Source organism: Juglans microcarpa x Juglans regia, chromosome 5S, assembly GCF_004785595.1.
Source record: "Juglans microcarpa x Juglans regia isolate MS1-56 chromosome 5S, Jm3101_v1.0, whole genome shotgun sequence".
Classification (NCBI taxonomy): Eukaryota; Viridiplantae; Streptophyta; class Magnoliopsida; order Fagales; family Juglandaceae; genus Juglans; species Juglans microcarpa x Juglans regia.
In genome coordinates, this window is record NC_054603.1 from 4,543,552 (window position 1) to 4,615,399 (window position 71,848).

At 36.4% G+C, this 71,848-nt stretch overlaps 5 protein-coding genes across 14 annotated transcripts; 3 read left to right on the forward strand and 2 right to left on the reverse strand.

Annotated features, from left to right (window-relative positions):
* The first annotated feature begins 4,974 nt into the window (after positions 1–4,974).
* On the forward strand, positions 4,975–11,265 carry LOC121266839 (putative E3 ubiquitin-protein ligase RING1a). Of its 2 annotated transcripts, XM_041170674.1 has the most exons (10): positions 4,978–5,294; positions 5,435–5,480; positions 7,786–7,844; positions 8,548–8,629; positions 8,795–8,915; positions 9,007–9,048; positions 9,442–9,984; positions 10,190–10,297; positions 10,460–10,669; positions 10,848–11,265. In XM_041170674.1, the coding sequence occupies exons 1-10, from the start codon at positions 5,201–5,203 to the stop codon at positions 10,902–10,904; spliced, it is 1,362 nt and encodes a 453-aa protein (XP_041026608.1). In that variant the 5' UTR covers positions 4,978–5,200; the 3' UTR covers positions 10,905–11,265. The 2 variants fall into 2 exon arrangements, with proteins under 2 accessions (XP_041026609.1, XP_041026608.1); XM_041170675.1 differs by lacking the exon at positions 10,848–11,265 and having other exon boundaries at positions 4,975–5,294; positions 10,413–10,526.
* Positions 11,266–11,955: 690 nt separating this feature from the next.
* Positions 11,956–13,288, reverse strand: LOC121266840 (auxin-repressed 12.5 kDa protein-like). The gene is made up of 3 exons (XM_041170676.1): positions 13,018–13,288; positions 12,615–12,837; positions 11,956–12,274 (listed from the first exon to the last, which is right to left on the reverse strand). Exons 1-3 carry the CDS (start codon positions 13,121–13,123, stop codon positions 12,238–12,240), a joined length of 366 nt encoding a protein of 121 aa, XP_041026610.1. The 5' UTR covers positions 13,124–13,288; the 3' UTR covers positions 11,956–12,237.
* Positions 13,289–15,552: 2,264 nt separating this feature from the next.
* On the reverse strand, positions 15,553–39,678 carry LOC121266837 (zinc finger CCCH domain-containing protein 36-like). 4 transcript variants are annotated; one of them, XR_005940924.1, is made up of 8 exons: positions 39,141–39,678; positions 28,745–29,216; positions 26,445–26,677; positions 24,795–26,362; positions 24,633–24,693; positions 21,053–21,441; positions 16,177–16,180; positions 15,553–15,750 (listed from the first exon to the last, which is right to left on the reverse strand). XR_005940924.1 is itself a non-coding variant. In XM_041170673.1 (5 exons), exons 1-5 carry the CDS (start codon positions 39,478–39,480, stop codon positions 24,655–24,657), a joined length of 2,643 nt encoding a protein of 880 aa, XP_041026607.1. In that variant the 5' UTR covers positions 39,481–39,678; the 3' UTR covers positions 24,486–24,654. The 4 variants fall into 4 exon arrangements, 2 of the variants coding, with proteins under 2 accessions (XP_041026607.1, XP_041026606.1); XR_005940923.1 differs by having other exon boundaries at positions 21,053–21,585; XM_041170673.1 differs by lacking the exons at positions 15,553–15,750; positions 16,177–16,180; positions 21,053–21,441 and having other exon boundaries at positions 24,486–24,693; positions 26,445–26,668.
* A 7,188-nt stretch (positions 39,679–46,866) lies between these two features.
* On the forward strand, positions 46,867–60,336 carry LOC121266841 (receptor-like protein 4). Of its 6 annotated transcripts, none has more exons than XR_005940925.1 (10): positions 46,869–47,079; positions 49,792–50,844; positions 51,247–51,394; positions 52,475–52,546; positions 53,225–53,296; positions 54,569–54,640; positions 54,720–54,797; positions 59,047–59,228; positions 59,720–59,931; positions 60,015–60,336. XR_005940925.1 is itself a non-coding variant. In XM_041170678.1 (10 exons), the coding sequence occupies exons 1-9, from the start codon at positions 46,935–46,937 to the stop codon at positions 59,839–59,841; spliced, it is 1,944 nt and encodes a 647-aa protein (XP_041026612.1). In that variant the 5' UTR covers positions 46,869–46,934; the 3' UTR covers positions 59,842–59,861; positions 59,946–60,336. The 6 variants fall into 6 exon arrangements, 5 of the variants coding, with proteins under 5 accessions (XP_041026614.1, XP_041026612.1, XP_041026611.1 ...); XM_041170678.1 differs by having other exon boundaries at positions 59,720–59,861; positions 59,946–60,336; XM_041170677.1 differs by having other exon boundaries at positions 59,720–60,336.
* An 8,789-nt stretch (positions 60,337–69,125) lies between these two features.
* Positions 69,126–69,999, forward strand: LOC121266843 (ethylene-responsive transcription factor 12-like). Its single transcript, XM_041170683.1, has one exon. It carries the CDS (start codon positions 69,209–69,211, stop codon positions 69,695–69,697), a length of 489 nt encoding a protein of 162 aa, XP_041026617.1. The 5' UTR covers positions 69,126–69,208; the 3' UTR covers positions 69,698–69,999.
* Positions 70,000–71,848: the final 1,849 nt, after the last annotated feature.

Sequence of the window (71,848 nt, forward strand, 5' to 3'; positions counted from 1 at the left end):
TTTGCACACAGACATTGGTTTGACATTGATGTAGGGTGTGTGGTAGAAATTCATATCGATGGCTGATGAACTTCTAAAAAAGCCAAACGTGGAAGTTACACTATAATTTTCAGCAAGATTGTTTTTGACATAGGCCAAAGTGAAATGCTTGTAATTGGTTTATTCTGAGTGGGTATGCTTTAAGGTGGAGCATGATAGCTGAAGTTATGAAGATCTTCATTGCGGTGGAGCATGGCTGTGGGATCAACCAAAGTTGTAAGGTGGAGATTGTTGAGTTTTTTGCTCCTTTGCTAATCCCACATTGGTAGGAAATGAGAAAGGGGCATGGTTCAATGCCTATAAAAGGAGGCTTAGCCTCCTTGATAAAGTGCACAGTCAAAAAGCTTAACTAGTAACTTTTGACTTTAGTTAAATTCCTCTGTTGGCTTTTTTTGTAAAAGGGAAAAATGTGTGAGTTAAAGTTTTGCTAGTGAGGAAGTTTTGTGGATGTATTTGAGATGAGAAGAAAAATTGTGTGATTGTAACAATTTTTCACATTGTAGATTTTCTTTTCTGGATTTAGTAGTTTTTCTTCTGTTTTGGAGAATTTTCCATGTAAATTCTTGTATTATTATTTCTCTATTTTTCTTGATATTCCTTCAAATGATAGATCTTAAGGGATGATTTGGAAGGTCCAAATTTCCAACAGAGGGATGGCAGAATCAACGCTCGTACAGAGAAAATGTGTTCATTTGGTTGATCAAGCAATTTGGAATCAATTCGGCCGCCATGCAAAGCACAAAAGCTAAAGCAAATGCATTAATAATCCAACCTTTGGAATAGAACAGAACTAACCGATCAGTAACATTATTGTACAAATGCTTCAACCTCAGCCTAAGTTCCAACGACACTGCCCTTTATATCGAGTATTGATACTGGGCTAACGAGCACTTTGTCTGGTTAATCGTAACTCACCGTCTCAATTAAGTATTATAATTATTTTAAATTTTTATATAAAATATAATAAATAATTTAATTTTTTTTTAATTTTAAAACAATAATATTAAATAATAATATACTAACAATATTTATTCAATTTTTAATTTTTATCTTAACTTAACTCATCTCAACTCACTCTCCAAACTTCAAAAGACGTCATTTCTTGACTGGTGTCGCTGCAAAGATAGGACAAAAAGCTCGCCGACTAACTTTAACATGAAATGGCTCTAATGCTTATGTTGGGAGCCTCCAATTCTGATAGTGTTGGGTGCAATGTTTTGAATACCGTACCAGACGCCGTACCGGTCAAGGCACTGGAACAAAATATTTCGGTACCAGTACCGTTTTGGCATAGCGTTTCGAGATAGTCGATCTATAAATAAATTATATATATAAATATATATAAAATTATATTCCAAAATAATAGTTTATATATAAATAAATTATATACAAATACATATATATAAATTATAAATAATCTAGTCTGAATTGGGAGTTAAAAAATAAGCTTGTAGTTTAAAAAAACGAAAAAAAAAAAAAAAAACACAGGCCGCGAAATTGAGGCCGGTACCAGCCGGTATTTTGACTGGTACGGAATAGATATAGTACTTGTACCGGCCGGATGGCCGAAACGAAAAATTTTGACTGTACCGGTCGGTACGGTACGAAATTTAAAACACTAGTTGGGTGTCTTCACTAGTCACATTTAATTAAGCCTCTTCGACATCAATCCACTACTTGATTGGGACCTTGGGCATCCGATGCTACAACCTAATCTCATTGTGTAAAATCTAAGTTCTTACATCTCAAGTGTATTAAATATCTTCTTTAGGCAAGTCAGTACTATTATATTAAGAAAAATGTAAATTATATTTAAGAAAAACTTACAAAAAATTTACTTCTCGACATGTAAAACATTATTAATATACAAAAAACGAATTTGTCAAACATATTTAAATATAACTGGTACCGTATCACAAAAATATGACCTTTACATTTTTATATGTTAGAAGCATGTCGACCCTATAAAGCTTGCCTAGCATGCATTGGACATACATCCCTCAATTTGGAAAAGAATCATGTGTTCGAGCTTCTGATACAATCCAAGGTTTTGGCTACAATGCATATCTGATATCAATTTGCACCATTTAATTTCAACTCAAATTGTGTCATTACCGATTGACATTAATGGAATTGATAAAGCTCAATCAACAAATGTATTTATTTCTCTTTGTTGTAACTATGTAGCAATCTTTAAATATGCTACTGGCTCTTGACCTTGTAATTGGCTCATCTGAAACTTACAAATGATCTTTAAGACTAAGTCCATATTGGTGCCCATCAGGTATTCACACAGCATGAGTAATTTTTTTCTTATTATATCTGTCATTACTTGCCTCGTACTATGCTTCATGTGTTACAAGTTACTTACATTTAAGTTATGCACATTGAATTGATGTTTATTTACCAACTTTAATTAGCATTTTTTGCAAAGTTCAGGCTTTAAATCCGAATACAATCCATCTTATCTATTTAGCATAAAATATAAGACAGTTTAATCATTTCATTTGACAATATAATCAAATGAAAAAAACACGATCCTATATCCAACTCAATCCTGCATTATCCTTCATATAATTTAAAGCTCCACAGCTCCATCCCAACTCGGATAAGCAAACTATAATTTTGTTTAGACCAAAGAGAGATTAGCTTATTAAATAAAGGATGATATTTATAATCAATGTACACATTGATTTCTGACAAAATCTCAAATGCCAACTCCCAACAAGTATTGAATCAATCTTATTACTTATCTGTTTGTCGTTATATAGGCAGCATTGTAATCCTTTTGAAGATGGTTTTAACCTTCTCCATTTCTCCCGTTAATGGAAAGAAAAAAGCGCATATATATATATAAAAAAATTTATTTATCATCTCTTTTTTTATTATCCTATAATATAATATTAAATAATAAATTTATAAATAAAATATAATAAATAATCTCTAATTATTTATTACCATGTTATAAGATGATAAGGAGAATTGAGTTAATTAATGACATCCAATAGATAGCACATCCTAAAAACAGATCCCAATAATGTTGATAAGAAATATATTTTGGGTCTCGAAGATGGGTCTTGAATTTGTGTCCTGAATGATTTTTTTTTTTTTTTTTGTACTTAGTGATTAAGATATTATTTTTTAATAATATTGTAAAATTTTTATTTTTTTAAAAATATTTATAATGATTAAAAAAATACATAAATAAAAATAAATAAAATATACTGTTTAAGATCCTTATTCGGGACATTTTCGGTGAACTTAGCAATTCTCATGTTGATAAAGATTGCCCAATTGGCACTTACCTAAGCAGTTTCAATTGGTCTGGTCTGGACAGCCACTCTGGAGGGCAATTCCTGACAACAACAAAAAAGCCATCCATGATTGGAATTACTCCAGCTCTCTTACCCACTTTCTAGCTATGATTTTACCAACAGAATTCACCAAAATATCAACTCCACTGCACAAAACATTTCTGACAACATGCTCGCCCTCCGCTTTATTAGAGCATTAGTAGTGATCTCAATAGACTTATGGTTAATATTTAATTAAAAAATTTATTTTAAAAAATTTAGTTAATCATTTTTTAATAATATCAAATAATAGACTTAACAAATTGATCATTATTTGATTAAAAAATTGATTTTTAATTTTTTATTTATTTTAATTCTAATTATAATTTAAATATTTATTCATTATTAAAAAATTACCTATTATTTTTTTGACGTTCATAATTAAGAACTACTTTTACAAGTCAGTACACGAAATTCACCCAATTGCATAATCAATAACTACATTAATACATATTCAAATGATACATCACCAAGCTTTCCAAGACCTCTCATCTTTTTCCAATTGTAAATATATTGTGTATTGTTAGAATATAATCAGACCGAGTTTTAGAAAATGCAGCATTCCTTGACAAATGTCTCTGTATGTGCGTCGCTTGTAAGTGTGAGAGAGAAGCAGCAGGTAGCAGCGTGCGAGTAGAGGTAGTGGGAAGGAATTCACTGGCCAAATTTAGCCAATAAATTAATCTTTGACTATAAACATTATCCATTTGTTGAGTCTATTACAGTACATTAATTGTACACCCTAGTTATTCTTTAGCTAAAATTTGATTTTATTGAGTCCACTACTAGTACTTTAACTTTAGACTGGTAGATTACGAAAAAATGATTATCTATTTCTACATCTAATTATATCTCTACACATATTTTATAAAAGGTAACGTTAGATATAGTATCAGTTGCGTAATTTTACATTTTTTTAATTGAAATTTATTATTAAAAATTATAATTTATTGTGTATTTCAAATTTATCTACTTTTAAAAGAATTTTTTTTGAAACTTACGCATTTTAATAATAAATGTGGCATAATATAAAATACATGACTTATTATAATTAAATTATGCTGTTTTATAGACTTAATTTTATAACATATTTTTGTAGATCTAATAGTTCTCTCTAAATTACTAACAACCTTTAAGTCTGATTGATATAATTCTTAGCTTTTAAAATGGGGGTTAAACCCCATCTCATAACTCAAAAAAAAGTAGTTCTCTTTAAGTTGATGATTTTACTTTCTTCTTTTTATTTTTAAGAAAAAGTTATAAATTTAAAAGAATTTAGGTAAAAGAGATAAATATATAAAATAAAGTTTATATTATTAATTGATATTCCTAAATGTTTTAACCGCAACTTCTAGGGAAGTTGTTACATGTACTGAAATTCAAGACGATCCCACGGCTGTGGGAGGCATTTCACATCAACAGAATTTTTATTTATTTTTTACCTCTGCCGTAATTGTACTAAAATGCCCCTAAAGGTAACACGTGTAGGTCAAAGAAGTAGGCTGTGTTGTTCTGTATACACCGGGGAGGCATTACGATTGTAAATAAATAAATAATATCTAACAAATTTCTACACGGAGAAATAAATATCGGTGATTCCACGAGCTTTGTAGTCTCTCTACCCCTCCGCCTCTCTCTCCCTCCCTCTCTTTCTGTGTTTCTGAAGGTCAAGTGCGCCATAACCACACTGAGCCACCTCCATCTTTCTCTTTTCCCTTCTATTTTTCTCTAACCAGAGTAACCACCGATTCCATAAGTGTATACAAACCTTCTTCAAGATTCTCTGGGTTTTGCTTCGACCGAAAGCAATGCCTGCTCAGAAGCGAGCTCTCGATGTGGCGGAGGATGATCCTGCGCAAGATAACCCCAACAACCACCATGAACAACCGGAGCACGCTGAGGGTGCGAGTTTTACTTTAGCTTCCCCAAAATCACCTCACGGAACCTCGAAGATTTCGACGACAAAAAGAACCCGTTTGCACACATTTTATTTTCAAATTTTGACTCTTCGTTCGCTTAACGCCGTCCTTTTATTTTCTCAGAATCTGATCGAAGCCCTTCGTCGAGTAACGGGGAAAACAAGGACGAGTACGTTCTTTCTTTGTGCTATTCGTTCCGTAGTTTTTTTTCTTTCTTATTCGGGGCGTGTATATGTGTGACTGAATTATAGAGCTTCATGGTGTGTGAATGCTGTGTTTGATTTGGGATCTACGTGCTTTGTATGGTGGCACTGCTTCGTTGTTGTATTCTACATGTATTTTCTAGAGGAAGTGCTACACGGGGTGTTCAGCGAGTGATAATTGTGATTGTGTTTGAATGGTTATGGTCATGGTTTTGTGGCTATTCTGTTATGGGTTTTGCTCTACGTGCTCTGCTAATGTGGACGCTGCCGCGTCGAGTTCGATGAAGGATGGTGGAGATCGGGTTTGGATCGTCTGGGTCGTAGAGATTTTGACTCGAATTACTATATATGCATGATAGTTGGTTGCATGGTAGCCTCTGCGGCAGCTTGGTATTGGGATTTTGTCTCTCTGTCGAAATTTTGTATGGGGCTGCTGATCAGGGATCTTTTAATTGCATCCTGGTATTGATTGCTTTTAGTCATGTATTGCTCTGACATGGTCCACGTAGATTGGTCGAGGAGTTGGTTAAAATGGACACCTTATCATTGGAGACCTCCTGTACTGGCCGTTTTGTTCTTGATTATTGGTGATGAAAAATTTTGGAGGGCTATATGCGTGATGATGATTATTAAGTTTTCTATTTCAATTCCAAGCCTGGGAACCATGGTGCTTTTCGTTTACAGGAGTTTCCATTAACTGTGATCCGCTATTTGTTGGGAAAACTTTAAATGTTGTCCTGACCATAAATTTAATTCGTCTGAAACCTCAGATGGGTTATGTAAATCTTTTGCACGTGAATTGTTTGGTTTGATAGTGATGCAGTACTGGACAATGTTAAACAGTGAATTGATTGATGTTTTCCCAAGAACTCTATATTGGCGTTCAAAGGTGTGAGAGCCACCCATATGCGAAATTTTCATATTCATCCATATTCCTGGTGTATATTTTGTAAATCTGAGATGCCAAATTTTTTTTTGAACAATATCTTTATTAACCTTCTAGATCTTGGGACATTGAAACATGTTAATTGTTTTATATATTTACTGGACATGTCAAATAGTTATGACATGCAAAGTCTTCCTCTCTGGTTTTTGTATGCTTGACCTAACATGTAATCCTCATGGTTTTATCAGAATGTATGAGTCAGTGTTTCGCTCAAAAAACACTGACTCATAGTTATTAAGATGGGTTTGCCCTCTAGAAAATTCATACTTTTGCATCATGAGTGATTGCTAAAACTTTGAGACTGCTGCCTTTGGAATCTGAAAAACTGCAACGCCAAGCTGCTAATGTAAGTCTACAAGCATAAGGGAACATTTGTTTCTGTAATCTGTTACCATTCAGGTGAGCGACAAGTTCGACCCAGAGGGACTTTTGGGCCCTGAATGTTCTATTTGAGGGAAACACCTGTGTTGATAGTGTGGTTCAGTTTGGCATTTCAGGAAAGCCTTTCCTCCAAATTCCATCTTGGAAAAGGGGTTCAACTTTCTTAAATACTGTTTGCTGGAAGCTACGCCATTTGTCTTATTCTCTCTGTGTTATCCTAATAGTAAAATTCTTTGGTTATACCTTAAGTACCACATTCCCCTCAAATTTGTGTTTACACAAAGCTATTAACCTGCTCCATTGTAATAAAACCTTATTAAATACTGATTCCTTGCTAACTGCTTTTGTGAAAATATACAAGAACTTGTTTCAATTTAAGTGTTGCAACTATGGCTTGAACATGATTTCTTTCACTTGGAAATTATTATCAATTGCATGTTGTATCACGTAATTGAGGTGATCTTAGACAGATTTAATGGAAAAAAACAGCAATTTATACTTTCTTTCTTCAATTATTTTTATAACATGAGAATGATATGATATCTATTTGCATTTTGAAATGTCTGACTGTATGATCGCAATCTCATATGTTGTGTGTGCAGCTTAGTTGTGGTACTTTTTTCTTTTATCCCCCATTCATGTTGCTTTTACATGGTGCTTAACTACATGTCCTGGTTATATTTACTAAGATATAATAATATCAATTTAAGTAAGAAATACAAGCAATAGAAGATGTTGGTCTTTTGGTTTGGGTGTTGGGAAGTGGGGTTCACCTGAAGGTCGATCATTCCCTTCTGCAGAGTTTCAAATGCAAATTCTTATTGTTTATATATCTGGCAGTACGTTTTATAAAGCATACTTGAGTATGAAGTGCATACAACAAGCAACCTATCTATTGATTAACGTTGAATGGTAACATTATCTGTCTTGCTTTTTGCTTGCAGACTTGTTGCAGTGAAACTGTCAGATATACGTAAGGAAGTACAATGTCCAATCTGTCTAGGTAAAATTTTGTATTTTTTGCTAAATATAAGAAATAGTTGCATATGGTGCTCTTCTACAGCCATATGGAAGGTTATTAATTTGCTTTCCTGAGGGTTATGCATGCTCACTTCTATTTAGATATGGTGTCCGTGTTTGATGTAGTATTAAATAAATATGGTCTGAAAGCACCACATATGTGCATTTGACCGTAAACATTCAGTGAATGCCCACTAGTCCGGTAGTTGATATTTCTGAAATTTCTTGTAGAATTTTTGTTTCAATAGAACCTACCATGTGAACACTATTTGCTTTGTTAATGACAATGTTTGAATTTGGATGCTTGATTCCTCTTTGCCTATGTAAATCATAGGGACATGTCTATGAACTCTAGATCCTTTCGCTTGTGTTACTGTGATATTTGCTCTGTTTGTAAACAACAGGTGAACTTTTTTGTTAGCACTCTAACTGGATGTTTATTATTATTCCTTAATTACGTTTTGGTGTTTATCCATAAGTAGCAGTGATATGTGGGTCTTCAAGCAGACTAGGAAATACTTACAAAAAACCCATGCTCTTAAATGAGACCTAGATACTTGACCTCCGTAGGATAAAGTATCATCTCTCTTAAATGGTATAGATGCCATGTCATTGATTGTTCACTGCTTTGAATTATTATCCTATTCTTTTTCGGATAATCATTTGTTCCCTATTTTTATGTCTAGGGATCATTCGGAAAACTAGAACTGTAATGGAATGCCTGCATCGCTTCTGTAGGGAATGCATCGACAAATCTATGCGGATGGGGTATGTCATCTTCTTATCTCTCTTGGGCATGTTTGATTCATTGAAACACCGGGATCAAATTTCACCGGTAGTGCTGTTTGTCCTGATCTTATGAGTTTATTCAAAAATTTTAACTGTAAGCTAAAATATTTTCTTATTTAGATTGGTAATTGTTATTCACTGCAGGAACAATGAATGCCCTGCCTGCCGGACCCATTGTGCCAGTCGTCGCTCCTTAAGAGATGATCCTAACTATGATGCCTTAATTGCTGCTTTGTATCCAGATATTGACAAGTACGAGGAAGAGGTATATTCTAATCAATATGGCATCACTATTAGAATTTGATTTACGGTATCATTTTCTTATGTCATGCATTCGAATTGTGCGTCTGCCCTAGGAACTGGCTTTCCATGATGAGGAAATGGCTCGCAATAAGCAGGTATAGTTTTTGAAGTTCAGCAATGAAGCCTTGTGCCCAGCTACTCCTGTCCATTTATTTGGTGTTCATAAGTTCATTTATAATCGTTCCTTGGGTCAAGTTTTTGTGATCCAATATTGCTTCTTAAGGAAAACCTTATTAGAGAGAGGAGAAAATAATGTGTTTTTCATGTAAAATCATGGCATACGCCAGTGATAAAACCACAGGGATATGCCTTCAAATTTCAAGCCTCTATTGTTTTAAATAGTACAGTGCCTTCTGATAGAATAGTACAATATCATTGATTTTGACGATCTGAGGATTGGGCTTCCACTTATAATTGTTGACCTGCACAACTGTTAGTCATCTTATTTTTTCCACCTATTCATTAGTCATTTAGCTTTATTTTGATAGATTCAAGCTTCCATTGCACAAACTTTTCGGCGGCAAGCAGAAGCTTTGGGTAAGAAGCGGTCAACGGCTAAAGCCACTGCAGTTGCATTTGTTAGGAGATCACGGGGCTATCGAAATGCTCATTTGAGAGGAAGGAGGAACTATAGAAATGCTGCTGAAAGTCAAGGATCTGATGAGAATGAGGATGCAAATGGTAATGATGGAGGCAAAGATTCATCTTCCGCTGATGAGCACACCGAAGTGAGACCAAAAAGAAGCAAAAGATGGGGAGGGGCTCGATTTCCTCAGGCTTCTCTGGCAGCTGCTGGTGCTGATGGAGGTGGTGATGAAAATGATTCTGAAGTGAATAAAGAATCTAAAGAATCTTTAGGTGCATCTGTTGGACTTGTTAGCAGCTCAGAAAGGCTTGCCTGGGGCAAAGGTGGCATGCGGAGTCACACACGATATGGCAGTATGAGTGGCGGAAATGGTAAAAGTGCTCGAAACAGCCGCCTGTCAAAACTGGTTGATTATCTACGGATCATAGACAAAAATGACGATGAGGTAAAGTATGTTGAATTATTTTCTTGGGACTTGACTGATAAGGAATTGAGAATCCATTTGTGGTTTCAACTTGGCTTAGGTTATGACATTGTTTTTTTGGGGGGGGGGGGGGGGGGGGGGCACTCTGGAACTTAATGCTTCTAGCTCTCTGTTACATTAAAGAGTGTGTTCCTTGTCATGTAGAATATTTGCTTTGTTATTACAGTCGACTATCAACCTCATGCTCGTTTCATTTGATGAGCAAAGTATACCCAGTTTGGAGAGACCCTACCTTTGCTGCAGGCCTACCCTGTCAGTTAGACAGCTGTGCCAGGTGTTATTTCCAAACCGTATACCCTGTTTTTCTTTTCATGTTTTTGTTGTGGTATTATTGTTTTGAGTTCTATACCCTGTTTCCTTATTTGATTTCAATTCATCACATTGTAAAGCATTGTGTCTTCTCTACTGAGACTGGTTCTCGTGCCTATTAATATAGTATGTAGCCATGCAAACTGCAACCCAAGATGATGAAGTAGCAATACACCTGGTAAAAGAATTGCATTCAAAAATCAACCTTTCGACCTCTGCAAGTTCTCCACTGGCCATGTCCCGTATAATTGATCCAGGCAAAGACAAGTTGCAAATCTTAGGGGAGGAGGAAACTTTGGCAGGACTTGTACCTAACAACTTCATTCATGGCTATTTGGTAATCACTTCTAGATCTTTCTTTTACAAGTGATACATACTTTTGCAAACTTTACGCACTCATGCCAAACATAGAAGAAGCATTCAGACTTAGTTTTATGTACAGTTGTTTAGGCATATGTTCTGGTTTGTGGTTGGATTCCTAAATTGATCCTCCTGTTTTAATTGTAATCTTTCAGCTACTGGCATACGAGAGAAAGTCGTGGAACTCGAATCTTGTGACGGGTTTGTCCTAAAGAACAAGCTCTCTCATCCTCTTCGGTTACCAAAGTTATGGTACATAATTATACTCCCAGTCAATGGAGATCTCAGGTAATAGAGTTTGAAGAAGTCGAGAGATGCATTAAGTGGACACAACGACTTGTCTCCATCCAGCTTATTACTACTTATCAAGGTTCGATATTGTTTCATGTACGTCCGCAGATCATTCAAATTTTGCTTTCAAGCAATCTGTGGCTTGGAACCGCCGACAACACACGCACCCAAGTTCATATGTTAACGTGGCTCATGACTTGCATGAAAACGTACTGTTTACAACTGACTATTTTACTCTCATGAGTTGTGTACAATGATGATTCACATCCCAGTTTTTACACATGATTTCCTTATTCATTCGTTCAACAAATTCCATTAGAAGTTGAGAGAGAGAGAGAAGAGAGAGGTCATGTCAGAATATACAAGTAGTCGGCTCAGATGGTAGTTTTGGTACTAGCTGTGGGCTCTTTTCAGGTATAAACAAATTTTTAAGAGCCATGCATATTCCATTACACGAATTAACCAAATAAAAAACATATATTACGTTTGCAGAATCTCCAAGATTTCTCCACATAAGATAATAAGTAGACATCGTATTTTTATTTTCTAATCCATTACTTATCCGTTCCTCTTCTTTTATTGACGTTGACGTTGCGCATAAGAGCAGATATATACGTTCGATTTAGTAAAATACACGCACACAGGGCCAGCAAAAGTCTTTGTTTATTTTGGGATCAACATCAACAAGGAATGAGCCAACTTCATGGCTTCAGCAAGATGCCTGATGGTCCCTCTTTCTTCTGGCCTCCTCCTTATCCGGTATTTGCATGTGGGTCCAATTTTTCTTAAAATTGCAGTGGTAATGTTGTCCTTATCCTTAAAACTATTCCCATTGTATAATCAACCTGTACTAGATTTTTTTTTTTTCTCAAACGCCTGTACCAGATTTAATTAACTATTATATTCTTCTCAACTCAATTGTCTGGATTGAAGAAATCTCCAAGTAAATTAAAAGCAAGAAAATACAAACAATTCAAAATCAACATATTTTATTGTATTATTATTAATAACAATAAAAGTAGCCTATCACCATCGTTAACAGTGCAGATGGATCTGAGTTACCAAGATCAACGTACAAACGGTATCACCGTCCGAGACCCTAGCATTACTCGCACAACCCCCGCACTAGTCAGCTCAGAAAGCAAGCCTAGTCGAGGGCACGTAACGAAAATACAATAGAAACGAGAGTACTGCCTGCAGTAAACTAAAGATAAAACGCTATATACAACCCTAGCCTGGGTAACCCCACACACCTCAGCGATGCTTGCTCCGGGTCTCTCCACTGTAAAGCCTGTCATCACATCTTTACCAGTCAGATTCAAGCCATCCATTAACAATAAAAAAAAAAAAAAAAACACAAATAGATAACGTCTCTTGTATAAAAAATCTGATGAAAAAGGAAAATCTCAGAACGTGATTGTACAAGCTGAGGAGCATGCAAAACAAAAGATTTGCACAAAAAGTAGGCAAATAATAGGTGTGTGATACAGCTTGTGATCCGATCTTGCCATGAATTAAAGTTTATATATTTTGGTTCCAAATTCCAAAGAATCTCACTGGAGGAGCGTGGGTATTACGCTCTGCCAAGTAAACTTGCATGCAAATGCTTGAATTAATATATATGTACGTACCAGTCATAGACAGTGGGAGAGTTAGGCTGTGGCTTGTCGAACATGTCTCCACCGATGCTCTTCGTTGCAAGGTTGCTACCAGGGTGGAACACGCTCCTCCAAACGTTGTCCTTACGCGCCGCAACTGGTGTTGTCGACGAAGGCGTTGCCGGTGTCGCTGGTGTCGCTGGGCTGGCCGGTATTGACGCCGACCTCTGGAACTTGCTCCCCTCTCCTTCAATTTCTAAATTAACACCAAGCAATTAAAGACCATCCATCACAAGTATTATATATATATATATATATATATATATATATATATATAAAAACCATGCAATGATGCATGCACGCACACAACTTCAATGATCCTAACAAAAGATAAAAATACATATATGAAAGTGCTGCGTTCACCACACGTGCGTACCTTTTATGTTCAAGGGCTTGGTGGTGATTTTCCTGAGCCTGCCAAGGCCACGCTCAGGCTGAGGTCCTGCCACAACGTCGTCCCAAAGCTTCTCCAGCAGAACCATCTTTGCTTTCTGTATCTATTTCTCTAATGGGTCAGCCTCTTTGATGATGCATGTATATATATAGAAGAGTTGCTACTTAATAATTAATATCCATCTCCAGATGGGCGTTTTACCACCTCCAAGTGTCCTTAAGTTTTGGTTTGTCACTGGAAATTATGTAGAAAATAAACAAGTGGGAAAATAGAGATGGGGTTAGATAAGGATGAAGACTTGGCAACGTGGGACCCGCAAAATAATATCTCTTCAAGATCGGAATGGGAGTAGGTCGGGGGTTTCTTCACAAGTGTACCCTTTGTAATTAGGCAATACTTGGTCCTAAGAGCGGTGCTATTCTGCCGATGACCGCTAGATTATGGTCCTTTTTTTTTAATTTTTTAATCATTTTAAAATATTTTAAAAAAATATATAAAAAAATCAATACATTAATAATAATAACAAATATCAAAATGATGGACAAATTAAATAGAAAAAATAACATTTTTCTTATCGTAAACGAGGGACCCGATGTAAGAAATGTGCTTTGGATGTGACAAGCTGGGGGCCCCACCTTTGATTTAATAATGCTCATTGGAATGCAATCCTTTGTGCTAATACTGCCATACTCATAAACGGTGGTGATTTACAGTGGTATTTTGAGCTGCTTGACAAAAGTGGGATCGTCTTTGTCCAGAGTGATTCCTCGGAAGGATAAGGCTTTTGGTGGGACAATGAGTATTCTTAAAGTAAAAATAAAAAACAAACAAACAAAAGGTAGGTCTCACCGGTGGCCTTTTCTGAACACTGATTGCCTTTTTGTCGCCATTTGGAAGACAAAAGTGTCTTCATTAGTTGAATTTAGATGCTCGTATCACCAAGAATCAATGATGCTCGAGGCTTTAAAAAAACAAACAAAAAAAACCGCATTATTCTTTTATTGACACATGTGCATGTGTAATATATATTGTCATCATCAATAATGTAGTTGAAATGTAGGTGTTTTGAGCTATTTGATCTTTCAAAATACCATATGGCTATATGCACTGTTCGACGTACAAATGAAACTTGGTGAATCTTTGATAGGACATAATTTGGGATAATACCTGCTTCTGCTTCTGCTTCTGCGTCCGTAAGGGGAGGAATAAATCTTGATGTTGCCTATTAGCATCTCTGTTTTTCTTTTCCGGCGAGCCTTCTAGTCTCAGGAAAGTGGACAGGGACTTGGCCTCGCTACCAAAAACCAATAAAAATTGTGAAATGCTTGGGGTCCTCATTTTGGATCCTGAGCATTTCTACCAAATTTTTTTTTTTTTTAATAAGTATTTTTTAATAATATTATGAATTTTTTTTTAAAATGTTTAATCTTATCGGAACCCATCGTCTAGCACGACTAATAAAAATATGAAAGAATTTAAGCAGTAAACATCAAAGATATCCCAACTAAGTTGGAAATTGTTAGCCCAAATGATAGAAAGCCTTTAAGCATTGGGGATTGAGCTGCTAGTCCAGATTGTGGGGCGGTTCCAGCAATTAGATCATGCAGGCCAAAGCCCAGCTGATCTCTCGTGTAAATACGATAGTAATCCATTGACAACAATTAAAGATAACTACATGTCATTTTCACTCTCATATTTTTAGGATATGGTTGGAACTTAAACTCCTTTAAACTCATTTCAATTCATCATTATAATCTTTTTAAATCTTAATATAAAATATAATAAACAATTCAACTTTTTCAAATTCTAAAATAATAATAATAATATTAAAAAATAATATTTTATCATCTCAACTCAACTCAACTCATTTCAACATCCAAACGTAACCTTAATGTTTTGTTTCTTGTGTGCAATTACATTTATGACCCTTTATTATATTAATTGGTCGGTGCATCTTTTAGGCTGCGTTTGGATGTTGAACTGAGTTAAATTAAATTGAGTTAAAATGATAAAATATTATTAGAATATTATTTTTTAATATTATTAGTATTTTTAGATTTGAAAAAGTTGAATTGTTTATTATATTTTGTGTTAAAATTTAAAAAAGTTATAATGATGAGTTAAGATGAGTTGAAAGGAATTTAACTTCCAAACGAAGCTATATACGTAGAATTCTAAATAGATAAATCTAGCATTAGCCTTTGTTAAAAAAGTAAATTTCATCTTGAAAAATTATAAAAAAAAAAATTATTCTTTATTAATGAAACCCACTTTTTTATAAAAGACTTATACGAAATTTGTCTATTTGAGACTTATACCTAATATTATTCTTACAAAAAACACTTCTTGAAAATTTCCACCCGTACAACGTTTCTAGTTTACCAAAGACATTATTATGGATGGAACATTACGGACGAAGTGACGACCAAATAAAGAGAAAACAACACCAAACCTCCACTAAGATCAATCTATTTCTACTATTCCCTCGTACGCATCAGAAACTTGAGCAATCTTGGGAAGTACGAATTTAAAACATACTAAGCTTAGTTTTTTAGAATAATAAGTAACAGGCTCAACATAAAACTACGCCACCATTCTTTGGTATGTCCGCCAAAAAGATGAACGCAATTCAAGATGCTTGTAATGACTAGGACAGGGCAATTTGAATGTGGTTTACTTTTTACCTTCCAAATTTCCCATCATCCAGTGCTATGACTCTAGCTAGGGGTGATACCCGCCCCCTACGGGGCGGGGCCACCCCTCCCCCGCCCCCCGCCCCCGCATATGCGGGGGTGGGGAATTTCTCCCCGGACCCCGCCCCCGCATGGCGGGGGCGGGGTCCCCGTCCGTTGGGCCGGGGTGCGGGGGTGGACCCCCACCCGTCCGCACCCCCCGCCCCCATACTGGGCCTTCGGCCCAGTACATTTTTCTGGGCCCTACTTGGCCCCGAATCGGTTTTTAGGCCACTTTGGGCCCAGAATTCATTTTTGGGCCATTTGAGCCCATTATTTAGATTAAAAAGTATATATATTTAAAAACAGGAAAAAAAATATATATATATAAGGGATATATAGAATCATACATTGAACTATTACGTTATTAACTAATTAAGTAGTAATCATCACTAAGGCAGTAAGGCACTATGCTAAAATATTTTGTTCACAATTATACAAATTAAGAGAACTAATAAACTATTACACTATTACAAACTCCTCTAAAAGAAATAAATATTACAAATTATACAATTAACTATTGTAGCAACATTACAATCAATGTTAAATGAATAAAATCATAATTTTTCAATTTGATCAATTTGATTTTGGGGTGGAGCCGTAGCGGTGAGTTCACTGAGTGGTGAGTTATGTCGATTGCTGTGAGACTGAAAATCAAGATCATAAAAGTCAATAAGTTATAAAACCTGAAATATTAATAAGTTAAAAATAAAACAAATTAGAATTAAAAAGTTATAAAGATGAAACAAAATTTTAAATGCAAAAAACAATTATGGAAGAAATTGTGCAAAGTGCAAACCATGACAATGGTGGGTCCAATACAAAGTCATACTGCATCGGAGGTAGCCGTAGACGTCGTCTCATGTATCACTATAAGTATTAAATTTGAAATCAAATTAATGAATACCAATTAAATGAAAATAAATAAATTAAAATAAGAAATTATAAAATGAAATTAAAATAAATACCAGATCCAAACTGATCATCACTATCCTCCTCGACGTCGGCCTTCTCATACTCAAGAACATCCGGAACATGAATTGGAGTTCCCTTGATCCAATTCTGCGTGCAAATCAAAGCCTCCACAGTGGCAGGAGCTAATGAACTCCGAAATGAATCTAATACACGTCCTCCCGTGCTAAAGGCTGACTCTGAGGCTACTGTGCTAACAGGGATGGCCAAAAGTGTGCGGGCTATCTCTCCAAGGATGGGATACTTCACGGCATTCACCTTCCACCAACTTAATATATCAAAATCTCGGGAAAATGGTAGAATCTCTGCTGCTAAGTATCTGTCTATCTCTGACTGAGCCTCTATAGAACTCCGAAGGAAGGGGGTCTGCTCATACCTCTCACCCCACTCCAATCTACGTCTTTTCCCAACCTCGACTTCAGGAAACTGTGAGCTTGAGGCTGAGGGGGTAGGTGTAGGTGCCGCAATATTACCACCCCGCAGGGTGGAAAACTCATCAAATAATCTAGTAAGGGTTTCCCGAACCCTTGCTGCAATAAGCTCTGCCCATACTTGCCCGTACGCAAGGCCAATCCAAATATCATGCCATCCAACTTATACCTCGGGTCAAAGACGACAGCTACATATAACAAAATATTAGCCTTCGTTAAATCTCCCCAATACTTGTCGTACTTTGTCCTCATAATCAATGACATCTCCCGCATTCTAATGTGACCACCCGCGACCATGTCATCTAATTCTTCTTTTACCCTACATATTTGCTGACATACAATATTGGATGTAGGGTACAAAGTTCCAGATAGCCTCATGGTGACATCGTAAAAAAGCCTCAAAAACTCTACAAAATTAGTTACAATTTCCCAATCATCCTCTACGGGTTTCCCCAATCCCCGTGATCATCAAAATATTTAACATATTGGATGTCTTCGTCACCCAATAATGTAAATGCCAGCTTATATTCTTGGGCCGCCTCCAACATCAGAAATGTTGAGTTCCATCGTGTAGGCATATCAGTACAAAGGCCCCTCTTAGATGTTAGGCCCGCAGATCTCGCAGCAACCTTGAATTTGTCCAACCTCGAAGGAGAAGATCTCACCCATCTCACAGCAGTCCTAACCCGAGCAATCGAGTCATGAAGATCTCTCAAACCATCAGTGACAATCAGATTCAGAATATGTGCCGCACATCTCACATGCAGACACTCACCACCCATGAGTGTCTTATTTGCCTCTCTAAGATAGGTCTTTAGATGTCCCAATGCAACATCGTTAGACGAGGCATTATCGACTGTGACTGTAACCACTCGGGTCAACCCCCACTCCTTTATTGCGGCCTCCAAGGCCTTTCCAATTGTCTCACCCTTATGATCGGTGATTTTACAAAATTTTATAATTTTCTTTTGCAATGTCCAATGACAATCAATAAAATGCACAGTCAAAGACATATAATTAAAATTTTGGATCGATGTCCAAGTGTCAGTGGTGAGACAAACAAATTGATCCGCCAATTGACCCCTCAACTTCTCCTTTTCAATGTAATAATGTTTTTTTACATCCTTTGCCACCGTGTGGCGAGAAGGAATGTTAAACCTTGGTTCCAAGTAGCGACAATACGCTTGGAACCCTTTCCCATCAACAATTTGAAAAGGTAGCTCGTCCATTATGACCATACGAGCTAGGTGTCTTCTACACTCATCGGGATCATACTTAGTATACCCCTTCAAAGTTGCACCCCCACTAGTCTCATCCGCCATTTTTTTAAGTCCAATTTCTAGCCTAGATTGGCTTTTGTCTTGTAATGATCTTAATATTGGACTTTTTTTGCATTGCTCTTCTAAGTGCACCTTTAATTGTGAGGTGCCATGTTTCCTATAGTGACATCCATAAATTTTTCCACAATAGTTACACTTGGCTTGGGGGTTACTTGAGTCACCACCCTCTAGTTTGGTGAAATGACTCCAAACTATTGAAGCAGGTTTCTTGTTGGGCTTGGGGGCGGGGCAAGGTGCCGTAGGGCTAGGGGTAGGGGTTTGACTAGGAGGGGTAGGTGTAGGTGTAGGGGTAGGGGTAGGGGTGCCCTCGGCCTGGAAAGGAGAGCTCGCACTAGAATCTGCTGGCATATCCATAACTCAAGCAAACAACAAATCTGAAATTATAGAAAACATAGCAAATATATAATGAACATAAAAAAAATTAGAATAAAAAATTATAATTATATATATAATTCATCAAACAATTGTAAAAAATTTAAAGTCATAAATTTTAGGCATTAAAAAGACACATTAATTATTCAAGTTATAAAAAGACTTATAGTGGTTTTAGTTATTTATATATATATATATATTTATAACTTGAAAGACTATAAGGCATAAGCATAGCAACTATATAAATTATAATGAACATAAAAAAAAAAAAAAAAAAGTAGAATAAAAAAAAGTACCACTTGACATTCATAATTTCATATATATATATATATATTTCATCTTAATTCATTATATTGAATTTCGAAATACCCTAGTGCATTCTTTTTTTTTTTTTTTTGTTCAATTTGGTAGGGAACATCAAATTCTGTTTTTAAACCCCTAAATTAATTTTTTAAACCCCTAATGCATAGCAATTTTAAAGATTAAACCCCTAAATTAATTTAGGGGTTCCAAAGATTAAAACCCCTAAATTAATTTAGGGTTTCGGATTGGGCTATTTAGGGAATTTCGAAACCCTAAATTAATTTAGGGGTTTCAAAGATTAAAACCCCTAAATTAATTTAGGGTATTTCGAAACCCTAAATTAATTTAGGGGTTTCAAAGATTAAAACCCCTAAATTAATTTAGGGTTTCGGATTGGGCTATTTAGGGAATTTCGAAACCCTAAATTAATTTAGGGGTTTCAAAGATTAAAACCCCTAAATTAATTTAGGGTATTTCGAAACCCTAAATTAATTTAGGGGTTTCAAAGATTAAAACCCCTAAATTAATTTAGGGTTTCGGATTGGGCTATTTAGGGAATTTCGAAACCCTAAATTAATTTAGGGGTTTCAAAGATTAAAACCCCTAAATTAATTTAGGGTATTTCGAAACCCTAAATTAATTTAGGGGTTTCAATCTGGGTTTCAAAGATTAAAACCCCTAAATTAATTTAGGGTATTTCGAAACCCTAAATTAATTTAGGGGTTTCAAAGATTAAAACCCCTAAATTAATTTAGGGTTTCGGATTGGGCTATTTAGGGAATTTCGAAACCCTAAATTAATTTAGGGGTTTCAAAGATTAAAACCCCTAAATTAATTTAGGGTATTTCGAAACCCTAAATTAATTTAGGGGTTTCAAAGATTAAAACCCCTAAATTAATTTAGGGTTTCGGATTGGGCTATTTAGGGAATTTCGAAACCCTAAATTAATTTAGGGGTTTCAAAGATTAAAACCCCTAAATTAATTTAGGGTATTTCGAAACCCTAAATTAATTTAGGGGTTTCAAAGATTAAAACCCCTAAATTAATTTAGGGTTTCGGATTGGAGCCCTAGACACAATAATATTGAAATTCAGTGATTTACACACATTATATAATGCAAAAAAAAAAAAAAAAAAAAAATCACAGCACACAATTCACGGGTCACATTCAAAATTTCAAAGATCAAACCACATGCACAATCTAAACTCCACAGCACACAATTCACAAAATCCCATCCTCCATCTCCAATAAACCCCATCCTTCCTCCAATCTCCATTAAATATGTAAATAAAAAAAAAAATGATTTAAAAATTTGGGTTTCTTACGGCTTACCTTCGGAGATGAAGAGAGATGAACCGGAGAGAGAGAGAGGTGATGGACCGGGCGGCGGCTCACGGCTGCGAGAAGTAACTCAGAGAGAGAGAGAGGCGAGAGCGAGGCTGCGCCGCTGCGAGCGAGAGTGAGAGCCGAGAGGTGAGAACTGAGATGCGAAGTAGGGGGAGCTGCGACTCTGCGTAAGGGACGAAGGGTTTCGGTTTTAATTTTAAACCCAGGCATGAAACGACGTCGTTTCATGCCTGGGTTTTTTTTTTTTTTTTTTTTTTTAAATATATGTAAATAACGTATAATATATAATATAATTATATATAATTATAATTATATATATTATATATAATAATATCCGCGGGGCGGGGCGGGTTATATCCGGGGCGGGGGTCACCCCAGCCCGCCCCCGCCCCCGGATGTTGCCCCAGATGCGGGCGGGTGGCCCCGCCGCCCGCATCTGACGGGCGGGGTGATCCGCCCCGCCTAACGGAGGCGGGGCGGAAGCGGGTCGGGGCAGCGGGGGCGGGGCCCCGCTGCCCACCCCTAACTCTAGCAAACCAAGTGTGTCGCAGAATCAATGGCAACTCACCTGCAAAACAAGATTTCCGTGGATGCCGCAGCAGACAACAATTCGGCACTCACTCTCCTTTGCTGGCCTCGTATGTGTTCAAGATCAGCAATCTAAATCACCTCATACCATCAGTGCCAACCGAATAAAAAAGACCCAGAAATTTGAATTTTGGCGCACTAGACAAGACTTGGCTGTTACTGATTCAATCAAATATTTCCCAGCTGATCCGTTGCTTTCCAATGGTCACGATGAATCTGATGTGAATCATGTGACAGCTCAGTCGGCCCAAGGCTTGTTACCAGCAGCAACCCATCGCAACAGCAGCAGATCAGGTGACAAGATCCGAGGCATGAACATCTCTGATAAACCAAATCACAAAGTGAGAAACTGGGGAAATAAGAAGCACACTGCAGAAAGCTCTTGGTTTGACCAGAAACTATTCCAGTCATTTCTCTACCCTTGCAGGTAATGTTGTGCAGTTACACCAACTGCAAAAGCTGATACTGCGCCAGAATAAAAGCTAAAGATACGTTAATGCAAGGCTCTTTTTTTTCTCAATATCAAGTACATTGAGAATTTATTTCAACTAGTCAAAAGGAAGATTTTGCTTAAGGAGGTTGTAGGCTTCAATTCAAATTTCAACCTCAGGAGTTTAGCCATGTGAAGGTATTGACTGACGCAGCACCGAATAAAACTTTTGATATTGATATTCTTCCCTAAAATTGAAATAGCTCAGTTTGGATACCAAAACCATCTCAACCCATCGCATCTCATTTTATCTCATCTCATTTTATCATTACAATTTTCACAAATTCCCACGTAAAATAGAATAACAATTAAACTTTTTCAAATTCCAAAACAATAATAATATTAAAAAAATATTCTAACAATATTTTATACAACTTTCATCTAAAACCATTTCATCTCATCTCACTATTCAAATCCCACTAAGCACTAATGACGAGAACTAAATAATCAACTAATTATTGCACATTTTTGCATTTCAATTTCTCCTCAGTTTCACCTCATTTCAGATGCATTTACAAATATTTCCCCTGCAGTCATAGTCTACCGAGAACAGCCCCACATTACACAATATATGTCAACACCAATACTTGCTTTCGAATGTTCATTCAACTCCCTTCACTATCCCCTCTTATCCTAATAACTTATTTTGGAATTTCTCCTTCAAGGTCTTCTTTTTATCACAATCTCACTTACTTTCCGCAATACCACATGTACAACACTATTTCACTCTCATTTTATGAAATATATGGCATGGCAGTCCAAATTTAGGAGCTAAAAAGCTTGCAGCGCCATATAATCATCATATGATATAATTTGATTACTTCTTCGAGGTGCAATAGGTGGCACAACTCCTTAGAATACCTCATCCTCCGCGTCATCTCATTGTCAAGGGTAACCCAATTCAAAGGCTGGCCACTACATATGGTAAACCATGCACAACAATTTTTAGGGATCAAGGATGCAACCTTTGCAAAAGCAGAACTGCCAAATGGTAAGAACTAAAACCAATATACTCTATTTATCTCTTGATCTTAAATTATCCGGCATCTTTAACATGGCATTTTCCCTAATAGTGTCACAGAAAATATAAATGTAATCCACAAATAAATACCATGTAATCCACAAATGTTTTTTCTTTTTTAAAGGTGAACAAATGTTAACAAGTATAAGCCCCTAGACTAAGTGCTTGTTTGATTTCTAGAGTGCAAACGAAAGACATAATTCTTGGAAATTTTTCTTCATTGAACTAATATCTAAATGTGAAGTTGTGTTTGGAGTTATGCTGAATAAGGTAGGTAGAGGAGAGACAAATGGAAGGATTTGAATAGGGATGAGAAAAAAAAAACCGGAAAAAGAATAATAAGAAGGAAATGAATAACATAAAAACATAAATAATAAGAATAACAAGGAAATGAATGAGATTGTCATTGCACTTCAGTGAAATGCAACATGCAATGGAGGAAGCACCACTGGTAAGGGTGGCATGAAGTCCCAGCAATAACATCGATGGAGTGAACACATCATGGGAAGACATGACGACTTATGGTTGTTGCTTGATGTTGTCAATGGAGTGGTTTGGCTTGGGAGGGAGGGAGGGAGGGAGAGAACCTTTCCATAACAGAAGCCGGAATTTGATTTTCTGCTTACTTGAAAGTGTCAACTAATTAGAAGTCATTAACGATGATACCGGGTTTTTTTTTTTTCTTTGTAGAGTTAAATAAACCTACGGGGAAAATGAAAAACACTTTTTTGCAGTAAAAAAGGGGTACGGTCTACATCACTGTTTACTTAGATTATTCAAGAAGCACCAACTTCCCGACTAAAAGACCAGTTAAACAGAACCTATGATGTCAGACTACTACAGAGTTAAATAATCAAAGCATACCGTGGCAACATGCATTGGGTCAATCTTAATAAACCAAAGGTATATTAAGTAAAAATGAGACAAAGTACGTCAGTCCACAAAAATCTCCACATATGGGTGATATAACCATGTAGCAAAACATGCAGATATCATATATCACCCGAATTCATCTGAAAACCATAACTAGAAACTATGATGACCAGAATCAACAACGGAATAAAATTAAACTTATCATATACTCTTATAATATTGCAACTCAATTGATCCAGAAATCAAAACTTGAAATGCCCATAGGTTTCGGATATTTACACAACTTCTAAGAAACCAATTTGTTTGCAACTTCCATGCTGTGTACAAAAAATACTGTTCAGCAGGCCATAAGATCAGAGTTAGCCTAACCGAAGACACATCAAATAAAGAATTAATCCTAAAGCCCTATGAACGAATGAACACAGAACATAGGGTATAGACTTTGCTGAAAAATAAAAAGTTTTTTTTGTATTATCATACCCAGACACCATGATTTTTTTTGTTCAGCAAAAGAAAAGGATTTTAGGAATTTAAAAGCAGAACAAAGCAGTTAGATGACCTAGGAAAGGGTCAGATAGGAATTTTAAGGTCACAAACCGTATAAAGCAAAGCTATTTTTTCTTTGTTACGAGTCCCGGAGATCGTGCAAATGTAATACCTTTACCCAGTTAAACCTAGACCCACGTAACACACCCACATCACACGGATCAAGTAAATCATCGGCTTTTCACCGAAGGAAAGTAGCCCCTAGTAATTGTTTGCACCCAAAATTCAAATCTTAAACCTGGGAAGAGCATACTCCCAAGATCAATGCCCTTACAACTTGAGCAACCCCAAAGAAGACGTAAAGCAGAGCTATTAGAAGCAAACTAAATATTAAAATCAGCCAATCAGGTCTTTTAGGCAATATTGATGCACCAAATAACATAACTAAGACAAATTAGAAGACAGTACACAAAATATGCTCCTAAATGGATGAAAAGATTCAAAACGGGAAATAAAAATAATTAATGAAGCACAACACTAAAAGGAAAACCAACAAATCATATATTGTCCAAGCTTAAATGTCATAAAACATAGCCTCGGACAAATTGATGATGATTCCCACTAGTTTGCAAGCATATGAACCTGTACAAAAAAAGCACTCAGCCTAGAGCCTTAAAGATTTGCCGTATTTCTCAACATATCCCTGCAAGTAAAAAATTTATTGTTAATTTCTGGGACCAAATTATGTCCCTAAGATACGTCTTTCCTTATACATTTTTTTTTCTCTAGAATCAAGACACTCACCTCAACAAGTTTAACAATTTTTGGACGTGATGAAGAGAGATATTGCTTCACTGATTCCAAGGTGGTTGGAACTTGATGGGATTGTAAGGTTTTAAGAACCTTGTCTACCACTTTTTTTACTATCATGTTATGTGCATCCTTGCTGAGATGGCCATCACGCCAATTTGGTTTCAATAACTCTTTAACTAAATCTATAAGGGCAGCACGAAAATGTCTCAGTGCTTTTGGTTCACCGTGAATATTTCCATCTGTCTTATGCCCAACATCCATTTCATTGTCTTGTCCGCCCCTACTTACTTTTAAGTCCTGATGTCCTGATGCATCATTTTGATGACTTAAAGCATGATCATCATTGAGCTTGCTCCTTTTTGTCCTATCATTGACATGAGAAAAGCCCAAGGGATTCCCTTCTTTAGGCATCATCCCATTTTTCCGGTCAACAGCAGAAGTTCCAACTGTCTCTGCTTCAGTTTTAAGAGAATCTCTTCCATGATGGTGTTTTTCTAACACATTCTCATAAACTTTATTATGAGAAGATACAGAAGTTGTATCATTGTGACATTCTAGGCCCTGCATCGCAGTTAATGCAGGATTACCATATTTCCTCTGGAGCAATGTGTCCATGGATGCCCCATGACTGTCAAGAGAAACTCTAAAGGATTGATCTACTATCTTGGGTAGCTCAATGCTATCATGAAGAGGATCATATTGGCGATCTGGAGATGATATACCAATCGGAGGAATAAAAAAAGATGGTCGGAAAGGTACAGAAGGCTCCCAATCATTTGAAGAAAATTTTGTTTTATGTTCAGCACAGTGCAATGGTACATTGGCTAGAGGTAGATTTTCTGATTTAGAACCAGAGAAGGGAGAATAACTAATCAGCAAGGAAGATGATCCAGAAGCATGGCATTCTTTCTCACTCTTCAACAGCCTTTGAGCACCAAGAGAACTTGTACTGAAAGAGGAATAACTAAAGGGCAACGAAGATGCTCCCCAGGAAGAGATACGGTGAGATGGCAGCATGCCAGTACTCGGAAGAAAAGTATCTGAGCTTGAATTCAGAGAATGGATCCTAAGTGGTGAATTACAGTCACTCTGCACATGCTGGCTCTGTAGAGAATGAGAAGAGAAGATCTCACTGTGGTAATTGCGTGACAAAAGAACAGGGCTACTTGAAGAAAATCCATACTTGGGAAGCAAGTTGTTCTTTACTACCGAACTACCTCTACTGTTTGACGAAGCATGGTCACCATAATTATTTGCAGGCCAGTTTTCTGTCCGACTCTCTCCCCCTGCATCCTTAAACAAGACAGAGACCGGATCGTCTTTAGACGAAGGCAAATGCTGGGAGTCGGGATTAATGCACGAAGACAAGTCCTCTTTCTCAACCAATGGAAGTTTATGTTTTTTATGAAACTGATGCCACCTTTGGCTTTCTCCAAACTCCCTTGGCAGGATTGTTTCTGAAGAGAAGTGTAAAGAAAAATCCAGGGTATTTCCAACTGAAGATTCCTGTGGCTCAGGAAAACCAGGCGACCTTGATCTCTCTGTAATGTCCCTCAAACCTGTAACATGAAATGCTGCTTATCAGAATCAGCATAGAAGAGAAGGATCTTGGACATCCACACTCCAAAAGATTTAGTATACCTTTGTCCACCTGAACTTTTTTCCAATTCACAGCATCTGCTTCTACCTCGGACTTTTGGGTGGTATTATTCAAGTTACCTTTTATATGAAGAAACCTACATGAACTACCTCTGATGCACCACCCTTGTGCAAAAAAGTCACAAATAACAGACGGGCGTACGTTTCCTTCCTTAATCTCAGCACCAGGGGACAGACTTCTAGTCCTTGTATCTGGAGTAGCCAATCTGAAAAACCTAATGGTTAATAGGATTTGGCCCAATTCATTTTGAAAAGGGTGAAAAAGAAAAGATTTAATTACTAAAATAGTGCATGTGATCTTCTTATTGGACAGAATGATCCTAGATTGCAATTTGGTCATTTTATTTGTCAGGCTACATGTTAAAATAATTGTTTAAAAGTTAACAAAAATACATTTTAAAACTTAAAAATCACAATCAAAATTTGTTTTTTTAAGTTTGAAATGACCCAATTATCTTTTAGGACCCTCCCCCTCCGCTGCTTTGGATTGAGGGGGCAATCTCCCATTGGGTGACATGGCCATCCCCTAGTGGGTTGAGGTGGTTTGGATCAAGGTGGGGAGAACCCATCCACCTCATCGAGGTGGATAGAGGGTAGGCAATCCCCCTACACACATTGAGGAGTGGCTCGGCCACTCCATAAACCCCAATGTTGAAAGAGAGATCCTCTCTTTCCCATACAAAGCCACAAAGGAGAAAGGGATGCCCCTCCCTTTGCAACAAGCCAATCCCAACCAAGGAACAATGACGGGGGCCTCCCGCACCTCCTTGGGTGGGGAGGGGTTGTTATTGCCCCTCTCCTTCTTTCTTTGTTCTCAAATTAATTTATTTTTTAAAATTTTCACCCAACTTATTTTTAAAAAAATGATGTGGCTCAGAAAATGATATGTTTCCAAAGACTATCGGTGCTGTCATGGTGCAACTAATGGCTCACTAACAGAATATTCACGAAATGAGTGATTTGATTAAATTTGAAAGTTCAAGGATTAGAAAATCCAAATTTAACTCTCAATGATAACTTGTCCAAAAGGAAAACCACAAGGATCATTTTAGTAAATTACCCCAAAAAAAATATGTACAATACACTTTGTCATACCCCAATCTAATAAGTAATAATGGTAGGTAATGTATGGGATCCCAAATTGCATGGGAAGAATAAGTTATTGCTCTTTATAATATTCCAACAGGGCTCCAATTGTATCATTGACTAATACTTTTGGAGTATAGGTCATGTAGTTAGGCCTTCTATTGAGGCGTTACAGATGGTATCAAAGCCTATACCAATCAGAAATGTGTAACTTGAACCATGCCACATACAACAGACTGGCCCAACGAGAATGTCAGGAATATGAGGAGGGAGATTGTAATACCCCATTCTGATAAGTGATAAGGATAGGTGGTGTATGAAATCTCACATTGCTTGAGAATAAGAAGTTTTTGCTCTTTATAATGTTCCAATAGAGCTCAAATTGTATCATTGACTAGTCATTCTGGAGTATAAGTCAGTGGCTTAGGCCCTCCATTGGAACGTTACACACTTTACCTTCCCTCAAACTACCACTAGTCTTTGCATTATGATCACAAATTACCAAAGTAGTCACCTAAGGGACATTTGGACACAAATGAGACACTAAATTTTTAAAATTCTCAAAACTTCTCATAATTTTACTCATAAATATCACTCAAACACAAAACACTTTTCAATTTCAAATTTTCAGGTTTTTCATCTAATCATTAAAACACAAAAATCAATACAACTTTTACAAACTTTAAACAAAAATAATAATAATAAATTATATTCAAATAATATTTTAATTTTATAATATTTTATTCAACTTTTTCTCTCTTCTTTTCCAAAATTCAATAAGCATCTTAACTCAAACCATTTCATTACTACTCACTGAATTCTAGGATACTCCAAGTGTCCAAACGAGCCTCGTTTGTGAATAGTAGTAAAATTGTTAGAGTTAAGACGTTTTATGAGGTTTTGGGAAATGAGAGAAAAGTTGAATAAAAATATTTAAAGTTAAAATATTGTTACAATTTAATTTTTTTTAATATTATTTTTGTTTTGTAATTTGAAAAAACTAAATTATTTTTTGTATTTTGTTTGGAATTTTGAGATAGTTATAACGATTAGGTAATGATTAAATGAAAATTATTTAAAATTGAAAAGTATTTGTGTTTGAGTGATGTTTAGATATTGAGATGAGATGAGGTGAAATGAGACCAAAACCAACTCAACATCCAAATGGGACCTTAATTTCACCAGCATCACCTTACCTTGATTCCATTTGATTTTTGTCATGCCCTGATTGCAAGTCCATTTGCTTAATTTCTTCCCTAGTATTCAAAACACCATTGGCCTCCTCACCTAAGTGATCTTTCATTGGGAAAGCATTAGCCATATCATTTCTTGTGCTGCTAAAAAGGTGGGTTTCAGCATCGATAATGTCCTCAGTGCATGAAAAAGCCTTGCTATCACAATGTGATTCACTACAATCTTTAAAGACCTTGTCTTCTGGAACCATATCTTTTCCCAATTCTATATATTTTGAATCCGCATAGTTCAAATCCAGTTCTTCCTTTTGTGTTGTCAATGGCTCATTTGAATGACTAGAAAATTTGGAATTACCATTACTTTCCTCTATAGCAATGTACTCAGGTGAGATCTTCACTTCAGATTTTTCTAGGGTATAAGAACTCGATCTCAGTAGCCTGTCATGCCCCTCAAACTCCATATCTCGACTAACATCTACATGGAGGAAACACTAAATCAAGAAATAGAGTAAAAAAAAGTGCATCCTCTAAATAAAAGCTTGGAGCCAATATACAATACTAGATTAATTCCTAAAGGACGTTATCCAGTTATGAGTATCATTAAAGGATCAAGAGATGATTATGGGCTATGTAAAAGACAATATGGATATATAAGACGAAAAAACTTTTAAAAAAAACTAGCATTCCATCTAATGGGGATTTGCTGGAAGGAAATAAATGAAAAGGGCTTAGCCCCAAAAAAGGTGAAAGGGAAAATGAAAGTTTACACCCAAAAAAAGTGAATAATCCTAAATATACTTACCCAATCAATAAGTGGTCGTAGGAAAAGTTCAATTCCCTTAGAAGCCCACTCCTTCCAAATGAACAAGGAATACATCTATAACCTTCCGTGTGACAATACTTTGGTGTCTATTGAATCAATCTATCCAATCTACCTAACAAGCCAACCAATCCACCAATGCTCTTGGCATATCCCACTAACCAAGGAAAGACAAGGACAATAAATTCCCATGCAACACAACAATGTTACACCCCTAATGACGCACTATCTCTATACTCACTTTGCACATACAACAACAGTTAACTACAACCTTCTTGTGTTTTTTAGGATAATCAACTCATTCCAAAATGTTAAGCCCAAGTACTTTAGTAGTTTAAAATACATCCACATTTCTCAGGGTTTGGATAGTTACACATTATTTGATTACAAGGAAACTTAAAGGGGAGAGTGAAAAAAGGAAGGAATGAGTTTTTCTTTCATTTTGTTGGGACGAATTGCAATACCCCTAGATTGTAAATCCCACATCGGGTGGGAGGATAGGTGTAACGACCCAACACTGTAATTCTAAGGTTGGAATATTGATAATTTTTATTTGGCTTAAATTATATTTATAGGCCATATTGGATAAACCTACGAGCGATAAATTATTGAAATTGATTAGAAGTTTTAATTAAGCTCAATAACTAGATTAAATCTTATTTATTATTTATTGAATAAGTTAGACTCATTTTAGAATTTAAAGATCAGCCATTAGAAATTTATTTCAATTTAAAATCATCACTGATTAAAGCCCATACACAGTCTCGGTCACTTTCAATCCTACACTAAATGAACTATTAGAGTATGTGTTTAATTTCAAATATACTAGGATTACAATTCTAGAATCCTCTTCACCTTAAAATTCCTAAACCCAACCCATACCATCTTATAAATAGAGTCTCATGCATTGTACGTGCACCTACCTCTTCAAGCCTAGACTTTTTGTTTTTAGTTCTCTTTTTACCTTCAGCATGTCATAGCCTCATCTCCCCCACCATGAAACACGGCAAGGCCACCATTATCTCTTCCTCCCTCCTAATCACAACCAACGCCATCCCTCCATCGCACCTTGATCAATTTTGTATCAGAAATTTTAGGAAGCAACACTACAAATTAAATAGATTGATCGTAAATTAGGATTAACATACGTTAGCTAGTTATATATATTATTATTAAAGCCAATTCTTTGGAAGCCAGTATTTATATACCACACATGTCATGATATTTGCAAGCACGCCATTCATCATAATTCATGATCACGTTTCATTCTCATATTATAGTTATGCATGTATTATGCATCTCATGCATCTTACATGCATAAGACACATAAATTTTTATAAGATCAAATGTAAGATAAAGATCAGATTAATCAGATGGCCACTCAGACACATGGTACCAATGCAGTTCAGGGTGAATGTGCAAGTCACGGACTCAAGTGTGGTCCACCATAATATGCTAGAATACTATCAACGGCTCCCCTTGCAGCCGCGAGATGTGGGGCCGGTGCACAACCTTGCACATAGGGTTAAATGTGTTGGTCAGTCAGACCAGTAAGATAATTCAGATCAGCCAGACAAGTCGTTAATTCAGATAAGTCATAAGTCATGCATGTCATAGCATGCATATGAACAATTATGATTTTAAGTTCTCGGAATAAAATATTTTACGAAAAATTTTATGTTAAGTAGAACGACTTAGTCTAGGGAGGCATGACAGTAGCCTAGATCATGTACAGAGATTTTCAGTTATGATTTTATGGCACGAACTTTGAAAATTTCAATAAATACTTTCATGCACTCCCTCTTATGATCTCAGTAATTTTAATAAAGAATGATTTTATTTATAGAATCTTTGTACCTAGCACTTCCTTTAGAATAAAAGAAAATATTTTTAAGTCAAGGTCAGCAGTAGCACTTCGGCGCCAGTGATTTAAAAAAAAATGATGTATTTCTTAACCGTGAGGAGCAGGGTGTTACAATAGGGTTGTGACGATGTAACTTTAACTAATTTTTTTTTATATATAGCACATAAATGTGTTTAGCGCTTTCCCTTGGTGGTGACAAATCTTCTCCACAAAGGCTTCCACCAAATGTGAGGAGGAGGGGGCTTACTTAAACAATTGTAGCTTTCTCTCTAAGTCGCATTTGGAGATAACTCAAATATACCACTTATTCTTGAATCCAAAAGTTCGTTAACAAAAGAATATATATCTTACCTTGGGAAGCTTCTAGTCTTGGCAACTACTTACGCAACACATCTCAATTGTTGAGCTAAAATTTCTGATATTCGAAATGTATTTCAAGCACACACATCATTCTAATCACAATATTTGAAAGCAAGAGGATAGATATAAGTGAGATGTAGCTATCTAATCGTGTATAACTTATACCTTTGGGATTGAGTGAGTTATGCATCGAAGGGTGGTGGATTTGATGGCTTGCTGGTGTAGTCTTGTTTGTAGCCATGGCAATTTAGATGTTTGGAGGAGGGTCCCCTCGTGTTTGATGTGGTGTATTTGGTAGGAACGCAATGCTCTGACTTTTGAAGACTATGAAGGACAGTGCTAGATTTTTTTTGTAAGTAAATAACTAGAATTATGAATTATTATGTTCAAGCCCTCATGTATGGATGGCAGCGTGTGATCATTTCTGCTCCTGTAGCTTTCTAGACCTTCATAGAGTTGGTTTCCATTTTTTTTAATCCACATAGTTGGATGTTTTCTACTGTAGACTTAGGCCCCGTTTGGATTCAGAAAGTGTTTCATCTCATCTTATCATTACAATTTTCTCAAATTCTCAAACAAAATATAATAAACAATTCAACTTTTTCAAATCCCAAAACAATAATAATATTAAAAAATAATATTCTAATAATATTTTTTTCAACTTTCATCTAAAACCATATCATCTCATCTCGGAATCCAAACCAGCCCTTAGCTTGCACCCCCATATAATTCTGTTCACAATTGTTTTTTTTTTGTTGTTTCTGTGCCTTTTTTTACAGTGTGAAATGCATTGATTGCTCAGGGAAAACAGTGAAAAGCCAACAAGTTTCTTAGCCACAACTCACTTGGGAACCACATTCAGGATGTCCAAAACAAAATATTCAAATTGCATTGAAGACACTAATAACAGACCCTTAACCATCCATCCAATGTTGTCCCAAATAAAACAGTCAAATTGCTTTAAAGATACGCACAACAGCCACTAATCCACTCACAGTAATTTGTCCACTATGTAGGCGCAATAGAGACAAGAAAATCATGTAAATCTCAAGCCATTAAAGTCAACAGCAATGACCCAAGTACATAGAGTTCTAATAAATAAAGCTTTTAGTTCCTATATCGATCTCTCTTTGTCTTTGAACGTCCGATAATTGCGCTCCTACCACAAACACCACATGATGCATATAGGGACCATCTTCCACACAATTTTAATTTGTTGAATGCATCTTAGATTTGTCCAGCAGGCTAGAACTGCCACAATTGTCTCAGGCATAACCCAAGCCAAGTCTAGTCTACTAAACACCTCATTCCATAACACTCTAGCTATCTCGCAATGTAGTAGGAGATGGTCCACAGACTCACCCCAGTTCCTACACATGCAACACCAATCTGCAATGATCACCCTGCGTTTTCTCAAATTATCAGTTGTGAGGATCTTACCCAAGGAAGCTGTCCACATGAAAAATGCTACCTTGGGAGGCGCTTTATGTCTCTAAAGCCTACTCCATGGAAATTGAATATTCAGTCTTCAAAGCTGCTCATTTCCCAATCTTGTGCCGCCCGACTACAATTGATATTCCACTGGATTTGCTCCCCCGATATCACCATAACTTCAGCCACTGAAACATCTTTGGCACTTGCAACCCGGAAAAGTGAAGGAAATAAATCTTTTAAAGCACTGTTACCACACCAAATATCACTCCAGAATTTAATCCTAGAACCCTCACCCAAAAGAAATCTTGTATGTCGAGTAAAGACCCCCCATCCTCTTCTTATGTGTTTCCACAACCCCACTCCATAAGCCCTTCTCACTTCTTTAGAACACTAGCCTCCCCATAAGCCTTCATATTTGCTATCAATCACCAAATTCCAAAGGGCTTCTGATTCCTTATTGTATCTCTACAGTCATTTTCCAAGTAATGCCCAATTAAAACTTCTCATATTTCTAATACCCAAAGAACCATTTGAGATAAGGCAACATACCTTCTCCCAATTGACTAGGTGGAATTTGAACTCCTCACCCACTCCACTCCACTTCACAAGAAATCACGTTGAAGTCTCTCAATTTGGAACGTCACACTTGCTAAGATAGGGTATAGACACAAAAAGTAAGTTGATAAATTAGATAATGTACTCTTGATCAAGGTAATCCTACCACCTTATAGGTACATTCTCTTCCAACTTACCAGTCTCCACTTTACTTTCTCAATCACAGTGTCCCATAATGAAGAAACTCTCAAGGCAGCCCCCAATGGGAGTCCAAGGTAAGTCATAGGAAGAGAGGCAATCTTACACCCCAGAGTGCTAGCCAGCTGCCTTATGAGATGAACACCTCAATTGGCACCATCTCTGATTATCGAAGTTCACTTTCAACCCAGACGCTGTTTCAAAAAAAGGAGAAGGGCCTTCAGTACTCGAACTTGGTTATGATCTGCCTCACAAAAAATAAGTGTCATTTGCAAATAACAAATGAGAAATATTAATAATTCCTCTATTCGAGGTTCCAATTGAGAAGCCAGCCCCAAAACTATTATTACCCAGTGCTGAGGTCATTCTGCTCAGCGCCTCCATCACAATAACAAAAATTAGTGAAGGCAACGAGTCTCCTTGTCTTAAACCTCGTGTGCTATTTAAAAAACCAGCTGGACTTCCATTTATCAAAACTTAGAATTTCATCGTTGATATGCACCAGCAGATCCACGACCACTACCTCTCCCCAAAACCACACCTCCCGAGAAGGTAAAGTTCTCCATGTCTAGCTTGCAAATAATCCCTGCAGTGCCAGCTTTCAATCTACTGTCAAGAAATTCATTGACGATAAGAACCGTGTCTAAAATCTATCTACCCTTTACAAAAGCATTTTGGGGTTTTGTAATTATCTTCCTCAATACCTCATTGAGACGATTTGCAAGCACTTTGGAAATTATCTTGTATACCCTCCTAAGATCATCATTTAACACGTCCCAACATGTTTGAAAGAAGCTCATAGAAAAACCGTCAAGACCCAGTGCCTTGTCTTTAACCATTCTCCTCACCACTTCGTGAACCTCTGCCTCCTCAAAAGGCCTCTCTAACCGACAAACATCATGTGGCCCAATAGAGTCAAAACCAAGCCCATCAAGTGTAGGCCGCCATCCCACCTGCTCGGTAAGTAACTGCTCAAGAAAATCAACTACATGATTATAAATCACCTTATCTTCCCTACACTCAACACATCAATTTTCAACATCTCATTGTTGTTGGTTCTCCTACGAGAGTTAGCCATTCTGTGGAAGAACTTTGTGCTTCGATCTCCTTCTTTTAACCACAATGCTCTTATTTTTTACGCCAAGAAGTCTCTTCTAATAAAATAATCCTTTCAAGATCTGCGACCAACATTGTCTTCCGAGCTAATTCTTCCTGTGTGAGAGTTCAATCCTCTTGTATCCTCTCTAACTTCTGGATCTCCAACACCTTACTTTTCTTGCATTCCCCCATATCACCAAAAGACTGCATGTTCCAAAACTTTAAATCTTTTTTTCAAGCTTTTAGTTTACCCGCAAAGATGAAGCTAGGGGTACCCTGTATCTGATAAGAGGACCACCACTGTCTAACACTGTCCACAAAACCTTCAGATTTCAGCCACATATTTTCAAATCTAAGCCTCCAGACGCCTTCTTTGGAGACCACCACAATCCAGCATGATAGGCCAATGATCCAAACAAAGATGAGGCATTCTTTTTTGCCATACGTTCGGAAAATGACTTTTCCATTCTGGTGATAATAAGAATCTATCCAGTCGAGACCACGTCTGATTATTAGACCGCGTGAAGAACCCCCCGCTAATGGCAGATCCACCAAGTTCAAATCAAAGATGCACTTCGAGAATTCTAACATGGCTGGCCGCACTCTTCTATTTCCAAAACATTCACTTGGAAAACTTATGACATTAAAATCTCCACCAATGCATCATGGAAGGTCCCACCAGCTATGTACTCCAGCTAATCCTTCCCACAATAGTATTTTGTTGTTGTCTAAGTTTGGTCCATATACACTTGCAAAAACCCACAGAAAGTTATCTGTCACACTCTTAAAGGAGAGCATGCCACCGTGAACACCCCTATGAATTCCTCTCTTTTCTCCACCACCCGTCTATCCCAACAAAACACCTCCTGATGCCCCATTAGATGCCAAAAACACTCAATCCAGTGTACACAACTCCATAAACTTCACATAATTCTTCTCGTAATTATTTTTCAGTTTTGTCTCATGTAAACATACAATGTCCCCCTTCCACTCACGAAGCAAGTTTCTTATTTGGAGAAGCTTATTGGCCTCGTTGAGCCCGCATACATTCCACGACACAATTTTGGGTTTCATTGGGGGAAGGCCAGCCCCTTTCCTTTTGACCTGTCTCTGCTGGAACTACCCTTATAATTCATCAACTATGTTAACCTCTTAACCTTTCGTTGTTTTGTTTAGCCAGTTTTCCTGTATTGTTGGTGCCCCCACTTCAGTGGCGGTAAGCAGAGCCATAAACTGTTACTCGAAGCCTTCACACTCCATCCCCACACATTTTGTATTTCCTTTACCTTGTGAAGTACCCAGTCTGAAACACTAGATTGAACTGGTAACGTATAATTCAAAGGGATAGGCTCACCCATTCTGAATTCCATCGGCAAACCCTGTGTCTCTTCTGCAAAAAAATTTCCACCCTCCCCAACAGGCCCACTGAGCACCTAGACTAGTCTCTGTGAATTCTCTTCTTCAGAAAAAGGCAGTTCTTCACTGCCAAATTGGGAAAGGTCATCTGAACACGCTTCCAAATTTTCCTCTGAGTATTCATCCATCTCAGAATCATCGAGGAGTCGTGTTTGGGGGTTCGTCGGAGTATACCCTTCTCCCCCGCATCCCATCAACGCTTTTTGGCTACCACTCGACGGTGAAACGACACATGGAGGTGTAGGAATGCCCACTAGATGCTCCACCACCGTTTTTTGGACACACGGTGTGTACTGGCCACTTACTGACTATTCCACCGCCATCGCCAGTGTCTTCTGTGTCCCTGTCCCCTTCGACGGATCCTCTGCCATCCGCTTGCTTCGAGTCAAGTTTTCCGATGGAAGAGTACGACTTTCACTGTTGGATGGAGCCCCTTTGTGTTCTCTCCACACGGGTTGGGTTCTTCCGTCATGCTGCCCCATGGGTTGAGGCTTGACCCGTAGGCCCACTTGACTTCTCCCCATGGGCTAAATCTCGTTTTTTCTCCACACTAGCCCAACCCTTCGAGCCTCACCCCTTACTTGGTCCAGCAAATTTGAGTCCACCCTCATATTCTGATGTTTATTTGTGACCTTATTGGGCCTCCGATCGCCTAAGCCCATCCTGTCCTTGTCACTTTCCTTATTACCCTCAACACATCTCAGCACTTTTTCCACCTCATCCTACAGCTTCCACAATTGTACCTGCATCTCCACCAACGTGCTACGTACGTCAATCTCAGGCCAACACCTTCCATGCCAACCAGTGTTTTAAATTTTGTACTGGCCGAAATTTTTCGTTTCGGCCGTCCGGCCAGTATAGGTACTATACCTGTTCCGTACCGGCCAAAATACCGGCCGGTACTGGTCGTACCGGCCTCAATTTTGGCATGTACCAGCCGATATTTCGGCCTGTGTTTTTTTTTTTTTTTTTCATTTTTTCAAACTACAAGCTTATTTTTTAACTTCCAATTCAGACTAGAATATTTATAATATATATATATGTATTTATATATAATTTATTTATATATAGACTATTATTTTGGAATATAATTTTTATATGTATTTATATATATAATTTATTTATATATCGACTATCCCAAAACGTTATCTCGAAACGGTACCGGTACCGAAATATTTTGTTCCAATGCCTTGACCGGTACGCCGTCCGGTACGGTATTCAAAACATTGATGCCAACACCTTCCATGCCAACGTGCTACATACGAGGGGCTCGATGCATATTTCCAGCAGTGTACCCATTTTCAGACCTACCACCATCGGCCCCTACTCACTGTTCAAGGCGAAACACCGCCGGCATGAGCACCTCTTTATAGGACCGTATATTCGGTTGAAGCTCTTCCACCATTGGCCTCAAGTGTGCTCCTCCGCGAGACCCATCCATGTTTCTCCCTTCTTGTAAACACTCCCACAATGCCTCCCTCAATCTCCTCCATCCCCTCCCCCCTCCTCTTCAAGTATAAAGATAAAGTTTCGCCTTCCTCCCTCACTATATTCTACTACCGCCATATATCAACCACGGTTATTCGAGCACCGTTGTGCTATAAAACTACGATATCCCTCCCTAATCGACATGTAAAACTCCTTTTTATCTCCTTTCAGACAGTCCTCCAATGCTCTCCCGAGCCATTGCACTATGGAAAATCCCAGCAGTGACTCATGCTCAATCTTCCAACCTCCTCTATGATACGTAGCAAACATCCTTCCTTCACGAGCGAAAATAACTTTGATTCAATCACAAGCTCTCTTGTAAACCCCATCTGGATACCACTGATGTGCTACTACGATCGTTAACGTAGCAACATCATCGACAGAATGGAGAAAAAACTAATTTTCGCAACCGTACGGAGAGAAAGTGTATGGAGAGAAAATAATATATGGATCTAATCCACAAGCACCCAAAGTATATATATGTGTGTGTGTGTGTGTGTGTGTGTGTGTGTGTATTCTCAACTATTATCAGTTCAACTTCAGGCTGAGCCACAACTGCAAAACCCTTTGCCGGAATTGCCATACTCAAACTATTATAAACCGAGATGAACCAGAATTTAAGCGTAATATTAGCATTCCAGCACCAGATCCTTCCCACCTTTGGCCTGCCGGCGCTCTTAGATCTTTGGCGTAAAAACCAATGGGAACAAAAGAAAAAATTAGATTGTGCTAATTAGTAAACCTTCCTTGCTCACCTACCACTTGAGACAAAATATTAGTGGAAATCTCTAAGAAATCAAATTAGAACAGAGACGATATCATCTACGGCCAATTTAGCTCTAGGAGCTAGTTATGCATTTCAAGCACCTAAAAATTTGATTTACTATATAGCAGTTCTTCGTGAGCCCCTGGCATGCTCTCTTCTCTGTACCAAACACGTAAATCAAACAATTTCCAAAATGTCAAAATGGTAATCGCTCTATCACCATATTAATGAGAAACTCTCACAAAATAAAATGCACAAAAACAGAAGTTCTAAAGAGGGAACAAAAAAAAACAAAGCAGAAATCGCCACAATATCATGCATAATCAACGCGTATAAACATAAAACAATAATGTCAGAATCATTCGCATAAGAAAAGTATTCAATTACAGGAAAAACTTACCGTTAGGATCCTCATCGACTTCAATTGAAGAATCTGACGCATTCACCTCGTCCTTCTGATCCACCTTTTTCTCCTTCACTTCCACTACTACTACTTCTTCTTCTTCTTCTTCTTCTTCTTCTTCTTCTTCTTCCACTTCCTCTAGTTCTTCGTCTTCTTCTTCTTCAACCTCTTCAACTTCTTCAACATATTCTTCGTATTCTTCAACATCACCATCTTCTTCCACTTCTTCATATTCCGGTTCTTCTTTTTCGTCGCCATCGGCATCTGAAATTTCAGCGGGTGCACCGCGATCCTCGTCATCGTCGGAGGGCGTGGCGGCGGAGACCGAGGGAGGCATCAGAAGTTAAGAGCCCCTAAAATGCAGAGTGTATTTGGCTCGTACAGTAACTGGCCAAGGATTGAGAGGGATACAGACGCCGAGGTGTAATTGAGTGGAAGCGATCACGGTTGGGCGCTAGGTCAGCTTCCTGTGTATTTCGCATAAAGATTACCCATTGAGAAGAGCTGACCAAATTCCGTTTACACGAGACACCATATTTCAGCATGATATCCAAATAATATATTTTACAGTATATATTATAATACATATTTTAAAATGAAAATTATTTTATAAAATACTTTATAAATAATATCCTATTTTATAAAAATAATATCATTTTAAAATATAAAAATGTAATAGAATTTTATTACTTATCATCTTCACACACTATACACTATATTTATTTTTTTTTATTTTTTTTTTTATTCTTCTTAAACTAATTGAATTATTTTACTCATTATTCATATACCATATATTTGGTAAGAGAAAAAATTAAAAATAAATATGATGTGTGGTGTGTGAGGATGATAAGTATAATTTTTCTTTTGTAAAATGATATTATTTTTATAGAGTATTTTATAAAAATATTTTTTTTAAATATTATTATGTAAAGTATTGTAAAAGTGATGTATTTATCATTTTTCTTACTGTATAACATATTTACGAGATTCCTGAATTTAATTTTTGGAAAATGCTTGGTCGTACTCGAAATGTGTTCTAAAAAATGTCTCTTGGTGTATTTTTTTTAATTTAAATGTTTAAAAAAATTAACACTAATGAATTTGTGTATATCTTTTTATATTTAAAAAATAAAAATAATAAAATACGGTATGGGCACTGTTGAGACACATAGAGGGCAACCTAGCATCACCTTTATTTTTATGAAACATTTTATGATTAAAATATGAGAAAATCTTAAAACCGATCAGTCCATTATATCCTAAATAATAGTCCCAATATATGAGTGACACGTAGGCATTCTAAATTAATTCTCATGTAGCCGCACATCACATTTGAAATTTCTAGGTCGATTGCCCCTCTTGACGAAAAGAAAATCTCATCATCTTCTCCAGACCAACGAAGTACCTCCACTTCGCACACTGTAGTTCACCTTTTTTTATGAAAAATTATTTATATCAACCGCTGTAGCCGCAGCACACCGTGTTGAGGAAGAAAAAAAAAATCACGTTAAATATGCAAAGAGTGCAGCTAATGTATATCATTACTCTTTTTTTATCTCAGGTTTTTTCTCTCATTCTCTCTTTAAAGTGTTGAGACAATGATTTTCATTTTGATTTTATTTTGGTCATGCTTCTAATCGGGCAATGGCATGGGATGTGGGGAGGGAGATGAGGTGGAGTGCCTAATCACCATGGGAAGAAGTCTGAGGAGATCGAGGACTGGAACGGTGGACAAGATTTCCAAAAAAGAATGTAAAATTTTATTTTTAATTGATTGTGTGTAGCTATTTGCTTGTGTGTTGTGTTGGACATGACCCAAAAAATTACAGATCCGGCTTGTGAATTCCAGTCCTCATTCTCATCATTGTCCGGCCTACATATTATTTATCACCTTCATGACCAAAGTTAGAAGGAAAACGAAAAAGATTGATACCACAAGAAGTGCAGGAAAAGAGAAAATTTTGTACAAGTTTCTTGCCTTTCTTTTTTATTTTTTGTGTGTTTACAACCGAGCAAATAATCAAAAGATTTTGAGAAACTATGAGATTGGGTATGAGATTTGAAAATCATGGAAATGAGAATTGTATTTTGCATTCTGGTCATGAGGGGCTAGAAGATAGCTTGTTGTGGTGCCTTGTTGCAACGAGTACGTGTGGCAATAATGGATTACGGTGGCTCAGCTACATGGGATTCCATGGAGGCTACGGCTTGCCGAATGTAAACGAGAGGCTGCTGCAACCCTAGGGTTTGAAAGAGGCGAGGATCAGAGGAGAATATATGTTTTATCATATAGTGTAACGAGTCTATTGTAATTTCTGTGAAATTGTTGATGTAGCAAGGTGTTATTGGAGGGTTGTTAATGCCTCAATATCGGATGGACATCTGTAACGTATTTTTCTTAAAATATGGATAACCTTTAGAATAAAAAATATCGGCAGCATTGTCTACCCATTAATTTTAGATGTGTCGTATGTAAATAAATATAGGAGATTAATTGTAATGAACAAATAAATAGGTTTTATCTATTAACGTATTAGAGTACTTTTATTGGACTAACTAAAAGTTAAATCCAATGAATATTTAGTTATTAGAGAGTAAAATATGCTCACATTTTAAATTTAACTACAGTAACTTTTAAAAATTTTTTCAAATTTGAAAATTTCTATACATACATCAAATATATATTTTATTAATTATTTCTCTCTCTTTCTTTCTATCACATATTTTATCACAATTGATATATTAATTTGAGTTAGTGATATATTAATTTAATAATAATATAATTATTAATTAATATATAATAGGTAGAATAGTAAAATATGATAAAATAAAATAAATTAATAATTAAAAAAATTAAATATTTTTGAAATTATTAATTATTCATTATTATATAATGAATAAATATATAATCTAATGTAGAAATTTGATGTGAATAACTAAAATCAAATTCATCTTATATTATTTTATTATTATATAATGAAAAAATAACTATTCCAATATAGAGATTTATGTTAATAGAATAGTTAAAAGTCAAATTTCTCTTATATTCATAAAAAAATATCATTTAACTTTGATTAATTTAATGAGAATGTTCTTAATGAGACAGGTCTACTAATTATTTAATTATAATTACTCAAAAAATATTAGTACTCAACCGTCTATAGCTGATATTTGGGTTGTGGAATCGACTCGGTTTGGGCAAGCATGTACCGTATTTTGTAAAGCCCAAATTGGGGAGAAAGGAGAGAGAGATTCTCTTCAAGACATTAATTTTAGTCTAGAATAATGTTAATATATCATCTCATTTTGTTTCTTCATTTTAATTGCTCATATACTTTTTTTTCTATTTACTGATTAAAAAAGTGATTATTAGTGTATTGATTTTTTTATTTTTTAAAAATGTTTAAAGATATTAAGAAAATATTAAAAAAAAAATGAGTTTTGCCTAAACAACACGCCCATCATTTACTACTGGGCAACAGCTTAGCATCACTCTTTTTACTGCCCACCATCACTCTTTTGGCCCATTTGAGAATATCTAATAATGCAACCGTTTGTGTGTCTCGTCCATGCAAGTCCAATATTAGAGGTGAAAACTGACTCATTCGACACGATTTTTGGATAAAATCGATGCCAACCGATGAGAGAAAATTGGGTGAAGCAACCAACCTTAACCGGTCGATGGGAAGGAGGAAACCAATAGAGATGGTTCTCTAGTAGTTCTCGGTCGGAGTTCGATTCCCTTAGTGACGAGATTCTTCTAAGAGATGAGAGAAAGATAGAGTTATAGAGGTGTAAAATGTAGGGGAGAAGGTGACTGGGGAAGAAGACGATCCCATCTCGAAACAACGCTGTTCAGTTTAAGTGGAATGGCGTCGTTTTATATATATATATTTTTTCCCCACGTGTTAAATAAAACGACGTCGTTTGGTTTAGTACCAAATGACGTTGTTTCTATTATATTTTGTATACTTATAAGTACAAAACGACGTTTTTCTACTCAAACTTATGTGGAACGATATCATTTTGATTAGTGTATATTAAAAAAATATATATAATTTTATTTTATCGGTCGGTCCAGCGGTCCGGTCCAGCTTCAAATTAGGACTGAACTGCTGAATATTGGATCCTTGAATTTTCCACCGTATGCCAGCCAGTTATCCACCAATTTTGGCCCGTTCCTAACGCGGCGGGTTTGTTTCCGTCGGTGGTGGCTGGCTGCACGGTTTTTGTTCAGCCCTATCCAATATTGCCGCCCTATCCCTAGGCGCCAGCGTCTCTTGATGTGATTGCAGTTACCACAAACATCGGAGGGCAACCATTTATGTGACTGTCTCATCCGAAGTCCAACTGTCCAATTCTCTTCATCCAATTTCATTAAAGGTCTGTTATGTACACCATATATTGCCACACGAAGACAGCACCAGGAGGAGTCGAAGTGGGGTCTGAGGACACATTGATGCAGCTCTTGGTACACATCAATACTGTTTACTTATTGTTACATCACTTGTTTCATTCGAGTGGGTTGGTTTGGATATCAAGAATCTCACATCTCATATTATGAAAATATTTAAATATAATAAATACAAATATTTTTTATTGTCAATTTTTTAATTTTTTTTATTTAATCATTACAATTTTTTTAAATTTCGAACTAAACACAAAAAATGATTCAACTTTTTCAAATATCAAAACAAAATTATATTTTAATAATATTTTAATTTTATAATATTTTTATTCAATTTGTTCTTTTTTTCACTCAAAATTCTATAAAACATTTGAACTCAAATAATTTTACTATTATTCACAAACTATTTCATTACAATTAATATATTATTTCATCTCATTTCATTATCTAAACAAGATCTTAGATTTTTATAATTACTGTATAAGCTCTAAGGCGTGCAGAATACAAAAGAGATATATAAAATGAGTTGTGCAATGCTTATTGTAGCTAAGAGAGGCCATCTTTGCATATATAATACCCATATAATACCCGTTTCATTGCAATGATTGAGCTTATCCCTGGCTGTTATGCACACGATTTTTAATTGTGGTCTTTAGGATACGAAAGCTGAATTTTAGATGTTCTAGAATATGGATGGCATATCAGCAAAATTAGTTGTATAATCAAAATAAACTCGCTGTGTTTAGTAAGTGAGAGTATTTCAAGTATTCTTATTACTATTATTTACTTTATTATTATTTTTATAGTATTTATTATTTTTCACTTACTTTTAATACTATTCGATATTTTATTATTACTTATTCATTACTTTTTTACTACTATTCATAAATATTCTTAATACTTCTCAGATATTCTCACTATTCAAACTAAAGAGGGAGCGATTGGAGGTGACTTCTTTACTCGATCGTGATCATAGTAAACAACGAGAAACTCAAGCACTCTCTAAAATAAGGTTTGAGCCATAACATAGAATCAATTTTACGGAATAATTCAGTGAATCATTAGGCGGTTAATAGACTAAAGTGAATCGCCATATCTAAATTCAAATTCAGAATATAGTACGTGTCGAACTATTTAAAAAATGTCATATATCCATATTCCAGAGTATCTAAGAGTGTAAATCTACCAAATAGTATGTAAAAGCCCCTGCATTAAATTCATCAAACACCTTGGCTAAAATAACTTTGCTACAGTGCTTCATCGTATTTATTTGCAACTGTGGCTTCAGCTAAGAATACTTTAATACTTATGTGTTGAGATTTCTGATATCTAATATATTTGTGTTTGGGCCATGTTAGTCTAAGACGTAATGGTTAATGGTTATGCATCATACTGATGATTAATAGTCCGTTTTGATATTTAGAATATTTATATATATATATATATGAATAATAGTAAAATAGTTTAATTTAATATGTTTTATTGGATTTAGGAAAAGAGAGAAAAAAATTGAATAAGAATATTATGAAGTTAAAATATTGTTAAAATATAATTTTATAATATAATTTTTCTTTTAAAAATTGAAAAAGTAGTATTATTTTTTATGTTTTGTTTTGGAGATTGGAAAAATTATAATTTAAATAATTATTAAATTAAAAAAATTAAGAATATAAAATTGAAAATATTTTGTGTTTGAATTATATTTAGAAATGAAATATCTGAAAATATTTAAGAATATTTAAGAAAAAAATGTGTTCTCGAGTCTTTGCTATAAGCCTACTCAAACTCATCAAGCATTAATACTATGTAAAATAATATAATAAATAAATATTAAAAAGATTTAATAACTTAACCAAACTTTTTTAGATAATTCAATGCGGAATACATAGCAACTAAATTGTATAAAATAACCAAGGTGCTATCTTAGCTAAAATTGAACTATTGCTCTATAGTAATAATTACTAATATTTTTCTAAAGTTTGGAAGATCCTAATTCTGATCTAATCCGTTTCCAAGGCAAGCTACTCCGGCACAGGTTGCCGAGGTGCTGCCCGCTGATTGCGCAATAATCCAAGCCCAAACAAAAGCCGACAAAAATCTGAAGGTCCACTCATCTGAATTCTATGACTATCCTGGACCGTCCGATTTACTACTAAAGAAGACAAATATACTATTTTTCTTTTAACAATATCTATTGCTATTCCCACATATAAAATTATGGAATTATGGTTTCATTGTTTCAGGACAAGAACCAAGATAGGAAACTTCAAGGGAAAGTCAATTTTAATTTTTAAGTTCCCAATGATTGAAATTACATCAATGGCCATAATTATTATTTTTTATAACACCCGTGGGCCATCGTCTTATTTAACTGATATCATAGATGATGAAAAGTTCAATATAAATATTCTCATAATATATTATTCATTTTTATGGCAATATATTATATAATTAAAAAAATTAATATTACTTTTTAATTAAGACGAGATGTTATGATAAGACTATAATATTACGTGTTTATATTCTAAACTTATTTAATAATTATTTATTTATGAAGATAATATTACTATAATAAAATTAAAGACTTTAAAATGAATGTTATAAAATGTTTTCTGAGTCTGATCAAGTCAGTCAAATTTATAACTATAACTACCCTCCTGATTGGTAACTGCATGTACCGTACATCATGACCGTCCACAGCTGGGCCCCGGAGGCTAGAACTCAAGCCACTTTGCAATTGATAATGAATAACTTTTTTAAAATTATTTATATTATAGTTTGACATAATTTAATTTATAAAATAAATTTTAAAATTTAAACTCGACGAAATAAGAGCATGGTTCTGTAAAACCCATTTTTATATAAAATGTGGAGGAAAGATGCCAAAAGTGCATCCAACGAATGATACATTTCATATCTATTTTCAATTTTCTTATCGTGTTGTCGCTACATGCAGTGTGGACAGTGCACAAATATAAATATTTTTTATTTATTTTATTTATTTTCTTGTACTTTTTCTCCCACAACAATTTCTTTATTCTTGTATTTTTTTATAAAATATTAAAAAATATAATATTTAAATAATATGAAGAAAAAATAAATAAATTGATGTATGATATATTGTAAAAATTAATATATAAAATAAAAAAATAAAATTTAATTATATATTTTAAAAAATAAGATGAATAATCCATTACAAATGGTCAAAGAAGCTGCACTGTCCGATTAAAGAAGTCCATCAACTGCCATGAAGCTCACCTGTACTATTGATGTCTTCCACAGTCACGCGTCCACTAGTTTGAAGAGTACTTCTAGAATCTCCAACTGTGTATTACCTCACAGTCACTCCCTCTCTAAAGAGAAGGGAAGATGAAAAGCGAGAGATGGAGAACGAGGAGGCTGTAGTGGTGACAGAGACAGGGACACAGAGAGAAAGAGAAGTGCTTTTCGAGGTTACGATGCTCAGATTTCGTCTGCTATGGCTGCTCGTTTTCTGCTCGGCTTTGTCTTCGTCTAAAGCTCGACGCGGTGAGCTTCCGCTACTCTCTCTCTCACTCACTGTGTAGTCAATTTCGTGGGGAATTCGAGCGCTGGAGTGGTAGAGGATTTGAGTTAGCGTTTCTTAAGTATTTTTTGTTGCATTTTGATTTGTTTAATAATGATTGAGTATTTAGTCGACGAATCGATGCCTTACGGAACCAAGGTCGAAAAGATTGAGAAATAGAACTAAGTAGTTTTTGGACTCTTCGGGGTTTGGTTTGAGATAGATCTTATATTGTGCTTTGTTGAAGATAATATCAAATCACAATGTTTATCTTAAGTAATTTGAAGATAATTGTGAGAAACACAACCAGAGTCCCTTATAGCCTAAAAGACTCAGTACCTCGAAATCCAACTCAACAATTACAAGTATTGGAGATAAAATATCAAGAACAACAAGAACAAACAGTAAATCAACAAGAAATAATAAAAGAATAAAGAATAAGGAATACAAACAGAGATTACGTGGTTCGGCCCTAATGGCCTACATTCACGGCAGGATCAGCCTCAGAGATCATTCTTCATTGAGTAATCTTCAAAGTCAATGTATCATATACAAGATCAAGCCAATACCGAGCCAAAACAAGCCACAATATAGCTTTCTTTCTCCCTTAGTAAAACCCTAGCATGAACTCTCTCTCTCAGACTTACAAAGCTCTCGAAGACGGCAGAAATGCCAAATGAAAACTGTTCATCTGACCCTAACATAGCTACATGCATATATATACATGCGCAACAGATTACAACATGTGCGTTTGATCCAGCGGCTTCCATTCATCATATCAGAGTATAAAGATTGCTCACGTGCCCAGCACATGTTCACTTCACTGCATATTGATAAGGGCTGCTGCTTATCACCAGGTGTCCCACTTTTATTGGCTGCATATACATCAGTTAGAGTAATATAAAGATGGTAAAATAATTGGCACACAATATTCACAATAATATTGATCACAAATCGATGCCTTTAAGTAATTTGATTTGATATTCTATTGATTTGATTTTCATAATGTTTATCTTATCTTGTCTCAATGTCATTTTTTTATAAATAGGGATGTATGCCTTGTATTCAATAACAATTGAGAAAGTAAAGATGTAGTCATCAAAGCCTCTTTCCCACTTTCTCTCTTCTCCATCTTCTTTTATATTATATTTTATTTTTTATCATGGTATTAGAGCTCTTAGCTAACGCTAGGCTCGATCCCGTGGAATATTTTTTCTTCCGCTAGATTTACCTCTCACAAACTTTTTATCGCCGTTTAATTATGTATCGTTTCAAATTAATGCATTTAGAGTATCTATATTAGCTGTGAGACATTTTTTATTGGGTTTTGATCTGTTATGAGCATTGTTTGAAGCCTCAGATCCAATTTTAGCCTTTTGATTTTGGTCCAATAGTTGACCAAGGCCATATATAGCCCATTGTTGGCTACAACTCCAGATTTGATGGTCCAGTTGCCAGCCACTTCATCACCAACACCATCATCTTATCGACGATCAATTAATGAATATGGAGGCTACTTTCAAATTTCAAACCCAAGATTCCAAAGTTCTCCACCTTGAGTTTGAGGGAGAATATTGAAGAATTTAATTTGATTTGATATTATATTAATTTGATTTTCATAATTATCAAATCATTTTGATTTGATATTATGTTGATTTGATTTTCATAATGTTTACCTTATCTTATCTCAACGTAATTTCCCTATAAATAGGGATGTATGCCTTGTATTCAATAACAATTGAGAAAGCAAAAATGTAGCCCTCAAGGCCTCTTTCCCTCTTTCCCTCTTCTTTTATATTATATTTTATTTTCTATCATGCTTTATTTGCTAGCGTTCATGTTAGTAAGTAAGTGAAATGATGCATCAGAGAGCAGAAGCTGCATATGAGTATGCAAATTTTTCTTTGTTTCCATGGATATTCTTTATTGGTTTTTTAATTATATTTGTTCGGTTTAAAATGAAAGAATGATTTTGAATCCGTTTGGTTCCTGTGAATATTTTTATAAAAGAAAAGTAATAAATCAACATTCTGAATGTGTAGGAACTTTTTGCTCTTTTAGATATCAGAAAGCAAGAAGTCACTAAGCTGCACCTGACTTGAGTTTCAAAACCTGGAAAGGAAAAGAAAGCAAATTTGAACTTCTATTTTCTTCTCTTTCGTCTTCTTTTTTGCAACATAACCACGCGTTCAAGTTCCCCAGTATGTGTTGCTTGTCCAGGTTTTTTTAGCCCAAGAGTTATGCAATATGTTAGGGTTAATGACTGAATACTCGGAGTCTATAGATATGTATGTATTGTCGCAGAATCTATAGCGATAAACTATTGCTAATTTCTCTTTAATATTTTGAATTTTCCTTCAAAAAATAAATGAACCAATCTGTTACCAAGGTGATCATGAGTTAAAATGATGCATACCTTTAGCTTGAACCAACAACAACATTTCAGTGAAGCAGCATGTGCATTTCACAAATCAATTAGCAGCATGCAAGATACATGTTAAGTATGGACGCAGGTCATCTTTATGTGGTAATTGCCAGTTTCTGGGTGAATTTGCGTAATTTATGAACCACCATGACTGATTGCACATACTTGAGGATTAGAGAATTATAATTAGTTCTCGTGCTTTAGCTGCTTTTCCTTCTACTTGATTTTAATGGTGATGTTTGAACATGTGAAATATTTTCTCTTACTACAGCACCATTTGTTATGCGCATAAGCTGTGGAGCTCGCCAAAATGTCCATACACCGCCTACCAATACACTTTGGTATAAGGATTTTGCATATACAGGAGGGGTACCTACAAATGCAACGGTTAAAAGCTCTGTCTCTCCTCATCTTAAAACACTTCGCTACTTCCCCCTATCTGAAGGTCCCGAAAATTGTTACAACATTAATAGAGTGCCAAAAGGACACTATTCTGTCAGGATATTCTTTGGATTGGTTGCGCAGCCTAATTTTGACTATGAACCTCTATTTGATGTTTCTGTTGAAGGCACTCAAATATGTTCTTTGCAATCAGGTTGGAGCAACCAGGATGACCAAGCATTTGCCGAATCCCTCGTGTTTCTTACTAATAACACGGTCTCTCTCTGCTTTCATAGTACTGGTCATGGAGATCCAGCAATTCTTGCAATTGAAATTCTTCAAGTCGATGATAAAGCCTACTATTCCAGTCAACAGTGGGGTCAAGGAACAATTTTTAGAACAGCCACAAGACTGAGTTGTGGCACAGGGAAGTCAAAGTTTGGTGTTGATTATCGTGGTGATCATTGGGGTGGGGATAGGTTTTGGAAAGCAATACCAACTTTCGGTCGGAATTCTGATCGACCTAGATCTACTGAAAGTAGCATTAAGCAGGCTTCAATTTCACCAAACTTTTATCCTGAAGCTCTTTATCAGTCAGCTCTTGTTAGTACTGATACTCAGCCTGATTTAACATATGCTATTGATGTGGAGCCCAATGGAAACTACTCAATTTGGTTACACTTTGCAGAGATTGATTCTTCAGTGACTAAAGTAGGGCAAAGGGTATTCGATATCCTGATAAATGGCGATGTTGTATTTGAAGATGTAGACATTATCAAAATGAGTGGGGGTCGTTATACCGCTATTGTTCTTAACACAACTGTTGCTATTAATGGAAGGACTTTGACAATAACCTTGCATCCTAAAGAAGGTCGTGCCATTATCAATGCTATTGAGGTCTTTGAGGTTATTATAGCAGAGCCCAAAACCTTACCAGATGAAGGTATGTATGCCACATTTTTATTGTCCATACCATATATATAGTTTGCTTAAAATTTTCGAATATAGTACTAGAATGAGGCCCAAATATATGCACTTTCATGTATGTAAGACAGAGCAACCTATATAGTACGTTGGTATGTTATTGCTGAATACTGGCACTACTTGAGTGATAAAATTCTAGGACCACAACTTTTTGATATTCTCCTCTATTATCACTTAGTGAGGTCTTTGCTTGTTAATATCAACCCACTTTGTTATCCACTCAATCTTGTTGACATATTTGGCAGGAGTGAGCATGAATTTTTTTTGCTGTGCTTACTTATTTCTCTTTATGAATAAAGCATATTGTAAGTTGGTGTGTAAATAGTGTGTCACTAAATTGATTGTCCTTATCCTATTCTAGTTAGGGCTCTACGAGCATTGAAGAAAGCATTGGGGCTTCCTCTTCGACTAGGATGGAATGGTGATCCATGTGTTCCCCAACAACACCCGTGGAGTGGGGCAGACTGCCAACTTGACAGTACTAGCGGGAAATGGGTCATTGATGGACTGTACTTTCTTGATCTTTGTCTCGTATTTAATGTATTTGGCTCTTGTAACTGCCAAAAAAAGCTACCATCCCACAATTTTCAAGCTTGTGGACCAGTTAACCGAGCCAATCAACAACTCCCCCATGTCCTTTACTGGGAACAGATCCATCGAAAATGCTCAATTTCCTAGCCTTTGCAACACTCTGAATCTCTTTCTAACTTATTCGACAGCAATCTTTAAGTCCTTATAATCCATCCTTGCCAAGCTGAGATCTAATAAAACTAAGGGCTCTTGCTTATGCTACTCCCTTAAATTTGATTTGTCAAAAGCTGCTACACTAGTTCCAATAAAGACATTGACCCTTAGAAGTTCATATTAAATATCCAACCGTCAATAGATATGACCTGGATAACATCGGGGTTGACATATGTTCTGGCAAAAGAATTTATCTTGACCTTTATACAATGTACAGTTTCCCATTTAATTTTTGTTTGATCCATATTTTGTATACTCCAGAATGTTGCCTTTCATATTTGTTAAATGTTTCCAAGTCCACGAAATTTATGGAGTAAATTCTTGGTGCACTCGTAAAAATAGCATATGTTTCAAAAGTGACTGAACTGATGAAGGCCATCCCTACTTTTGTGGGAGCAGCTTCCATTTTCATTAAAGATTTTAAGTTTACATTTTGGATTTCTTACCAAGTCATATGCATTTAGATTTTGGTAAGGAGTTGTACCTCAATGATTGGCTCTAAGGCGATTGGACCACCTATATTGCTTACAATTTTTTGACAAGTAAACACAGCTCATTTACCTTTTTGTGGACTTTTCTATGTATTTTCTGGGCAACTTAAGCTGGATTTGGCCATTTTTTATGGCATTTGCCATATTTTCCTAGCAAGAAAGTCAAAAATATCAATTCCCGATGAAGAGTAAATTCAGGACCATTCTTTTTCACTCTCATACACACATACATGACCAAAGAATATTGCATTTTTTAAAGATGATTTGATGTTTAAGACTTTAAGATGCTAAGACAGTAATATCTTCTATTGTAGTATAGTGTTGAGTAATTACTGGTTTCCCCTGCCTGATCAGTGGTCTTGACAACCAAGGTCTGAGGGGTTTCTTGCCTGATGATATATCCAGTCTGCGTCATCTACATAGCATGTAAGTTTCTAAAAGTTGGCCTCCATTTTAATTGATAGAATTTGACATCCAAAGCTGCATCTATATTAAGTTTTATAACTAAATGGTTCAAGTTTTGGCAATATACTGCTGATAGTTTTGAAATGCTGAGATGATAATAGCTTATTTCTGTGCAATGATCATTTTTATGTCTTCACTCAAATTGTTTATCAAATTCTTCTATTTCCTAAAGTCTGCAATATCATGACTGACACAAGGGGATGTTTGGATGCAAGATTTTCTTGGAAGTTTCTGAAATCTAAGAAAACTTTTAAAGATGAGTTTTATGAGGTTTTAAAAGTGGTGGGAGCCAGTAAAAATATGGTTGGATTGAGAAAGCTTTTTAGATATGTTTTTATTGGAGCTTTTAAAAGTGGCGTGACCCATTGAAAATATGAAAGGAAGAAAATTTTTATGAGATTTTTGTTCTTTTAGTTTTGTGAAAGTTGTTTTGGTTTTTGTTTGTTAAGAAAATCAAGATAAGATATTATGATAATTGAGATTATTTTGTTGTAAAGATGTTTGGTTTGAGAGTAGGAAAATTTTGAGAAACTTTAGAGAAATTATTGGTTCCCAAACATGAGTGATTCAAATTTAGTCTAAACATCTTTCTAGCTTTGTTATGTATCTCTAATGGTAGTTTGGCTTGTGCATGTACAGAAACTTGAGTGGAAACAGCATTCGTGGTCTCATTCCATTCTCACTTGGAACAATAGCTAGCTTAGAAAAATTGTAAGTGCATTACTTTCTCTTGTCAGATACTTCCAACTTTTTAGTTTCTACCGAATAAATACAACTCTCTGCAATTGATATTATTTACTGTGGAAAGAACTGCTACGGCACCATCATCTAGAAACCATGAAATGTAATGATGTGGCACAGTCAAGTTAGCTTGTCTCTTTTCTCAGTGACAGCTTACACGTAGCTAATAAAACCCAACAGTGCTATGATCTTCAGCTAGCTTGCGTGTAGAACCTTCCTACTGTGCTCAAAAGAATTTTGAAATTTATGCCTACCCTATCCTGTAAGAAAACAATCTTCTTCTATGCTTTAACTTTTGTAAAAAATCTTGTTGTCAACTATTAGGTCAGATCTTAAACAACAGAATCGGTATGTATTCTGGTTGCACTCTTGTTTCTATTTTCCTGTTGTAATGAATCATGCTGTATCATCTAGTCAACTTCTAAAACTACAGACTCAGCGCATTAGTAAGGTGCTCATGCGACTTTGTTTATATTTTGTAAGGGAATTAATTTCTGTTGTTTTGTCTGGTATGAAATGCCGTTTTCATTAGGGAAAACATAAATGCAGGCACGATACAAAATATATTTCTGTCGTTAAGGCATCCAAAAGGGTGACATTGCAATAAAATGCCAATTTCAAAACTCTGAGGCCTGGTTTGGTTTCACAAACCTTTGAAACCATCTTATCTCATCTTAACATTCAAACACCAATTTCTTGTTTACTTGTAAAAAAAAAAAAAAGAACATTCAAATACCAATTTCAAATTTTCATCTAATCATTACAACTTTCCCAAACTTTCAAACGAAACCCAAGAAACAATTTAATTTTTTCAAATCTCAAAAGAAAATTAATATTAAAAAATTATAGTCTCCTCTTTGAACTTTATAATTTTTTTATTAAAATTTTTCTATCTCATTTCCCAAAACCCATAAAAATCTTAACTCAAACTATTTCATTACTATTCACAAATTATCTCACTACTATTCATAGATTTCTCATCTCATCTGTGTGATGGAACGAGGCCTTACTTGCACCATCCAAACAACTACTCAATACCTTATCTATGGACCAAAGACCAGTTATACTAGGAGAAGCATTATTTTGCTTGGTTCTGATAACGAAAAAATAGAGAAGATTTTTATGCACCAATGCTGTCAAAATATGGAACCTTTTGAGCTGTCAAGTCAACATTATTTTGTGCTGTTATTCTTTGCATTATTCCATAAATTTAATTTCTGAAAGCATATGCTTGTATGGCAGGGATCTGTCTTACAATTTTTTTAACGGATCAATTCCTGAAAGCCTTGGACAGCTGACATCATTACAGATACTGTAAGATCTTTACAGCATCTCATTAACCCACGAGCTTTGAAATTCACAAAAAACTCAGATTTAGGTCATAATGATGCAGGAATCTTAATGGCAACTCTTTATCTGGAAGAGTCCCAGATGCACTGGAAGGAAGGCTTTTGCATAGAGCAAGCTTCAAGTATGTTCCAACCATTGTTTTTTTTCTAAGATAACTGTGTAATTCTTTATTGAATAAACCTGAAACAAAGTTCAATCAATACAGTATTTCTCACTAAGCACGGTATTTGTAATTTGTCTAGGGCCTTCTTCTATCCACACCCACTCTTCTATACTAGATAAAGCTAGTTTTGTAAGTATATGATCTACTTTGTTAGCTTCTCTATAAACAAATCTTGTAGACCAATCAGTCTTACCTTTAAGAATTTTTTTTATATCTTCTATGAACACCCCATAATCTGTTAGCACATCCTCACTACTGCACAAGTCCTTCACAACAACCTTAGAGTCCCTCTCTAGCATTACTCTGCCGAGCCCCCAGTGCCAAGCACAATAGAGCAGCTCTTCTAGCAGCCATGGCTTCCACTGCACAAGCCCCTTCTTGATTCTCAACAGCCGAGCACAGACAGGCTAGCACCTCCCCTTGATCATCCCTCACCACAACGCCAATCCCCACTCTTCTGTTGGTAGCATCCACTGCAGAATCCCAATTTGCCTTCAGCCTCCCCACCTCAGACTTTTCCCATTTAGCATCTTTTCTTCTCTTAGCTCTAGTACCCAGCCTCTCTGGACCAGATTAGCTTCCTTGAATTCTACCCAAGCTAGCTTAGCAGTTTTAAGAACTTTCTTTGGTTCATCAAACTGATCTTCAAATACACACAAGTTCCTCCTGAGCCACAACTTCCGCATGGTGTAAGCCATTAATTCCACCTCTTCTATACTTAACTTCAGAAACATAGTGGCCCATAACTCTGCAAAGCCAAGCTCTACATTACTTCATTTCCTTACAGGACTTTCATCCTCTGCCCATACGTCTGAAGCTACAGGGCATCCCCAGACCACATGTACTGCTGTTTCAATCCCCCTCTCACAGATAGGACACAAAATAGAAACAAAAGCTTTCCTTTTAAAGATATTGGTCTTAGTAGGTAAGAGCTCATGTCCCACTTTCCACAAAAACAACTTCACAACACCTTGCACATTCAGATTCCATATTTGCCTCCACATCCCCTCCACCTTATCCTTTCCTGAACCTTCCCCCATGATCCTCATAAATCTTTCTTTTCCGAGAAAATATGCAGATTTAACAGAGAACCTGCCATTCTTTGCTGGCCCCCATACCATCCTATCCTCTACACCCCACCTGCTAAGGGGTAACTTGCATAACTGCTCTGCATCCATTGTATTGAAAGACTCGAAAATGAAATCTCTTTTCCAACATCCAGTCTCAACATCAATCAGCAAGTTAACTTTGGCATCAAGAGGCAAAGAAGTTTGAGGAGATTGCACCTTGTATGAGCTAGGACATGGGAGCCATCTGTCGTGCCAGACACTAATCTTCTTGCCGTCCCCAACCCTCCATAAAATCCAATCTTTGACAAGATCAATGACAGGCCACAAGCTCCTCCATATGTATGAGGATTATACCCCATTTTTGCATCATTCAAGCTAACCCCTCTAAAGTATTTCTCCTTCATAATCTGAGCAACCAGCAGGGAAGGGGAAGTAAGCATTCTCCAGCATTACTTAGCAAGCATTGCTTGGTTGAAGCATTCAATATCCCTGAAGCCTAACATCCAACCCTTTTTGAATCCCCCAACTTATTCCAGCTTCTCCATTGTATCTCTCCTTTTGTTTGTGCCCCCGCCAGAACTTGGCCATAAGGGAAGAGATCTCTTTGCAAATTTTCCTTGGCAACATAAACACACTCATTGAGTATATAGGAATAGCCTGAACAACAGCTTCATTAAAACTTCTTTCCTTGCCTGTGATAAGAAAAGATTCTTCCAATTATTCAGCTTAGCCCATACCCTTTCCTTAACTGATCTGAAAGTGTTGTACCGATACCTACGCATCATGGCAGATAGACCTAGATATTTCTCATAACTCCCACACACAGGAACCCCTGCCACCCTTTGGATCTGTCTTCTCACAGCAGTAGCTGTGTTTGTACTGAAAAATATGGTGGACTTTTGTAAGTTGAGCAACTGTCCCGAGGCCTTCCCATACAGCTCCAACAAATCATGAATCCTATGCCATTCAGCCATGAGTGCCCTCCCAAAAATCACATAATCATCTGCAAAGAGCTGGTGATTTACCCTTTTTCCACCCCTGGCCACTGCAACCCCCCTTATCTTCTTAGACCTTTCAGCCATATTAATTATATTAATTAAGGAGCTAAGTCCTTCAACACACAAGATGAACAAATAAGTGGATATGGGATCCCCTTGTCTAATCCCATGAGTTAGCTTAATAACTCTGCCAAGTTGTCCATTCAATAAAATTGAGTAAGAAACTGAATTCAAACACTACATAATGAGCCCTATCCACCTCTCCCCAAACCCCAACCTACTAATTATTCCTTCCAAAAACTTCCACTCAATCCTATCATATGCTTTAGCCATATCCAGCTTTAGAGCCATACTCCCCACCCTTCCTTTTTGCCTTGTCTTCATCATGTGGAGAGTCTCATAAGCGATCATGACATTATCTGTTATAAGTCTCCCAGGAATGAAGGCACTTTGGTTGCTGGAAATCAGATAAGGAAGCAGCTTCTTAAGCCTGTTAGCCGTCACCTTTGAAGCCAACTTATAGACCACATTACAAAGACTAATGGGTCTAAACTCACTAGCTTTCGAGGGGTTCTTCACTTTAGGGATAAGTGCTATATAAGTATGGTTAATGGTACCATTCAGCTCCCCATAACCATTCAGAAAATTGAGTAAAGCCTCACTGACCTCTCCCACAATGTGCCAGTAGGCTTGAAAAAAACAAGCCCCATACCCATCAGGTCCAAGGGATTTCTAAGGAGCCATCTGTTTTAAGGCAACCTCAATTTCCTCTCTAGTAAACTCCTTTTGTAACTCTACATTCATATCACATGTGACCCTTGGCACCACATTTCTCAAACACTCATCTATATTCTCCTCAGTAGGCCCCAATGATTCAAACAGCTGCTGGAAATGGCTATGAATACCCGCTCAATCTTCTCATGCTCAGTCACCATCCTTCCTTCCTCAGTCAAAACCCCTTTCACCATATTCTTGCTTCTTCTCTGGCTAGCACAAGAGTGAAAAAATTTGTATTTTTATCCCCCAACCGGTACCAATTCCTCTTGGCCCTTTGCTTCCATTTCATATCATCTTGCTCAAGTAAAAGCCCCAGCTCCTTTTGTAGCCTTTTAACAATATCAGCATTATGAGGACCATCATTATCCTGCTCCTCTTTCAGGCTTTCTGTTTTTTCCTTGATAAGGAGCTTATCACTCTTCCCTTTCTGTCTACTCCACAATAACAGCTCCCTTTTGCAATTATGGAGCTTATTCTGAACCACCCTTAAACGGCCCTGCCCACCAGGCCTTCTCGACCACACTCCTTCAACTACAGCACCCTCTTCCTCATCCTTGGCCCATTTAGCTTCAAATCTAAAGATTATTTGACCTCTCCTTTTTCCCATACTCCCTTTCTCTATGCTCAACAACAGAGCTTTATGATCTGATTGTGAAGCTGTTAAAACCTCCACCTCATGACATCTAAAGAAATCTGTCTAGCTGCAATTAGCTACAGCCCTATCAAGCCTTTCCTTGGTGAAGGAATTATCCTCGTGCCGATTACTCTATGTGAATCTATACCCCTTCCATCCTAAATCAAAAACAGAATTATCTTCCAAAGCTTGTCGAAAATCATTCATCTGCCCCTCAGGTCAAGGCCTTCCTCCACTCCTCCCCTTGACAGACCACCTCATTGAAATCACCTATCAAGCACCATGCCATCTGCTCTTGGGGTCTGAGCAGTGACATCAACCTCCAAGTCTCCCTCCTTCTACTCACCTCAGGATGGCCATAGAACCTCGTAAACAACCACCTAATCTCCCCTTCAATATATGCACTAATATGATGCTGCGAGAAGTTCAGAATTTCTAACCTCACTTCCTTCCTCCACAACACCACCAATCCTCCCTTCCTCCCTATTGGCTCCACTACAAAACAACCTTCCCGTCCCATTCTTTTTTTAACTCCAAATTTTTTGGCTACTAGATGTTCCAACCATTGTTAGTCTTTATTTTTTTAATGCTTTGAGAAAATACTTAACATAACATGCAGGCATAAAAATTTCTATATTCAATAATGTGCATGCACGTTGTTTGTTACTTTTTGGATAGTAGTATTGTTACAGAAGTCTGCTACAAATACTTACTGTAGATACTTGCAGTTTTACAGATAATGCAGGTCTTTGCGGCATACATGGACTGCCTACCTGTGGGCACCATCTTTCTACAGGTGCAATTGTTGGCACTGCTTTAGGTGCATTGCTGTCATTACTTCTAACTGTTATCTGTTCGCTGTGTTGGTGGAAAAGGCGGCAAAATATCCACCGAGCACAACAGCTTGTCGGTAAGGATATTCATATTATAGTAGAGAAGATTGTTAGCAGAATTTTCTTCAGATACATATACTCTTCGTATGCATTTTTATGCATATAATGGAGGATAAACTGCCATGTCGATGCATTAATAAGTTTTGTATCGCTTTTTTCATCTTATAATGGTTTGGCATTGTAGGGCCAAAATAACAGAAAGGAGAAGAATTTAATATCCAAAAATAATGCATCCTTATACTTTACCCCCCCCCCCCCCCCCCCCCCCCCCCCCCCCCCCCCCCCCCCAAAAAAAAAAAAATCCTGGTTTACTAACAATATAGAGATTATTTTGTTTGGCATTCTTAGATTGTTGGTTATTTATTTGGCCCTCTCTAAAAAGAGTTCCTGGTTCTCTGTGATGTCAAAACTTTCTGTACGAATTCCATGCACTCGCAAGCATGCTTTGTAGGTATTTTGTTTATCTCCCAGGGAAATTTACACTCTGCCTCCTTTAATTTTTGTACAGCACGAGATGCTCCCTACGCTAAGGCTAGGACGCATGTAACACGTGATATTCAGATGACAAGGCATAACAGTCATGGCCATGCTCGGACTGCTGCTGAAACTGGGCCCATTTTGCTATCATGATGAGACAACATTCACCTTGGGTGGGTTCTATAATCCAGTCAAGATGCGCTCCCTGGACCCTTTACTTCGCTTCTAAAATTTCACTGACCGGTTAGTCGATTCAGCCTTGCAGATCTTGCTCGATTCATGACACTACCTTATGCTACTCTTGTCCTTTCAAACTCACCTTGCAGATCAGAGAATCCAGATATCACCTTAGTGGCAACAAACCCCCTAATATGAAAAATCTTGTAAATCTCTCCCTTTATTTTTGTTCCCAGCTGTGAAAGAAAAACGTTGTAACTAATAGAGAATAGACACTGAAATTCACAATGTTTACAAATAATTTCCCTTCCGTTTTTATGTTTTTTGTGGTTTGAAAGTAACCATCTGATCTAATTGGAAGTCTGAGATGGTACTGAGCTACTGTGAACCTTTCTTCTCACTGGATGTGTTGTATAATCATTATTCATCCTAATAATATAAGAAAAGAAAAGGTCATTATTCCTCTTCCCCAATATTATTGCTGGTTTTGAGCACGATACTTCTTGAAAATATACTTTATTCTTAAATCTACGGGATGTTTAATTCGCAATATGCCTGATCTGTATAATCAAGTCCACATCTCATAAGAATTTTTCCCCTCTCTTTCTCTAAATCTAGTCTACTACCCTGCTCAAAATGCGGAAAAAAAAAAAAAAATTCTTGGATACCCTTAATCAAAGAAGCATTTCCTGGACCTATGATAGCTATAGGGGACTTCAATTCGGTTCTGCATCAATCTGAAAAATCTGGAGGTAGGCCAGTAGCGAATACATCAACACCTAAGGGATTGCACCTTTTCATAGAAAAACATGGGTTGATAGACTTGGGGTTTTCAGGTCCTAAATTCACATGGTCCAACAATAGACATTGTCCTAATAACATAAGAGAGAGATTAGATAGAGGTGTGGTGAACTTGCAATGGAACACTCTCTTCCCCGATGCCTCAATAAAAATCTCTCTAGAATTTTCTCTGACCACTCTCCAATATTGTTGGACACAATGAATTCTTGTAACTCAAAAAAATCCTTCAAGTTCGAGGAATTCTGACTAGGAACCCCACTAGTGTTGAGGTGGTAAAAAAAGCTTGAAACTCTCAATTCATGGGGACTCCTACTTATATTCTAACCAGGAAATTGAGAGCTACAAAAAAATGCATTAAAATAGTGGAACATCAATTGCTTTGGTCACATCCAATCCAACATCAAAAGTCTTAGCAACTCCCTCAATGAAATCCAATCTCAGCCTCTTACTCCAAGTTCCATCTTATTGGAAGAGAACCTTTGAGAAAATCTTGATGAGCAACTTAGGAGAGAGGAATCCCTCTGGCGCCAGAAATTCAGGATTACTTGGCTTACAACCACATATCTCAATACCAAATACTTTCATGCCTCCACTGCAATAAGACGTAGAAAGAATAACATTGAGAGTCTCAAAACAGGCACCAGACAATAGACAACTGACCCATCAACCATCAAGTCTAAGTTTCAAGAGCATTTCCACAATATCTACAAAACTACTAATCCTAAAATTTTAGTCGACATGGAAAATCTCTTTCCCAATAAAATTACTAACACTGACAATGAATACCTTTATAAGATCCCTTCTGAGGAGGAGATCATGAGCACAATTAGTCAAATCCCCTCTACAAAGGCTCCTGGTCCCTATGGCTTTACTGGTCTCTTCTATAAATTCTATTGGGACTTAATTAAAGAAGACCTTATTGTTGCTATAAATAGTTTCTTCACTTATGAAAAACTATTAAAGGAACTAAACCACACAAACATTGCTCTTGTCCCCAAGAGTGATGCCCCAATACTGTTCATCAATTTCGACCTATTAGTCTTGCCAATATTTTTTACAAAATTATAGCAAAAATCCTGACCAACAGACTTTAGAGTGTTCTTTCTCATATTGTCTCTCCATACCATACAATTTTTCTACCTGGGAGATTAATACAAGAAACCACAATTTTGACTCAAAAAGTCTTCCACCAGCTAAAGAAAAAGGGGTAAGAAAGGTCTGATGGCCATTAAAATTAATATGGAAAAGGCTTTTGACTATATGGAATGGTCCTTCCTCCTTTCTATTTTCCATAATCTTGGTTTAATCAAACTTGGGCAAATTGGATTGAGAAATGTATCACCTCTGTGACATATTCCATCATTATCAATAGTTCACCAACTGGATTCCTACATCCATCTTGTGGTATAAGACAATGTGACCCACTGTCTCCATTCGTATTTATTCTGGGAAGTGAAGTTCTTTCTAGGTTGATTCTTAGGGAGGAACAACAAAATATAAGGTATAAGTAGCTCAAGAAGAGGGCCCTCCCTTACACATCTTCTGTTTGCAGATGATCTCATCCTATTCAGCAAAGCCACATCCCAAAATGCTCAAGCCTTTGCACAATGCTTAGATACTTATACTTCATGGTCTGGACAAAAAATTAACTCTGCAAAGTCCTCCATACATTTCAGCAGCAATGGCCCCACCAACATTATCAAGGAGATAAGGGAATCCTTGAACTTTAAAGTCTCTCCCCCTATGAAAAAACTTAGATATCTAGTACTAGCTCTCTCTATATAGGTGTGGCCAAGAAAAATCTTTGAAAAGAAGTTTTGGAAAAAATCCAGAATAGATTGCAGGGTAGGAAATCAAAAGTTCTATCCCAAGCTAGTAGAACCACTCTAATTAGGGCTGTTGCCAATGCAATCCCTTCATATATCATGTCCACTCTATGTTTCCCTAATTTAGTAACAAAGCAAATGGATAACTCCTTTTGTAGATTTTGGTGGGGAATTGATACTCATGATTTTCACAAATATGCCCCAAAATCTTGACACTCAATTTGTATGCCAAAATCTCTAGGGTCTTGGTCTTAAAAAACTTTCTTGGTTCAATAAGGCACTCATATATAAGTTTGCTTGGCACTTTATTAATGACACAAACAGTCTTTAGAAACATTTTTTTAACTTCCAAATACCTTAGGAACACACCTTTTTTTGAGGTTAGTGCAAAACCTACAAATTCTTGATTTTGGAAAAGTATCTTGAAGCAAAGAGACTTTATAAAAACTGGTATTTGTGTCCAAATTAATAAGAAAATTGTTGCAGACACAAAAAAAGAAAAATTATACAAAGTAAACCTACAAACTGATATGATTTCATGAAATCCGTTAGATCTACTTTAAAATAAAAGTAACTTTACAATTTGACGTATCACATCAAGCCACATCAGTTTATAGATTTACTTTTGTGTAATTCTTTTGTGGCTAAAGTATTTTCCAATTAATAATGGTACCTCAACTAGAGCTTGGGTTGACCCCTCGGTTCCAATCTTGTCATCTTTAAGGCCACAACTTAACCTGAATAACCCCTTCATTGATCACAACTTGAGAGTGTCAAAATTAACTCTGGAAGAACCAAAAAGATGGAATACCCTACTCCTTCAAATGCTGTTCAATTTTGAATTAGTCAATGGAATCTTAAAGATCCCTCTTTCAAATCACAATTATTCTTCCATCAAAGATAAGATCAATTGGATACATCACAATAGTGGCAATTTCTTGGCCATATATGCTTATGCTGCACTGACCAACACTCATAATTCCACAATAATGTAGATACGTGGAAGAAACTCTAGAAACTTAAAATGCAAGACAAACTTAAACTCTTTCTTTGGAAAGTCATGCATAATATCCTTCCCACCAAATCCTTTCTAAATAGAGTAATACCCATAGAGGAAGATCAAATTTCATGCCCCTTTATGCAACACGAAAGAAGAAAATCTTTCACATCTATTATTCAATTGTCCCTTCTCTAGGATTTTATGGAGACAATTCAAATGGCCCATCAATATCTCCTTTTTTGCCAATTAGCCAATCTCAAACTGGATCTCAATCATCCTCAATCCTTCCTCTGAAATAAAATACCTAAAGAAGATAATCATTCTTTTCAACTCTTTACCACATTAGCCATGGATAATCTTTAGTTATTGAGGAATCAAGTAATCCACAATCGTCTCTGGCCAACTCCAGAATGGTTTGTGTCAAAAGTTTCAAAACTCCACAATGAGCACAACAAAGCATGGAACACAAATACTCAACAACAAGAGATCAGATGGCAACTTCCACCATAAGGTTTCTACTCACTCTCATCTGATGTGGTAGGCAGAGATAATGACAACACTATTGCATCTATATGCAAATCAAATAGGGAAGTCCCAATATTTGTTCAAACATATTTCATTCACAACATCAATCTAAATATTGGGGAAGCATTAGCTGCATTAATAGAAATTCAAGAAGCAACAAACAAAAATCTAAAAAAGATTATCATTGAAGAAGATTCCAAACAAGTAGTGTAAGCAATTTCCAATTTAAAGTCAACATCAGATTGGACATTATAATCAATTAGACGAGACATACTCTATCATATACGCAACTTTGAAGAATGGAAAGTGTAAAAAATTCATCGATCACATAATCGATGTGCATATAACTTGGCGCAATGGGTAGCTTCCAAAATAGCATTGGAAACATCCCTTTTATATGTATCCCCCAGTACTTTTAGATTTTCATAGTAGGAAAGACCCTCTCAAGAGTTTTGTATAATTAAAACTTTCCTAGACTTTGTGTTAGGTTCTTTGAATGAAACTTGCTTAGGAAAAAAAAAGTCCACATCTCATAAATCTAAGTTATCAGTTTCCATATTGGTGGCATTTTATAAATATATGGAGATTAGATGTACTTTTACGTACAAAGATAAGAGCTTTTTTCATTTGCTTCCCAATCATCCTTATTGCATCATCGATACTTTGTTAAGTGTTGTATAAATTTCATAGTCCATGTGTTGGACTGTATCCCAAACTAATGAAATATTCGGAAGCGAGCATATTTTTCTTGGTAATGAATGCAGCCTCAAAGTTAAGAAATCATCAGATCAGATTAGATCAGGATCATTGTTGTGGTCCATTTTCCCTCTCTTTTAATCCCATTAATCTTTTTTTTTTCTAATTGCACTCCACTGCACTATTTTATTTTTGCTTAATTGTTGAAGTCACACTCCTACTTTTGTATCTTGGTTGATTACCAATACATCTTTGCTTACAAGAAAAACTCTTGTTTGTTACCTTTATATTTCTTTAAAAAAAATACAAATACAAATAAGACTTGTTCTAAAAACAGTATTACTCTCGATCGGGCTTAATTAGTTGGGAATGTTTTTTATTCATGAGGTAGTCTTTCAATCACGTGTAGGAATATAGACAAACGATAAACCTCATCCATCAACAACAAGCTTCATAAGGGGACCTTGCAGGAAGACATGATCACAAGAAAATGTCACTCTTTAAGAAGGTGCTCGTCCTTTATGCTCACCTTCCTCCTTTGCCTTACTGGGTAAGAAAAAATATACAAATTTTAATGGGATAGTAAAATTGCTTATATTTTTTTTTCTTCCTGAATGTAAATACATGTAAAAGTCTTTGTGTATAGACAGTTTTAGAGTGGGTAAAACTTGCTTGAAAAACCTTTTTTTTAATCAAACACAAACTTTGATTATCAGTAGATATATTGTTTAGAAAACAACCTTTGTTCAAGATTGTAGAAAAATATAGTTTTGGAGAATAATTTGGTGTGGACTGAGCTTGGACCACGTGGGTCGAAAAAAATTAAAAATAAATGGGAAAAGCTTACTTGGACTGGGCAAAACTGGGCTTGGATTGGGTTGGAGCAAACCGGGTTGAAGGAATGAGTCTGGTGCGTGTGGCACCTGCTGCGAGTGAGAAAACACATCGACTGAAGGGATTGCACGTGCAAGGCCGGAATGAGAATTTTGTTTGCATAGAAATGCTGAGGAAATTCTCAGGACTCCCTTGATGATCTGATTTGATGAAAATTTGGGCCATAAACAGACGTAAATACATGAGAAGACTACTCTCAAGTGTAGAGGAAGTTGATGTTGTTGTAGAAAAAGGAACGCCAAAAGCGAGCTTGCACGGACAAGAAAAATCAGAAACACCAAATCTGGGATGCCAGATAGAAAAATAGAGAGTTTTGGAGAATAACTTGTATATTTTATGTGCATCTAAAACTGTACAAAGTAGGCTTATATATAGTTGAATATGGCCAAAGTAAATAAGGTAATACAGTGAAGAAATACTCTAACCTAAAGTAATTATAGGAAATTAAGAATATTACCATAATATTTTAAGAATATCAGGTATAATCTAAGACACACACACACACACAAACAAAGATCGTATGAAAGCTAAGCAGCCGATAAAACATATTGAAGACCCTAATCGAAAGCTCTCTCTCCCCTTTCCCTCCAAAGACTTCCCCCAGCAAAAACCCAACCTATGGGGGTGGAGTTTCGGCTCCTCCCTCCCTCCTCCCATTTGACTAGATCAAAGACTGTGTAGCCTTTTATTTTTCAGTTTTTGGTTGTTTTTTCAGTCCAAAGTATGGCGAAACGCCGATCTGCTGTTTCTTGAAGCCCAACAACCACCACACGCTTTTCTGCAAAATTGCCGGGCTGCCGATCCTTCAGACGGCCGAAGGTTTTCATCGAACTGAGTAGCGCGTGAGGCACACATGCGGGTCAATAGTAACGCGTGAAATCCACATGTCACCGCACCAAGAAACTTCTACTGCCGCCACGCATGGCATTTCTGGAACTAGGGACCTCGATTTCTTCAGACTCAATTGGCCGCCACACTCCTAACGTGGTGTGTGTCCCTCATGCACCACTACAATCTCTTTGTTTCTTGTATTTTTTTTTTTCCTTCAAGCTAAAAATTCGGAACTACAGTTGTAATCCGTCATTTTCACATCTATATTTATTTTTATTGTTATTTTCTTTTGTTTAGGTAAAAATAAAAAAGAAATAGCCTCTTGGATATTTTGCCCATAAAGTGAAAGTCCTCTCCTCCTCTAGAGGTGGGGTTTGAAATCTCTGTTTAAGTTAGGGTGTGGTCTTTCAGGTGGTTTGTTTGTAGAGAGTTATAGAAGTTAAGACCATACCAGTCACAAAGGAATTTGTGTATTGGTGGAGCCCCAACCGTGAGTAGTTGGCTTGTAATCTAGGATTTTCCCTGTAGGTATAAGGTCGCAGCTGTAACTTCGCTTTCATGAATGAATGAAGTCTATTTCCCATTAAAAAAAAAAGAGATTATATTAAATGTAATTTTGGAGTTGAAAATGGGGGGCGAAATAGAATGAATGAAAATGCTTTCACGTATGATGTTAAACTAATAGAAAAATGTTATATATAGCCATAGAGTGTGCAATCGATGTGCACTTACATTGAAAAAAGGTAGATAAATATTGGACCTAAAAAATTATTTTTTTAATGATGGACTTCGTTCTTTTTCAAATAGAATATGGACAGCGCTTACACACTTAATAACTATATCAAATATTATTCTTACCAAAAACATACTTTTAAACAGGCAAATTAAAACAGATGATAGCTCATTGTTGTACTCCTCATATTCACACTCCAATCTCAGAGGCTTGAGCCCAATGAACTGGCCTCGTTTATTTTTAAAGATGAAATAAATTGAGATTAAAGTTAAAAAGTTGAATAAAATATTGTTATAATATATTTTTTAACATTATTTTTGTTTTAAGATTTGTAAAAATTGAATTGTTTATTTTATTTTATGTGAAAATTTGAAAAAATTGTTATGATAAAATGAGAAGTTTTTAAAATTTCAAGTTTTAATCTTAAAAGCAAACTAATATCTAAAATATAAAAATTTGAGAGAAGGAAAAAGGAATTATGCTAGTTGCCGGCAACCTCTTACCATGGGCCATGAAAACTAGTTCATTCTTTTTTAAAAAAATTAAAAAAAAAGTTTAGATATATTTTTTTAAAATACACAAATTCTTTATTAAACTTTAATAATTATTTTAAACATTTAAAAAAATTGAAAAACAATTAGAATGCAAACAACTAAGGACACAAGCATTGTTCAAATAAAATAAAAAATAATGATAGATTTACAACTTATTTATAAGTTATATACAATTTTAAATATAATAATATATTTTATTAAATTTAAACCCTTCAAATGAAAAGTAAAAGTTAAAATTAAAATAATAGTAAAAATTAAAATTAAAATAATATTATTTTATTATAAGCAAGTTGTTATACAGGTTAATCCTATCATTTTTCATTTAAAAAAAAAAAAAAACAATCACGTGAAGAATGGGGTGTGGCAGCTGCAGCCTGCAGCATAGTGTTCAGTCATTAAACTACGTCACCACCCAAAACATCCCAGAAACAACCGTACGGTTTTTGACATTTTAAACTTCCGGTCCCAAAACCCAGAACTTGGATTGGACCACCACCACTACTACCCCCCTTCCCCGTAAAATTAATTTCAGTCATCTCCAGGTACTCTTCCCTGATCAGTCCCTAGCTGCATCCAACCGAGTCAAACACGCCAACTATAAGACTCAGCTTCCCCCATAACTCGCCCTGTCCCCTGCAACTCAGACACCTCCTATCTACCTTCCACGTGGCGACTCGCTGACACGCCCCTCCCCTCTCCTCTAAATTATAATCCCCCAGCACATCCCCCCCAATATCTCATCCAGGATCACCCCCAATTGACTTCAGCTCTACCGCTTATTTCTTTTAATAAAGAAAAGAAACGAATGCATGCGCCGTACAAAATCGGATAGGGCTGACGTCAATGCTCAAAACCCTCTCTCCCTTTCACACAAATTTCTGTCAGCACCTTCTCATGGCCCTACTCCCACCCGGCCCCTTCCTTCCCAGCGCACACGTCTTATCAGGCGGCGGCTCTGTGCTTTCATGGTCCCACGCCCTTTTCCCTCTCTTTTCTTTTCTCTCCCTGTTTTCCACGAGTTCCTTCTCCCACCTTCTCAGCCGTCCGATCATTCTCTTGTCAAGGTGTGCGAGTCGAGTTAGTATCCGACGGCGCATATATAATACGAAAAAATTTATTCATCATCTTATCATCTTTTATTAGTAATATTAAATAATAAATTTATAAATAAATTATAATAAATAATTTCTAATTATTTAATATTATATTATAAAATAATAAAAATAAAATAAAAATTAAGATGACGAATATACTACTACTCGTATTATATATATAGAACGGGGGAGATTATCAATGCGAGTAACGCAAGTGCAGGGCCGATTCTTTGCTTATATAAGCGAGAGGTCATGCTGTCCAGCCGACGATTACGGGAGACTTAAGTGGGTCCCTCTCCGTTTAATCTCCTACACCCCCCTCTCCCCTCTCTCTAGCTCCTTCCTTCTCGTGTCTCTGCGTGTTTGTGTGAAGCTTTTATCCGTTTCTCATGGCGTCCGCTCGTGAGGGACATTATAGAGGGGTACGCAAGAGGCCATGGGGTCGCTACGCTGCTGAGATACGTGATCCGTGGAAGAAGACCAGGGTTTGGTTGGGTACATTCGACACCCCCGTAGAAGCTGCTCTCGCATATGATGGCGCTGCTCGCTCCCTCCGTGGAGCCAAGGCCAAGACCAACTTCCCTGCTCCGGTCACCCCGGGCCTCCCCCTCGACCTCAACCTCCCCTCCCCTGGCCACTGGAACTCCCAATCCGGTCGTCTCGCCCTCGGTGAGTTCTTGCAGCCCGGCCACGTCCTCAACGACATGAGCGGCGGCGTACAGTCGGACTCTTCATCTCCACATAGGCGAGAAGCTCTTGTTACTGCCGCCGTGGGCGTAGTTCCGTTGCCGGAGAGCTCTGCCACGGCGTCTTTTCTTGGACTCGTACGCCGCGGTTTGCCCGTTGATTTGAACGAACCTCCTCCGTTGTGGCTTTGAAGGAATGCGCGAGAGCTGTTTAGGGCCCTAGGATTCTTTTTCTTCTTCAGTACTCAAGAGGATCGTTGTGCTTCTCTCATGCATGACTTAGATATCTCCGAGTTTTTTCATTCCTAGCTTCTGGTTTTCCTCTGATCCTTCAATACCAGCGACTAGTCCCCCTTTTCTAGCTCTGTGTTTAGACTTTGAGAGGTAGCAACCGAAAGGAAAAATTACGAAGAAATGAAAAGGGATATGTGAATATATGATCAGTAAGTATATGTTTTTCGTTTTTGTTTCCAAGAAACACGACGTTCCACTTCTGTTTTGTTCCGATTATCTTCTTATTCTAGAAAGTTGGTCTTTTTTTTTTAACGCTAATATGTTATCGGCGAAACGTTTGTCGGTCCGACGGTTGATACGTTCGGTTTGTCCCACTGACCCCAAACCGAATCAAACGATGATAATGCGGGATCCTCGTTCTGGCATTCCTATACGATATCTCGTAATAAACTACCAGAGCAGTTGACCCATGCTCTCGTATTAGCACGCGCCAGCTAAATGATTGTAGGATTAGAAAAATGCTACCAAGAAAAAAAAAAAACTCGATTTTGTATGGGAGATAACTGGCATACTGCTACTTAGGTCGGGCCCTACGATAATATTTTATTATTTTTACTTTTTTTTTTTAATAAAGTTTTTGGGATAAGTTTGGTTGTTGTTTCGACGACGTTATTCCTTGTCCTTGTTAGGAACTTGGACGCATTGTTCATGTTTCGGGCTTTCTGCCGGCTTTTACTTCCTGTTTTTTTGCCCCTCCGGTCCTCTTTTCTGTCTTCTCGGAATGTGTAGTCCCACTTTAGGTATACTTCCTCAAACATGTACGTCCAATTTCATCAGAGAGAAAGGTGAGAGTCTTATATTTCATCCTTTGTATGTAAGTTTCAGTCCAACTTCCAATCAAAGGGAATCTCAAAGCCCAAAAACTGATGTTGCCTATTCTAATTGCATATAATGGCCATATTTTCATGTGTCTTTTAAATCGTGAAGGGAATTTGTTTTTAAATAAATATAGTAATCATAATACAAAAATGGACTTATCATATGTTAAAATGACACGTAAAAAGTGCAAGAAACTGGATCCAAGAAAATGACACGAAAATTTAAAGCGAAATTTTGTTCTTTATTTAATTCACGCAATGACTTGAAGTACAAGACGATACCTACTTCTAAAATTTCAACTAGTTTATCATTTCCCCTTTGTTAACTTCAATATTACCCCAATCTAGACATGTTTTGTTTTGTTGTATATTGTACTATTTTTTTAATGGACTATCAAATTAAAAAGAATGGTAGATCACATTTAGTAACTACTTATATATAATATATATTCTCTATTTTTCTACAGACTATAACCCTTAGGCTAACGCGGCCAACCACCATCCTCAATTTTAGTACTGTTCATCTAAATTTTGACTCGAGAATTCAAGTATATCGGGATTGAAATTCTAGTTTCAAATCTAGACCGAAACTCAATCTCAACAAGATCTGAATTGAAATTCGAAAGAAACTGAGTTAAAAAAATTCTGATCCTTCTGGATTGTATCTTTTTTTAATTAATTTTTACATTAGAATTCACAAAAAATTGATTAATCAAGATTTGGATCATTAATTGCATGAGACATGGGTCGACAGCTTTAGTACATACCGAGGCATGCAAGAATCTGTCAATTTTAGTACTCATCTTATAAGGAAAAATTACACCCATCAGTCTATGTTAATCAAAGTTGGGTACTGTAGATCTTACATGCCAGTTGTATGTCTATATATGTAAATATACATAGACTTCGGTACGATGGTAATTATATTGTTAGGTGCATCAGAAGGATGGATCGAACCATTGATAATATAATTTATTTGACACCTATAATATAATTTGCGTACATATTTTTAACTTTTACTAGTCATTCATTGTTTTTAATTAAAATGTACCTTTCATATCTCATATGTACTATAAGAAATCCTAACTCTTGAATATATATATATATATATATATATATATTTGTGTATGTATGAACTATAAGCACAAGTACATATTAATGTTAATTATGTGTAGATAATTTAGATATCGATGGAAAAACGGGTTAGGCAATTGCAAAGAGTGTTAAATGC

Bases quoted from the DNA above. Each gene is read 5' to 3' on its own strand.
- LOC121266843 (XM_041170683.1), top strand. From the start codon at position 69,209: ATGGCGTCCGCTCGTGAGGGACATTATAGAGGGGTACGCAAGAGGCCA.
- LOC121266837 (XM_041170672.1), bottom strand. From the start codon at position 39,480: ATGCCTCCCTCGGTCTCCGCCGCCACGCCCTCCGACGATGACGAGGAT. The intron at 29,217-39,140 runs GTAAGTTTTTCC...TCCTCCATGTAG, and splicing joins AGTCGATGAGGATCCTAACG to ATGTTAGTCGAGATATGGAG. The intron at 26,363-26,444 runs GTATACTAAATC...TTCATGTTACAG, and splicing joins AAAAGTTCAGGTGGACAAAG to GTTTGAGGGACATTACAGAG.
- LOC121266841 (XM_041170677.1), top strand. From the start codon at position 46,935: ATGGAGAACGAGGAGGCTGTAGTGGTGACAGAGACAGGGACACAGAGA. The intron at 47,080-49,791 runs GTGAGCTTCCGC...CTCTTACTACAG, and splicing joins TTCGTCTAAAGCTCGACGCG to CACCATTTGTTATGCGCATA. The intron at 53,297-54,568 runs GTAAGTGCATTA...CTTGTATGGCAG, and splicing joins ATAGCTAGCTTAGAAAAATT to GGATCTGTCTTACAATTTTT.
- LOC121266839 (XM_041170674.1), top strand. From the start codon at position 5,201: ATGCCTGCTCAGAAGCGAGCTCTCGATGTGGCGGAGGATGATCCTGCG. The intron at 7,845-8,547 runs GTAAAATTTTGT...TTTTATGTCTAG, and splicing joins ACAATGTCCAATCTGTCTAG to GGATCATTCGGAAAACTAGA. The intron at 8,630-8,794 runs GTATGTCATCTT...TATTCACTGCAG, and splicing joins GACAAATCTATGCGGATGGG to GAACAATGAATGCCCTGCCT.
- LOC121266840 (XM_041170676.1), bottom strand. From the start codon at position 13,123: ATGGTTCTGCTGGAGAAGCTTTGGGACGACGTTGTGGCAGGACCTCAG. The intron at 12,838-13,017 runs GTACGCACGTGT...GTGTTAATTTAG, and splicing joins CAAGCCCTTGAACATAAAAG to AAATTGAAGGAGAGGGGAGC. The intron at 12,275-12,614 runs GTACGTACATAT...ATGTGATGACAG, and splicing joins TCTCCCACTGTCTATGACTG to GCTTTACAGTGGAGAGACCC.